General features: G+C 43.2%; 2 protein-coding genes and 1 pseudogene across 2 annotated transcripts; 1 reads left to right on the forward strand and 2 right to left on the reverse strand.

Moving 5' to 3' along the window:
- Positions 1-18,677: 18,677 nt before the first annotated feature.
- Positions 18,678-34,603, reverse strand: LOC105009505 (E3 ubiquitin/ISG15 ligase TRIM25-like). The gene is made up of 6 exons (XM_034292124.1): positions 34,013-34,603; positions 25,684-25,779; positions 25,264-25,497; positions 24,974-25,133; positions 23,525-23,584; positions 18,678-20,415 (listed from the first exon to the last, which is right to left on the reverse strand). Exons 1-6 carry the CDS (start codon positions 34,586-34,588, stop codon positions 19,889-19,891), a joined length of 1,653 nt encoding a protein of 550 aa, XP_034148015.1. The 5' UTR covers positions 34,589-34,603; the 3' UTR covers positions 18,678-19,888.
- Positions 34,604-38,387: 3,784 nt separating this feature from the next.
- Positions 38,388-40,284, reverse strand: LOC117592793 (annotated as a pseudogene).
- A 19,829-nt stretch (positions 40,285-60,113) lies between these two features.
- LOC114839303 (tripartite motif-containing protein 16-like) lies at positions 60,114-68,021 on the forward strand. Its single transcript, XM_034292121.1, has 6 exons — positions 60,114-60,919; positions 62,247-62,342; positions 62,534-62,767; positions 62,898-63,057; positions 64,019-64,078; positions 66,779-68,021. Exons 1-6 carry the CDS (start codon positions 60,344-60,346, stop codon positions 67,303-67,305), a joined length of 1,653 nt encoding a protein of 550 aa, XP_034148012.1. The 5' UTR covers positions 60,114-60,343; the 3' UTR covers positions 67,306-68,021.
- Positions 68,022-72,089: the final 4,068 nt, after the last annotated feature.

Raw genomic sequence — 72,089 nt, forward strand, 5'->3', positions numbered from 1 at the left:
TGACATGGCACCCCAAACCATCACTGACTGTGGAAACTTAACACTGGACTTCAAGCAACATGGATTCTGTGCCTCTCCTCTCTTCCTCCAGACTCTGGGACCTTGATTTCCAAAGGAAATGCAAAATTTACTTTAATCAGAGAACATAACTTTGGACCACTCAGCAGCAGTCCAGTCCTCTCCCAGGCGAGACGCTTCTGTCTTGTTCAAGAGTGGCTTGACACAAGGAATGCGACAGCTGAAACCCATGTCTTGCATACGTCTGTGCGTGGTGGTTCTTGAAGCACTGACTCCAGCTGCAGTCCACTCTTTGTGAATCTCCCCCACATTTTTTGAATGGGTTTTGTTTCACAATCCTCTCCAGAGTGCGGTTATCCCTATTGCTTGTACACTTTTTTCTACCACATCTTTTCCTTCCCTTTGCCTCTATTAATATGCTTGGACACAGAGCTCTGTGAACAGCCAGCCTCTTTAGCAATGACCTTTTGTGTCTTGCCCTCCTTGTGCAAGGTGTCAATGGTCGTCTTTTGGACAGCTTTCAAGTCAGCAGTCTTCCCCATGATAGTCTAGTTCTGTAGGCTACACAGAGAGACCATTTAAAGTCTACTTTGGATTCATAAGTTCCTGAGTCTTTGCATCTTTTTTTGTCTGGAGATCTGAAGTTTTTTCCACGACAGAAGGGGCATGAAATAAATAATCCTTAAAGCGCTCACAAACAGCCCATTTGAGTGCGAGGAATTCCAGATTACCCGAATGTAAATTCAAATTTTTCTCTGGAGGGGTAAGAATTCTGGACCCATAAGCTATTACCCTCAGCTTGACTTCACTGCACTGGTACAAAACGGCCCCAAGTCCCACTTGTGATGCACTACTAACTTTTCTCAGTCTCCTCGAGTTTTACATTTTAGGAGGAGATAAGGTCCTGGTCCACACCTGCGGATTACCTGGTTTGGGGAGCCCGTTGCTGTCCCTGTCCTTGTCCACCTGGCCATACTTCTGACCTAGTCTAAAATCAAATAGACTCTGGATTTAGCCCAGAGAAATGTATTTATTATTCCAATTGGACTCTTAATATCTCACCCGGCACAGCCAGAAGAGGACTGGTCACCCCTCTGAGCCTGGGTCCTCTCTAGGTTTCTTCCTAATATTCGACCTTCTTAGGGAGTTTTTCCTAGCCACTGAAATTCAACACTACTGTTGTTTGCTCCTTGGGGTTTAAGGCTGGGTGTCTCTGTAAAGCACTTTGTAACAACTGCTGTTGTAAAAAGGGCTTTATAAATACATTTGATTGATTGATTGATTGATGCATTAGTGTGCAGTACAAACGGTTGATTGAAGTCCGGATATCCTAGTATTGGGGGGTTTGACAGCTTGTCTACTAGGAAACATAACACTTCCTGGTGTCCCTCAGTCCATGTGATTGGGGTCTTATTGGCCATTTGTCCCCGTTTTCCTCCTATCAATTTGTTTTCCTTCTTGTGGGTTTTGGGTTTCGTTAAGTGAGCTGATTCAGTACGAGGTGCTGCTAGTAGCTCATACAATGGCTTGGCTATGCGAGAAAAGTCCTGTATTTAAGACCTATAGTATGAGAGGAATCCTAACACCTGCCTTACCTCTCCTATTGTAGCTGGACGTCTCTCGTTTAATGCCTGTACAGGGGCTATTTCTACCGGATCCATGGTATAACCATATTTACTCAAACTGCTTCCCAGAAATCTCACTTTTGCCTTAAACAATTCACATTTCTTTGCTGTAAGCTTAATACTGTGTTGTTGATATCGCCGCAGCACTGTCTGGATGTGTTTTACATGTTCTTCAAATGACCTACTGTGGACTAGATTATCATCAAGATATGGCTGGCAAATATCATCGCGCAGGCCCCACAGACATTCCTCCATACTCCTCTGAAACTCAGCTGGTGCAGAACCCAGTCCAAACGAGATTCTAACCCACTGATATAGGCCCCATGGTGTTGTGAATGCTGTGAGGAGGCAACTCTCTTCATCAAGAAAACCCTGGTGGTAGGCCTTCCCCTGATCCAGCACAGAGAACCAAGAGCTTCCACTGAGACTATCCAACATATCCTGTATCCTTGGAATGGGATGTCTGTCTGGCACTGACCTACGGTTAAGTTCTCTGTAATCACAACACAGTCACAGACTGCCATCTTTCTTCCTAAGACAAACAATGGGAGAGGAGTAGTTTGACTTTGATTTAGTGACCCAGCCCTTGTTGATTAGATCTTGCAGGTACTCCTTTACCTCTTGTTGTACTGGTTTTGGAATACTGATGTATGTCTTTTGGACTGGGGTGTTGTCTTTCAGAGTAATATGCATTTTCAGCAAAGGAATACAATCATCCTTGTCCCGTCCGAATGCACGACACTCCTCCCTCAGCATCTTCTTTACTGTATCATTTTGTTCCTGTGTTAAATGATCCAGTGGGATGGAGGGATCCCATACCTCACTCCCCTCCTGGTTATAACATGGTGTGTCTGTTTGAGCTGTGTTGCTCCCTCTCTGTGTCGTAGTTCCTGCCTCAGTCTGGTCGGTCCATGCGACTTGTCCTCCAACCACAGGTTGTACTGGTGCTGGATATACAGCTTTAACAGTCTCTATATGTCCCAAGCCTGTGCGTGCGCCCAGCGTTACACTGTGTTTCGTAGTATTTACCACCGAGAGTGCTTGAGCTCCTGTATCCCAGAGTGCTGAGACAGGTATGTTGTCAAAACTACACTTGACGACATTGCTTTTTCCTATGAGACTAATCAGTCTTTTGTTTTGTTTGGCTGAGAGGTAATTCACTTTACACACCTCTGGTAAATTTTGTCTTTGTGTTTCTTCGCCCGTAGCTGCTTGCTCTAACTGACTGACCGCCTTGCATAAACATTGGTGTTCTTTCCAGTGGGCCTTTTGGCAGGTTTTTGAAAAGTACACTGTTGCTAAGCATCCTTTACACTTTTGCAGCCTCTTGTTGGTATCCTCTCTTTGTAGGCAGTTGTGACAGTGTTGGGACTCTTGTTGACGTACCTGGGTCACTGTCTGTCTCTTGACAGCAACCCGCTCTCGTTTCCCGGGCGTAGAGCTCTGCACCCACGGGACACATGACCACTCTGGCCACATTTAAAACAATGGCCACAGCTGTTTCCTTCTCCATTTTCCTGACAGCTCCTGCAACCTCTTTGATGAGTCCCTCTATCTACGGTGGGTTGTCTTCGGTAGCTTGGTTTGGTATCAGTTGCCATAGAGGCCATAACCATCTTCCTCACCTCAGCCATCTCGGTTCGCATGAACCTCGGTTTCCGGTCTGTGTTGAGCTGCTGGTTTTTTTCTCTCCGGTGGGTCTCTGGTCGGACTCACAGGTGGTGTGGTTGTGGCTAAAGAGTCCTGCTGACTGTCCACCATTTCACCTATACCACCGGCCTGTAACTCATTCACTTGGGCGGACTTCACAGGATTTTTTTTAATCCTGTGAGAGTCAGGTCAGTCTTTATTTCCAGCATGTCCCGCAGCTTGAGTCCTGGACTGATGGCCTTGATTACCGCCTCGATTATGTCTGGTTCAGTGTGGCCCTTTCGGAGCCCTCCGTTAATCTGGTGCATGAGGTTGGTGTAGGACAGCTTGTCCCGCTGTCCTTCCTCATCTGCCCACTGTTGAAGTATAACACTTCCCCGAGTTGGTTTGTTGGAAAGGAGAATAAAACACCAGGAGTCAGGGCAAATACCGTATTATACGTCCATTTATTACAAAAGCTTTTGGAGACAAGGTGTCGCCGCACAATGTCTAAGGATCAACATTCAAAACATCATTTTTATACTTCTACTACGCCCCAAAAGATAGAGTCATTAAATTCACAGAACAAGTATGCTATTGGTCCAGTTCCAATTCTATTCCTTATAAGGATAAACGCAAACATCTTCTTGTCTCCTCCTGGTATCTGTCTGGCCTGTCAGACTATGTGTGTGTGTGTCTCTAACCTGTGTCCTGTTTCTCACAAAACAGACATACTAAATCTTTCTCTCCCCGGCAACTGCTTAAACAGGGTTTCCTATTCTCCTACTTGCTCCTTCAGTTTCGGTTCATATTACAGACATTTAATATTTTGTTTCATTGGTTACAACAGCTTATAACAGTTCACTAACTTATATAATCAATACATCTACATTGGTTACAACAGCTTACAACAGTTCACTAACTCATACAATCACTACATCTACAATTCCCCCTTTTGATCTCTCCCCAGAGAGATCACCCCTATTCGCCAAGCTCCAGTTCTCCCGGGTCATGCTGCTCCAGTAGAGGTATCAGCATCCCTGATGACGATCCTGGAGCCTTCTCAATGGCTGTAGAGATCACTCTCATGGCAAGCCCTCTTATGCATGGGATACAACACCCACAAGTAACCATTATAGCACCAAATGTAGAAAGCGATAAAAGAACAGACATTATCAAACCTTTCCACTGGCCGAACATCGAGGTCAGCCATTCCTCCAGCGGATTATCTATCCCAGAATGCTCGTGCATAGTTCGCGAGAGAGTCTTAAGGCCCTGCAGCGCCTTAGCAACCGATCCGTCCGGGGCTGTATTGTTAGGAATGAAAGTACAACACATGTCCCCACATCGCACAAACCCCGCCCTTCTCTGCCAATAACATATCGAGGGCTATGCGATTTTGCACCGCCATCAACGAGGTGGGGCCCAATTGTTCTGACAGGCCCTCTACCGCGTCACGGGTCAAATTAGAGAGACGTAAGACATTATAATGTACATAGTTAATGCGGTCTACATTCTTGTTTGGAGTGACGGGGAACAAAGCAGACAGGATAGGAATATTTTCAAATCCTGCCGCGACTTGGTCTGCGAGTTTAAATTCTTTGGGGACCCCTCTGGGGACCCCTATCGCATCTATATAAGTTGGGGAGTCCACAGTGAGGTTGAATATATCACGTGAACGACGGCCTATTACATGTCTATGCCGGCGCTGAGTAAGGGCATCGCTCCTTTTTGCCTGGAGTGCTTTAACTCGATCACCTATCAGCACTAAGGGTGCTGCTAACCGTACCATCGCACATACTCCCTGGGTACCTGTTGGGATTCTTACCAGGAGTCGGGTGCCCCCACAATAGTAATACAGGCCAGACCCGGCCCAGGGTCCGATAATAGATCTGCTCTGAATCGTACCATTACACCACTGCAAGGGGATCTCTCCAACGTTTACCACGGGTTTCTGACTGGTGAAGCGGAAACAGGTATATCCCCCTCCCCCTTTATGGGGAGTGAACGGCCCCGTCCAGGTGTCGTTAGCTATCAGAGGAAACACCCTTGCCAGGGTGATGCAATTCACAGGGGAAGCGCTATGTGTAAGAGCTAACATGCACTGATATCCCCAAGGGTCCTCTGAATACAAAGGAGCCGGCTCAGTGTATAGTTGAGGTCGGGCGGCGGCACATGCCACACAGTCCCCTAAATCTTGTTCTTTAGCATTTTGCAACATCCAATCAAGCCAGATATTACTCTCGTGATACCCCGTTTCTCGATCACCTCTAATGGTTTCAATTTGGTATAGTCCACCCCTACCACTTCCCCCGGTTGCACCTTACCTGCTAAGGTGTCCACAGTCCCCGTAACTGCCACAGCTGGAGAGCTAGTTGTCGGCACCCTAATGTTAATCTTAATAAACGCTTTGGTGTCAGTCCCTGCATGCTCCACTCCGAGAACCAAATATGTCTTGTCCGCGCCTCTGTATGGAGAGGTGTCCCAACCTCCGACAGACAAGGTAAGTGGATTCTGGGAGGAGATGAAATCTCGTTGGAACTTAAACGAGCTCCACATAGTGGCATTCGGTCCCCGCGGGAGTCCGGGCTGCCACTGTCCCGTATACGCTCGGACCTCGTCCCATCCCGGGCACCACCTCTCACCCGGCAGACGTCCCATCAGGCCACACATCCTATCTACATCTGGAGTGTGACACACATACAGGTTGTAATCCCTCCACGAGCCATTATATCTCCCGCAAGCTATGAACGAGCATAAGTCAAACGTGAAAGCAGTATGTGACCCTTTGATATAATCCAATTCAATAGCCCCTCCCTGCATCAGGCAGGCGTCCTCTTTTTGTGTCCCCTGCCTTCTCGCTGTGGAAATGGAGACTCGACGCCAGCCAGGAAAATCTGTAGCAACATACAACACACATCAATATTCCACCAATTCCCATATACCACTTCATTCTACTATCATCTCCCCAGACCTTTCTCTGTAACCCTGTCATCTTGGTACGAGTGGTATGAGCCACTCGGTGTCCTATACCCCCTTTTGTTACAGTATTCTTCAGTTCTTTCCCCTAAGAGTCTATTCCCCTGGCGCCGTCCTCTGTCTCCTTCACTCGCTCGTGGTCCTGCCGTGTCCTGGGGTCCGCTCCTGGCACCGGTCCGGCTGGTGTTGGTCCTTCTTCCGTCCCCGCTGGGGAAAGCTCCTCCTTCCCGGTTTGGATGAGGTCCGTTAGCGACCTCCCTGGCTCCTGCGCTGGTGTACACTGACTCCAATGGTACCACGTCTCTCCTTTGTCCCTCAGGCGGACCGCATGACTCGTTCTCTCCACCACCTGATGAGGACCCGTCCACCTTGGCTCCGACCACTTTCGCTTGATGACCTTCAGCAGCACCCACTCCGCCTGGGGCAGGTTCTGGTCCAGCGGGTGCAGGTCCCTCCGTTCTCCGACTCTGTTGGTAAATTCTGAAACGAGAGCTCGCAATTCATCAAAATACACTTTATGGTCTTTGGGCCACTTTTCCCCTTCCGGGACCGCAGGCTTTTCCCCTTCTCTGGGAAGCCGTGTCTGGGAATGTACTGGTTCACTAAACACTTGATCACTGTCTGACTGTCCTCCCTTCTTGCCGGCCAGGCTTCTGGCCACCCTGTGAACATGTCCACACACACTAACATGTAGCGGCACCCCCGTACAGTTTCCCCCATGTCCGTGTAGTCTATCACTATCTCTTGTCCAGGTCTCGTCGTCATGGGGAACGCCCCCATCTCAGGTTTGATCGTCGGTTTTGGATTGTGGTGTGTGCAGATGGTGTATGTCCTAGTGTAGTTACGTACCATGTCTACCATAAACGGGTGCCACCAATGGCACAAGTTCCTCAACATCTGTGCTGGCCCTACATGGCCCAACCCGTGGGCTTCTGCAAATTTATCTCCACGCATGGCTGGTGGAAGTATTACTCTACCGTCTGGCCCTCTCCAGAGCCCGCTCGTCTCTGTTGCTCCTCTCTGTTGCCAAATTGTTTTCTCTTGTGGGGAAGCCCCCTTTTGATGTCTCACTAGCTCATCTCTCTCAGGGCCTTCTCCCCACCCCACTTCCTCTTCTGCTCTTACCACCATCACTCGCGGAGTGTACCCTGCTGCCTGTTTTGCTGCTGTGTCTGCCGCTTGGTTTCCCTGAGCTACTACACTATTTGAATTATCGTGTCCTTTACATTTTATGATGGCTACCTTTTCGGGCAGGTCTAGGGCCTCAGCTAGTTCTCTCATCTCTGCCTCGTGTTTAATCGGTTTGTCTCCTGCTGTTCTAAACCCAGCTTTTAACCACTGTCCTAGCTCCACGTGTGCTGCGCCTACTGCGTATGCCGAATCTGTGTAAATGTTTACTCTTGTTCCCTGGGCCTGTCTAAGGGCCTCTATTAGTGCTCTAACTTCTGCTCTCTGGGCTGACTGCATCCCCTGGAGCCTCTCTGCTTTCAGCGTGACTAAACCCTCTGGTGTTAGTTTCACTACCGCAAAAGCCGCCCTCAGGCCGTCTTGTTCGTGTCTGAAACAGCACCCATCAGTGAAGAGGTCCTCTGCCCCTGGGAGGGGTTCTGCCTCCAGATCGGTTCGGGTCTTACTCTCCCTCACTACCTCTTGCGCGCACTCATGAGGTAGCCCCGTCCCCATTCGGTCTGCGATATTTATCCCTTCATGTGTGAAAATCAAATTTGGAGCCCCGAGAATTTTGCTTTGGTATTGTTGCCTGAGGGAAGTCATAGTGAACATCTGTGAATTTACATACGCCACTACACTGTGTGTTGTGAGTATCTGAAGGTGATGCCCCATCACTATGTGTGCGCATTTTTGAATGAGTCTCGCTACTCCCGCTGCATGCTGTGTGCAGGTGGGGTGCCTTTTTTCGGTTTTGTCGAATCCTACGCTTATGTACATAAGGATGTTCCTATCTCCCCCTTTTTTCTGAAACAGGACCCCGTTCATGACTTGTCCTGTTTCAGAAACATCTAGAAAAAAGGGCTTTGCGTAATCAGGTATGGCCAGATCAGCTGCGGTGGCTAGTTGTTGTTTCAGCAAAATGAAGGCCTGGTCGGCCGGGCAAGTCCAATTGAGAGTGGCTTTAAGTTTACGCATTCCCTGCTCCTTAACTAGCGCTCTAAGTGGCTCTGTGAGCCCTGAATAGTTTGGGATGTAATTGCGGCTGTACCCCGTGAGCCCTAGGAATTATAGCATTTCCTGAACAGTAGTGGGTTTAGGATGGTGGAGAATGGTTGTGCGGTGAGCTGGGGAAAGCCCCGCTCCCTTCTGCGAGATTACTCTGCCCAGAAAGGAGACCTGCGTCCTTACCAGCTGTAGCTTTTCTTTTGACACCTTGAACCCTTTCTCTGCCAGTCTGGTGAGGACCGTCATTGTAGCTTGGATGCAGGCGGCCACCGTCGGAGCCGCCAGCAGCAGGTCATCTACGTACTGGACCAAAGTTACCCCTGTCGGCAGGCAGCATCCCTGCAGCGCTTCTCTCAGTACCTGGTTGAATATACCAGGGGAAAGCGCGAACCCCTGTGGTAGTCTCATGTATCGCCATTGCCGACCCCTATGTGTGAAAGAAAAAATATCACGAAGTTCCTCTGCTAGTGGGAGACAGAAAAAAGCGTTAGCCAGGTCAATGCAGGTGAACCATTTTTGATCCGGGGTCAAATTAGTGAGTGCTACATACAGGTTAGGTACCGGTATAGTGGGTGTGAGTAAAATGTTGTTTATAGCCCTGAGATCATGGGCCATACGGTATTTCCCTGTCCCTTTCTTTTCTACCCGGGAGGATAGGTTTGTTCCACGCGGAACCTGACTCCTCTAACACCCCTGTGGGCCACAAACCATTCAATGTCACATCTAACCCTTCCTCTGCCTCTGGTTTGTGTGGGTATTGGGGCAGCCATATGGGCTCTCCCGGGCTGATTTTAAAGGTGACCGGTGGGCAATCGGTGAGCCCCACATCCGTGGGGCCCTTGGACCACAGTGAGTCAGGTAACTCATTAAGTCTGGCTGTGGCTACAGGGTGATCCATCTTTTCCCGCCCATGATCCCGAGTTATCTCCCTTCGCTCTAAACACACCCAATCCGTCCCTGGTGCTTCCAACCGATACGTCTTACAGCTGTGTGAGTACAATACGTTTGGCGCCTGAGTGAGTGTCCAATCAGTGCATTCGACCGCCCTTTTAACCATGGGCCCCAGGTCTTTTGCTTGGTGTTTAGGATGCAGTGCCAGTGACACATGCGGGACGGACTCCTCCGCCATCATGTACCACTGATCCTGCTCCTCTGTCAACTGTACATCTGCCGCTACCCCTTCAGGGCCTACATATATGCATTTAGACCCGACCTGCCACATGTCCCCACACACTACATCCCCAAACCCCTCTCTATACACCTCATCGCCCTGCTGATCATAAAATAGGGTCACATGTGGGGGGTCTGGTGGAGGAAAGTACGGCTCGAGGAGGGAGATCCACGGCCTCCATTTGAAGTACTGGGACAAGATACCCTGTTTGTCCGGCTTTTCCGGTGTCAATAGTCCCCAGTATATCTCTGCTATTTCACCCTTCACCGGTTGTACCAGGTACTGCCCTTTGCGTGTGGTTTCAGGTCCACACACCGCCGATGTCCCGTCTGGTAACGTGACAGTTAGTCCATCTGGAGAACACAAGATATGAGCCCCTAGTTTTATTAACAAGTCTCTCCCCAATAATTTCACTGGTGTGTTTGTCGACACCACATACGGATGGCTGAGGGCCTGTTTACCCAGTATCGTTTTAAGAGGAAATGTCACTGGCAAAGTCTGTCCCACTCCTTCAAACCCCACAACTTCCACTGTCTTGGAGGATAGTAGTCCTGTGACGGGAGGGGCGGTGAGGGTGGAAAAAGTGGCACCTGTGTCAACCAGAAAGGGGAAGTCCTTCCCGTCGACATTCAGGGACAGCATAGGGTCTGCCCTTCCCCCGCTGTCCCCTCCCCTCCCTGTAGACCGTCATGCCTGGTCCCACCCTCCCTCATAAGAGAGTGGGTATTGTCCAGGTGCGCTAGGTGGTGGGACGGCGTGTGGGTTGGGAACTGGAGCTGCCCCTTGGTTTGGGTATCCTCTGCCCCCTGCAGTGTTCTGTGGGCAGTTTCTGGACCAGTGGTTCGGGTCACCACACGTAAAGCAGGCTCCGTATGGGACTTGGGCTCCTGGAGCCCCTCTGCCTCTACCCCGCCCCCTCCCCCTACCATAACCTCCCCTCGGAGTCCCTGGTCGATAGGGCGCGGTGAATGCCCCCCGGCCACCGTGAGGTTGGGGTGCCCATGTGGGAACAGGGTATAAATCGGGTGTGTCAGGTTCTCCTGAGCCTAGGGCTGCCATCTGTCTGTGTTTCTTTTTCCCTTCATTGAGCCTCCCTTTGGCTTCACCCAGCTGTAAGCGCAACAGGTTCTCTTCCAGTCCCTGTATCTGTTTGTATTTCTCTGTCTCCTCTCTTTGCCCTCTGTAAATTATGTTCTATGTGTCTTTCCCATACGTGTGATTCACTACCCGGCAAGTCAGGATTTGCCATCATTGCCTCTTTTATTTTCTCTGGAAGTCCCTCTAAGACCGCCCTTCTAAACCACTCCTGCTGCAGACCCCCTTTCCCCGGGTGGTGCCCTGTGTGTTTGGCCCATGTGTCCTTACATGCTTCTAGATACTGTCTAGGGTGTTGCTCTTTTTCCCAAGGTAACTTGGGCATCGGGGCCCCAGCGGGCAAGGGAAATCGTCCCCTCAGGGCCGTGGCTATGCGCCCGACCACCTGACTGAAAGGAGTGTCGTCAGGGCTCCGCCTAGTGGCGGCCCCTTTTTCTATCTCAGTCATAGCCTGGGCGGACATGGCTCGGGCGGCTAGTGCCCTCCAGTCCCCCAGTGCCAACATTTGACCGGCTGTGAGTTTATCAAATTGTGACAACCATAGTCCACCTCCCTCTCCCATCGGGGGTAATTTATCTACCAGTGCCTGTACGTCTCCCAGCCCCAATGGTTTATATCGCGGTTCGCCGCCTCCCACTCTAAAGAGAGGCAGCTGAAACCCAGCACAACCAGCTTCCCCTGCTTGTGACTGTGTATACATTTTATTCTGAGTCTTTTGAATTGATTCTACTGTGTCATGGTGTAGTTTATGTTCTGGTGGGGGCGTACGCGGCAGAGGGTATACGTCTACGTCTCCCTTACTCCCGTCTCCACTACTGTCTGTGTCGGGGTCTTCGTCTGAGTCAGTCCATCTCCCTACTGCATTGCCCGTGAGTACCACCCGTCCTCTATGTGAATTTCCTTTTTTCTGCCTAGTTCTGGTCCTTCTCACTGTGTCACTATCGTCCGACCCCGACCTTGAGTCCTCACCTAACCTGCCTTTAGTACGGCCTGATCTTTTCTTTATGGCCCCTGTAATCTCCTCTTGTTTATTCTTTCCTAGTCGTCTCCCCTTCTCGCTCCTCTTTCTCTGCCCTTGCCTTGAACGGTCCCCCTCAGTGTCTGTCTCGCTCTCTGACTCCGCCTTCCTACTTAATTTTCTCTTATCTTGCTTTCCTGTGAATTGAGTTATGGGCTTGCTGTTCTGTGTGTCTAAAGACAATATCCCACTCTCTAAACATAACGCTGGATATAATGGTACATGGTACCATGCACCACCAGGTCATCTTCATATGCTGGGGGTTCTATCTCTCCTCCCTTTTTCTCCTTAATTTTCTGTCCCTTTTTCTCTTTGTTCAAATGGTCTACGCCCTGACACCACACTGCTAATTTACACCATTCTTTTCTGTGCTTTTCCCATTCCTTCTCCTTTTCTCTATATCTCCCTCTTGACCAAATTGACTGTTTCCTTCTTGTCTCTAACTCTATCTCGATTTTTGGAACACTCCTTCTCCTTATTCCACAAAATAACATGTAATGGTCTCCTTTCCTCCATCCTTAATCCTGCCTCACTCACCACTTGTCGCAATTTCTCTTCTATCCCTTCTTTTTCTTTCTGAATTGGGTCCATCCTGCCTACAACAGTCATTACATTTGCCACCTGTATCCCCAATTGTTTCCACTTTCCCGTGCCTGGACACCGCCCATCGTCATCAACTTCTCTCTCACACTCCCCGTCCATTTCAACCTGACTTACGTTACTGTGAGTCCCAGACTCAGAATAATTAACAAATGATTAACGGGTACCTGACCCAACACTTTTGGGACTCAAACCCAGTTTTCTTATAAAGAATTTGGGGAGTTCCAAAACTCCCCGGGCCTCTAACCCAGCTGAACGGGTCCCTGACCCAACACTTTTTGGGACTTGAACCCAGTTCTCTTATACAGAATTTGGGGAGTTCCAAAACCCCCCGGGCCTCTAACCCAGATACAGAATTTGGGGAGTTCCAAAACTCCCCGGGCCTCTAACCCAGATACAGAATTTGGGGAGTTCCAAAACTCCCCGGGCCTCTAACCCAGATACAGAATTTGGGGAGTTCCAAAACTCCCCGGGCCTCTAACCCAGATACAGAATTTGGGGAGTTCCAAAACTCCCCGGGCCTCTAACCCAGCTGACACACAATAAATACTTCGAGGTGCCCCTAAGTCCTCGGGCCTCTAACCCGACTGGTTGCCGAGACTCTAACTCGCAACTCTCCACCGTCCCCGTCGGGAAGTGGCGTAGGGTAGTCAACCCTAGAACGATTAACGGGCCTCTAACCCGACTTACAGTGAGACTCTAACTCACACACCGGTAGCGGGCCTCTAACCCGACTTACAGTGAGACTCTAATTCACACACCGGTAACGGGCCTCTAACCCGACTTATAGTGAGACTCTAATTCACACACCGGTAACGGGCCTCTAACCCGACTTATAGTGAGACTCTAATTCACACACCGGTAACGGGCCTCTAACCCGACTTATAGTGAGACTCTAATTCACACACCGGTAACGGGCCTCTAACCCGACTTATAGTGAGACTCTAACTCACAAACCGTTCCCCTGACCCCCTGAATTTAAACCAGTCTCCCAATACGTTTTCCACAGGTCCACAATTTAGTTCATAGCCAATATGCAGATTTAGATATAACAGGCTCTGCTTACCTTTATCATGAGCCGGCTCGGAACCTGTGAATCTCGCGTAGGTTGTCTGGACAAGATCGAATTCCTTCTCCTCTTTCCAATCCCGGAACGAGCCCCCAATTTGTTGAAGTATAACACTTCCCCGAGTTGGTTTGTTGGAAAGGAGAATAAAACACCAGGAGTCAGGGCAAATACCGTATTATACGTCCATTTATTACAAAAGCTTTTGGAGACAAGGTGTCGCCGCACAATGTCTAAGGATCAACATTCAACAGATCATTTTATACTTCTACTACGCCCAAAAGATAGAGTCGTTAAATTCACAGAACAAGTATGCTATTGGTCCAGTTCCAATTCTATTCCTTATAAGGATAAACGCAAACATCTTCTTGTCTCCTCCTGGTATCTGTCTGGCCTGTCAGACTATGTGTGTGTGTCTCTAACCTGTGTCCTGTTTCTCACAAAACAGACATACTAAATCTTTCTCTCCCCGGCAACTGCTTAAACAGGGTTTCCTATTCTCCTACTTGCTCCTTCAGTTTCAGTTCATATTACAGACATTTAATATTTTGTTTCATTGGTTACAACAGCTTATAACAGTTCACTAACTTATATAATCAATACATCTACATTGGTTACAACAGCTTACAACAGTTCACTAACTCATACAATCACTACATCTACACCACTGATGCGGAACTCCTGACGTATAGTAACTTCGGGCACTTTTGTTATCGGGGTAGCTTGGATGGTATTTTCGACTCTGATATCTGTGACATTCAGTTTTTCATTAAGAACTCTTATTTCATCCTCCAGTAATTTACGGGAACATTCTTGAGCCTGCTGCAGCTCCAGGTAACTCTCTCTCTCTCTTTCCTTAGCATGAGGAGTTCCTGTTCTGCTCCTGCACTATTTCCATTTCCCACTGTCTCAATGAATGATAAAAGTTGTTGGATAATCTGGCTTGCTTCCTCACTATCTTTGTGTTGTTCAATACCATCCAATTCTCTCTCCACTAATTTGAGAAGTGTCCGTCTACTTGCTCATCTTCCCTAATGCACTGCAGATACTTGCAGACCTCAACTACCTGATGTCGGCTGTGTTGACTCTGTCAAGCATTGCTTCTAGAATCCATGATGAAACTTCTATCTTTCCTCCAGTATTCTAGGTTGGTCTCTGAAGAATTGTCCTTCCCGCACTGCTGAAGTCTGAAGACACCACTCTCCTGGCTAGCTCGCCAAAAATATGTTGCACCCAAGAATTAACTCTGACCCCTGGGACAAATATTTTATGATGGGGCTTTTATTTTGAAAGAATAAAAAAATCAAAATGAGATGCTGTCGAATGTTCGCCACTCGCTATATAGAAATACTACAAGCAACTGAAGTAATCTTTAGTACCTTAACAATATTACTGACAAATACTACTTATACTGTATTTAACACAGATTACGAAATAAACAGACTATTTAGGAAATCCATACATGTCAGTCGGAAAAGGGTGGCTTGCCCACTTCAGGTTGGTGAAGAGTGCTTGCCTCAAGTGGAGGAGTTTAAGTATCTAGGGGTCTTGTTCACGAGTGAGGGAAGGATGGAACGGGAGATTGACAGACAGATCGGTGCAGCTTCTGCAGTAATGCGGTCGATTTACCGGTCAATCTACGTTCCTACTCTCACCTATGGTCATGAGCTTTGGGTCATGACCGAAAGGACAAGATCCCGGATACAGCCGGCCGAAATGAGCTTTCTCCGCAGGGTGGCTGGGCGATCCCTTAGAGATAGGGTAAGAAGCTCGGTCACCCGGGAGGAGCTCGGAGTAGAGCCGCTGCTCCTCCACATCGAGAGGGGTCAGCTGAGGTGGCTTGGGCATCTGTTTCGGATGCCTCCGGAACGCCTTCCTGGGAAGGTGTTCCTGTCCCGTCCCACCGGGACGAGACCCCGGGGAAGACCTAGGACATGCTGGAGGGACTATGTCTCCCGGCTGGCCTGGGAACGCCTCGGTGTCCCCCCGGAAGAGCTGGAGGAAGTGTCTGGGGAGAGGGAAGTCTGGGCATCTCTGCTTAGACTGCTGCCCCCGTGACCCGGCCCCGGATGAAGCGGAAGAAGATGAATGAATGAATGAACATACATGTTAGAGCACCTGTAGTAATGACGTGATATCCCGGGCATTGCTAGCCCGTTTACCCAAGCACATGAATTTTCCACAACTACCATCCACAAACATCTCTTATACATTTGTATCACATCGCCATTAACATATTCATCCTGAACTCTAACATGTTCCCTGAGCCTAAATCTTACTCTATTTAGTTAGATGACATGCCAATTACATTACTGACCTAACGCAATATTGATTCGTGAGCAGGCTAACGTCTGTAACAGTTTAGCTAGCTAACATCATTTGAACTAAAGTTAACAAAATTCACCGAATGACCCCGCTCAGTCATGTCATTACAAATAGTTTTGATGGAACTGGTTGTATCTGAACGTATCTACTCCATTTCTCACCTGAAAGAATAACACAAATCAAAATGAGCTGCTGTGGAATGTTCGCCACTCGCTATATAGAAATACTACTAGCAACTGAAGAACATTCCAGAGCGAGCCCATCACCACGCTACCTGCCCCCTGCTGGACAAAGTTCAACGCTGTAACAATGCAAAACCAGATCTATCACTGGTATCTATTTCTTCACATACTGCGGGCCCAACATAAAACACAAATATCAAACAAATTCCACAGCTCTCACATTAGCCAGCATACAGTCATTATGCTAACTAGTAGTACGAGTGTTAGTGCTAGCTAGTTCTAACTGGCTACAGCTGAACATGCTTGGGCAAAATGTGAAACTTTCACATCTCCTGCAGTTCATCGAAGTACTCTGCTGTGTTGCCGTATAGCTATATTAAGTTTTTAACCACCAGAAATAGGGCTAATGCCGGTTCGATTTTTAGATTGTAGTAACAGATTTGTCCAATGTCATGATGTGCGCTAGCTACGGTTAGATGGGACGTTGGGGAATTTACAGACATTATCAGAGTTTCAAAGGTGCATTTGAAGACCTGAAAGTGACTATACATTGGTTCTTGTGACATATATGATAAATAATTCCAAGGCTCAGCACATGTTTTGCGCCAGCCAACCAAGTCCAAAGTGTGAAAAAAGTATGAATGGCTCCCATTTTGAAAGTGATGTCATTGAATGCATCTCCACTTGTCTGAAAATAGATCTGCGCACACATTGTAGCAATCATCCAGCCAGTGGTGGCTTGGTTGAGAGAGCTAATCAGACTCTAAAAACCAAATTGATGGCTTAGACAGGGTTGTCAAGTGTAACAGTGATGCCACTTAATGTACCTTAAAACATCTACAGTTTCACCATTACTGGTATTATTATTGTTGTTACTACTACTACTACTACTACTACTACTACTGCTAGAACTATACAACTTCTATAAAGGTTCCTCACAGAGCTAAAAAAGGGTCCTCAAGTAACCTTATGAAGGGGTTCTTCTACCTTTTCTTGAAGGTTCCTCAAACCACCATAAGAACCTCCACAGGCACAAATTGAAGAACCTCCAAAGGTTCCTCAAGGATCTTGTTGTTTTAACACTGTGGAGGTCATTGAGAACCACTTATACCGGCAACCACTGGAAGTAACTAGCGATTTTGGCCAACAGCTAGAACATAGTGTGGTCTACAGCTAGAACACAGTGTGCCCAACAGCTAGAACAGAGTGTGACCAACAGCTTGAACACAGTGTGGCAAACAGCTAGAATAAAGTGGGGCCTACTTTTTAAATCATAATGATAACAGAAATCACCCAAATGGCCCTGATCAAAAGTTTACAAACTTTTGAATGTTTGGCCTTGTTACAGACACACATGGTGACACACACAGGTGAAAATGGCAAATAAAGGTGAATTTCCCATACCTATGGATTTTTCAATTGCAATTAATGTCTGTGTATAAATAGTTAATGAGTTTGTTAGATCTCACATGGATGCACTGAGCAGGCTAGATACTGAGTCATGGGGAGCAGAAAAGAACTGCCAAAAGACCTGGGTAACAAGGTAATGGAACTTTATAAAGTTGGAAATGGATATAAAAAGATATCCAAAGCCTTGCAAATGCCAGTCAGTACTGTTTAATCACTCATTAAGAAGTGGAAAATTCAGGGATCTCTTGACACCAAGCCAAGGTCAGGCAGACCAAGAAAGATTTCAGCAAAAACTGCCCAGAAGAATTGTTTGGGATACGAAGAAAACCCCACAGGTAACCACAGGAGAAAAACAGGCTGCACTGGAAAAAGACGGTGTGGTTGTTTCAAGGAGCAAAATACAATGATACTTGAACTAAAATGAGCTGCATGGTCGAGTTGCCAGAAAGAAGCCTTTACTGTGCCAATTCCACAAAAAAGCCTGGTTACAAAATGCCCAACAACGCCTTGACACGCCTCACAGCTTGTGGCACACTAATTTGTAGTGATGAGACAAAAATAGAGCTTTATGGTGACAAACTATTGTGATACACATGTCTGTATAAATATTAGAGCATCACTAGGTACTCTGACCATGTTCCTCTGCTTAAACCAAGGGAATCTGTCCTTTGTTCCTTAGGAATGTAGGAGAGGGGGAGCTGGTATTTGCCTAGGGGGCATCATTGACTGGTATTTGCAGATTATAAGGTTACTCATTAATCTTTGCATCTGTATAACTCATCAGAGTCTATCTATTGTTTGTCCAAATGATGTAGGACCTCTTTAGAGTTCAAAAGGTTACCCATGTGGGGGAGAACAGCCTGCCCCTTGTGTGAGGCCTAGGAAGTAATAGAACAAAGGGAATTCGTTTTATTGACATAGGACAGCTGGGCAGCCTTTTACCACACCCCTTTTAAAAGTGTATAAAACTCTTACATGATTTCTCTTTGTCTCATTCTGTAACATCACAAAAACCTGGCATTTTAACAGGGGTGTGTAGAATTTTTATATTCACTGTACATATAAGGGTGAACACAGGGGAACTATATCATAGTTTCTGAAAATGCTTTAGAACCCAGTTTTATCTTAAACAACATTCTACCTGTGAAGATAAATCACACATATTGTATGAAAAAATATTTAGAATGACAAGCAGTTTTAAATGACAACAGAGGCCAACTCATGGAGTGAACTTCATGATATCAACTGAACTTAGCCAGAAACTAACATAGGAGTGAAGTTTTATGAGTGTAACAACTGTGGTAAATGTTTTAGTCAACAACAGCAACTGACAGGACAATAGAGACTATTTAAAGATCCTGTACAATGAAACTCTTTATAGTGATCAAAGTTACAGCAAATCCTTTATTAAGTTTCATTGAAATTGAAAAACAAGTCCCTCGAAAATGTCTCCCAAATGTAACATAATTAGATTGGATAGTAATTATAGACTATTACAGGTAGAATTTACTACAAAGCATAACATACTTTGTCTAAAAATGACTTTTACTGAAAGATTCCCAAATCTATGATCACAAATAAAATACTGAACAGATGTTTGCTGAACATTAACCAAAAGTAAATGTTAATTACATTTGTGAATAAACACCTATCTGCCCCATCAATCACACTAGATGACAACAGATAATAGGTTACTCTGTTTACCTGAAATCACCTCACACAGAAACATTCTACAAAGTCAGTAATTACATTATTTTCAAAACATTTTATAATCAAAATAAAATCTGTTTTGTACAACATTTAATAATGCTTTCAATACACATGGTATATATTTATAAATATATTTCTGTTGACAGATAAACAACCAACTCAAAACAAATCCTGCAAATCAAGACGAAAAGTTAAAATAGTTCAGCAGGATTCTAGACACTGATTAAACTAAACTCTGTGATGATTGGTTCATTTCAGCTGTCAATCAACTCCCTTCACCATTGAGGTGCATCTCTCATCATATGTTTATGGTCATTCAGGAACCAAGACCTCTGGCTCACTCTGTTCCACATAAATGTCTAACAATATCATGCTGTTCTATATAATACATTGATACAAGCAGACTGTATCACTGAATAGGTGTCAGTATCTTTACAGACTTTCCTTTATAAACCCAGAACCCAGGATAGAGTGGCTGAGTGGATGAATGCGGTCTGGACTCTGTGGAGGAGGGTCATTGTGTCAGAGACACTGTAGAAGGACAGAGTTCCTGCCCTGTGGTCCAGATACACTCCTACTCTGGAGGAGCAGGGGACAGGGATATCAGTCCTGGTATTATTGTGGATGAAACAACATCTGGATGTAGAGCAGGATAACATCCAGGACTGATAATTATTACCAAACCATTGGGGGGCATGTCTCATTATTTGTTCATTCAGGAACTCAGATCTCTGGCTAACTCTATTGCACTTGATTTGATTGAAACCTGTGTAGATGCAAATGTGTAACTGTATCATGCTGTTCTATATGATATCTGTAATCTTAAATCAAACTTAAGCCACAGTTAATCATTCATACATTGATACAAACAGACTGATAGATGTATCACTGAATAGGTGTTAGTATCTTCACAGATCCATTATAAACATTGAACCCAGGATAGAGTGGCTGAGTGAATGTGGTCTGGACTCTGTGGAGGAGGGTCATTGTGTCAGAGACACTGTAGAAGGACAGAGTTCCTGCCCTGTGGTCCAGATACACTCCTACTCTGGAGGAGCAGGGGACATGGATATCAGTCCTGGTATTATTGTGGATGAAACAACATCTGGATGTGGAGCAGAATAACACCCAGGACTGATCATTACCACCAAACCAACACTCATGACCACCTCCTTTCCTGTTGATCTCTTTATATGAGATGGCTACGTTAACACACTCCCCACTCCACTCTACCTCCCAGTAACAGACTCCAGACAGACCCTCTTTACACAACACCTGGGTAAAGATGGTAAATCTGTCAGGATGGTTAGGATAGGACTGAACCTTATTACTCCATGTCACCTTTCTGTTCCCCTCAGACAGACATAGGTACTTATTTGTTGAATTGGAATCCAATGTCAGCTGATAGGAATCTAAAGGGATGAAAAACAACATCAGTGACAGTCTCACTCCCTTAAGCTGTGTGTGTGTGTGTGTGTCTGTGTCTGTCTCTGTCTCTCGCTCTGTGTGTGTGTGTGTCTGTCTGTCTCTGTCTTTCCCTCTGTGTGTTTGTGTGTGTGTCTCTGTCTCTCCCTCTGTGTGTGTGTGTATCTCTGTCTCTCACTCTGTGTGTGTGTGTTTGGGTTAGGTCTTACTGAACTCATGGGGACCAAATGTCCCAATGAGTATAGTAAAACCAGAAAAAATTGGCCTCATTGGGACCTTCTGCCAGTCCCCGTGAGGCAAAAGTCAATTTCCGGCTGAGGGTTTAGGATTAGGGTCAAACTTACAATTGATTTTATATTTAGAATTGGCTTGTCTTTAAGGTCCATGTGCTGTTGGTTAAGTTTAGGGTTAAGGTTAGGTATTACATCTAGGTAAAGTTTAGGCATAAATGTTTCTTTATTGAGGTCAAGGTTAGGGTTAGGTTTAGGGTTAGATTAGGGTTAGGTTAAGGGTTAGGTTCAGCGTAAAGTTGAGGGAGCATGCAATGTCTATTTTCTGGTCCCCATGAGGGTAGCTGTACAAACTTGTGTGTGTGTGTGTCTGTCTTGGGTCCTCTCTAGGTTTCTTCTTAAAATTCAGCCTTCTTAGGGAGTTTTTCCTAGCCACTGAAATTCAACACTACTGTTGTTAGCTCCTTGGGGTTTAAGGCCAGGTGTTTTTATAAAGGACTTTGTGACAACTGCTGTTGTAAAAAGGGCTTCATAAATAAATTTGATTGAAATAAATAAATATGATTGATTGTCTCTGTCTCTTACTCTGTGTGTGTGTGTATGTCTGTCTGTCTCTCCCTCTGTGTGTGTGTGTGTATGTGTCTGTCTCTGTCTGTGTGTGTGTGTGTGTGTCTCTGTCTCTCCCTCTCTGTGTGTGTGTGTGTGTGTCCTTTCTCTCTCTGTGCAGGCTGGGAGTGGTGTGAGTGAGTGTGGAGTATTGATGGCCCTTTTCAATTTATTTATCCTTTTCTCTTGGTGGATTTCTGATTTCAATGCATGACGGGGCTGTTCAGAAAATCTAAACAATAATGGATATCATACATGGGTGTCTTTTACCAATTTTCTGTTTTCTCTGTGTGTTCTTCTGTTTTCCCTATTTTCTTTATGGAGGTGTTAAAGGTTGGTTCTCTTAATATTAATGGTGGGAGGAATTGGAATAAGAGGGCTTGGGTATTGGAAGTAATTACATAGAAACAACGTAATGTCGTTTTCCTACAGGAGACACATAGTGATGAAGCTAATGAGGTTGACTGGGGCATGTTGTGGGGGGGCAGCATGTGCTTAGTCATGGTACACATTTTCATCCTGGAGTGGCTATTTTGTTTTCCTCTGGTTTGGGGGTGACTGTAATATCTATAACTGAAATTGTCAAGGGCCGGGTCTTATTGGTCAAGGCGGATGTTATGGGAGTTCTGTTTTATTTTTGAATGTTTATGCTCCAAATGAAGGAACACAGTGCATTGCTGTATTTGATAAGATAAAGGTTTCTTTATGACAATGTGATCAACAGGAATGTTTGGTTTTGGGGGACTGGAAATGTACAGTGGATTTTACTGTTGATCACATGGGTTTGGAACCTCATCTGAATTCTGTGTCCTGTCTGTCTGGTGTGTTGACTGAGTTTGATCTTTCTGATGTATGGAGAGTGAGAAATGCCAATGTTAGTCAGTACACATGGTTAAAAATTACTGATGGTCAAATGAGTGCAGCAAGGTTAGACAGGTAATATGTTTCAGAACGCTACTCTGGTAGAGTGGTGTGGTGTGACATTTTTCCTGTGGGGTTTTCAGATCATATTATTATTATTACTGTTGATTTTAAATTGTTCTGTCCACGACGGTTAATGTCACATTGGTATTTTAATATTAAGTTGTTACAAAAAATCATGTTTTGTTAAAGGTTTTGTTTTGGGGACGATGGAGGGCTTTGAAAAGGAATTTTGAGTCGTTGAGACAACAGTGGGACGTTGGGAAGACCCAAATGTGTGTTTTGTCAACAGTCTACTGCTCTGTCTAATGTTGAGGTTAGAGAGACTATTAGAGCCCTTGAACAGGACATCAAATTGATTGAGCTGTAACTGACCACTCAGACAGACCCTGGATTAGTCATGAATTTACATGATAAGAGACACAAATTAAGGAGGGGTGTCCTTTTTGTTCTGATCCTGAATCATCTGGTTCACCTGGATCCAAGTGTTAAGGAGGGGTGTCCTTTTTGTTCTGATCCTGAATCATCTGGTTCACCTGGATCCAAGTGTTAACGAGGGAAGTCCTTTTTGTTCTGATCCTGAATCATCTGGTTCATCTGGATCCAAGTGTTAAGGAGGGGTGTCCTTTTTGTTCTGATCCTGAATCATCTGGTTATCCTGGATCCAAGTGTTAAGGAGGGGTGCCCTTTTTGTTCTGATCCAGAATCATCTGGTTCACCTGGATCCAACTGTTAAGGAGTGGTGTGGTGGTCTTGCTGAATTGTTTTGTCAGGGGCTGATAAATGAGCTGTTTGGAAGACTAGGAAACATTTTATTCAAGGACAGGGATCTGTGGATGTGGTGGGTATGTTTGAGGGGATGCTGGCAGTGAGATTGAGGGTTGAGTTTGACTAGTCTGGTACAACATCTTGGGCAGTTCATAAGTGTATGGGGTGTTCAGGGTGTGTTGTGCTCTGTTTCTGAGGAGGTTGAATTGGTGTTACATTTTTGAGATTTATTTTTTGTTTATTTTTTTGGTTATTTGAGTGTCTGTTGCATCTTTTTTAAAGAAGAGTTTCTATCTCTCCTTCTCTCTCTGTGTGTGTTTTTGTGTGTCTGCGTGTGTGTGTGTTTGTAAGATTGTGATTACATGTAAAGAAACAGTATGTCTGCCTCTCTCTGTCTTTGTGTGCGTGTGTGTTTGTAAGATTGTGCTTGCATGCAAAGAAACAGAATTTACACCTGTGTATGGTTATGAGTGTATGTGTGCATGTCTATGGGTGTGTGTGTGTACGTTTACATAAAGTGCAAACAACGATGTCTGATTGTGTCTATGAGTGTGTGGTTGTATTTCCTCACATGTTAAGAAATCCTCTCTGATCTTGGGCTCAGCAGGTGGTCCAATCTGAACTGTAGTAACTATGGAGACAGACAGACTCATATATCACAGGTCCACATTAATCATGTCCACTAGTAATCTACATAGAGGTAACTAGAGGGGAGATTGACTATTAGAAGATACCATGTATTTTCAACTTGTTTTATCCCATTGCCCATATGAAAACAGACTATAAGATACTATTAACAACTAGTTTTAAACTATTTCCAATATGAATATGGACTTTAAGATGAACTTTCCTGTACATTGTGTATTTGGTTTAGAACCAAATGATGTCACAAAGGTCAACGGAAACCCAAATCACCAAACGATTGAGGGCTGGATTCAAACACACCGGATATCAAAGTGAACAATTGCAATCACAGGTTGTTCCAACTTGTGTGTATTTCATTACAGCAACTCATAATGTGACTCAGTAATGTGTCTGGCCCCCACATGCCTGTATGAACTCCCAACAACGTCTGGGCATGCTCCTGATGAGACGATGGATGGTGTCCTGGAGGATCTGCTCCCAGACCTGGATCAGAGCATCAGTGAGCTTCTGGACAGTCTGGTGCTGCTTGGCGATGTTGGATGCACCAATACATAACGTCCCAGAGTTTCGCAATACATAACGTCCCAGAGGTTCTCAATACATAATGTCCCAGAAGTATTCAATACATAACGTCCCAGAGGTTCTCAATGCATAACGTCCCAGAAGTTCTCAATACATAATGTCCCAGAGGTTCTCAATTGGATTGAGGTCTGGGGATTATGAGGGCCAGTCAATGGCATCAATGCCTTCATCATCCAAGAACTGCCTAAACATTCTGGCTACATGAGTCTGGGCATTGTACTGCACCAGGAGGAATCCAGGGCCCACTGCACCAGCGTCAGGGCTTACTTTGGGTCTGAGGATTTCATCATGGTACTTAACAGCAGTCAGGTTACTGTTGGCTAGCACGTGGAGGTCTGTGTGATCCTTCAGGGATATGCCTCCCCAGACCATCACTGACCCACCTCCAGCATAATAATCACCACGGCGTCTCCAGACTCTTTTACACCTGTCACATGTGATGAGTGTGAACAACAATGACTGTTGACAGATCTCAGCTCTCTACTTGATAACTACATTGATTCACTGAAGATATTGAGGTCATTCATACTCTTCTGCTCCTTTATACTTTCCCCTTTCTTCTCCTCCTCTTGTTGTGTGTTTTGATGACAATGTTCTGTATATGGACCATTTGTGTTTTGTCTAATTGTTACCCACCCAGACAAATCAGATATTACAAAAATCTATTCATATTTTGTATTTGCTTTCAAAATGTTCTCCTATAAATAATATTGGTTTCTGTATAATAGTAGAGGTTGTTCTATGATGAGTAAAAAACACAACGTTTAATGTTATGAAAATTATTTTGACCAACCTTCCCAAGATATCCTGTCCAGTTCCTTTTTGCATACATCCTGTATTTGATCTTTCAGTTCAGAGACTGATTTCTTGACTTGCTCAAAGTAGATATGTGGATAGACAGTGATACTGGGTAAGAACTCATACTCAGGAGAGACACAGAGAGACTGGAAACTCTACAGAGAGGGAAAGAAGCAAAAGGTTTTGACATAGACAGACAGTGAATTAAATTCAAGTCCATTTCACAGGTTAAGAAGTCAAGAGGTAGCCATTACAGAGTATTGTAAGGTAAGTTACTGATGTCACCTGGAGGAAATGGATGTGATCCACTGTGTGTGAGAGCTGCTTCAACTCAACATCTCTCCTCCTCAGCTCAGCAACCTCCTGCTCCAGTTGTTCCAAGAGTCCTTCAGCCCGACTCACTTCAACCTTCTCCTGAGCTCTGATCAGCTCCTTCAACTCAGAGCGTCTTTTCTCAATGTAGCAGATCAGCTCAGTAAAGTTCCTCTCACTGTCCTCCACTGCTGCCTGTGCAGAGTGCTGTTAGGACACAGAGAGAGAAGGGGCTCCAAGTTAATTCACTCTGTTATCAACAGGATTATAGTCAGCATGTAAATGTAAACATACAGTGCCAGTCAAAAGTTTAGATACACTAATCCATTCTTTGAGTGAGTCCAAACTTCTGATTGGTCCTGTACATGTATTTATATCAGCCACAACACTCACCTTCAGAGTGTCCACAGTCTGTCTCAACTCCTGTATCTTCTTCTCTCTCTCCCCAATTCTCTTCTGGGATTCCAAATATTTCTCCCCAAACTGTCTCTGCAGAGGAACACATCATAAACAAATTGAATAAGCATGGTGTAGTGAGTTTAAATAAAATCATATTTATTAGTATAATCAGGATTCTTTGTTCTTTCTTATAATTTTCGTATGTAGTCTGCATATATAGTGTCAAGGAAATTTCTTTTACAATGTATTCTTACTGATTAAACGACTGAGCCCCCACTGTTTTGATGAGAAAAGGAATGTTGGTTGTGCTGTGGGAAAGGAAGTATGAGGTGTTGAGGTAAACATAAAGCTTCAGCAGGACGAGGGTTGATTGTCATCACATTTTAGGGGCTCGTCCGGGATCCTAATCCTGCTCGGTTCAAGTCTTTTTCCACAACAGGTTTACCGTGCACAGCCAGAGAGAAGTCTCTGGAACTCTATTATCCCCCGAAAGAGGCATATCCTTTGAGGGGTTGAGAAAGAGTGCCTGACTGGAGCTGTGACTTGTGCCTGATCAGTACAGGTTTCCTGTGGAAATTGAATTTGGAGGTAAGAACACAATACGGTTAGCGGTTAGACCGCGGTTTAAAAAATCTGCAGTTAAAGTTGGACTTTATACTTAAAATCTGCAGTAAAAGGATGGACCTTATTTAATATCTCAATATCTGACGAGCTTATCAATGCATGCTGGGCACGTTGATTGAGGTAAACTAGATTTACTGGGTGAATTGGGAACATGGGGTAGTGCGGCAGTAAACCATTGAACGTCCCTCATAGTTACGTTGGGCCGGCAGAGGTAATGAAATATAAGTATGGTGTTTGGACATGTGAACAACTGTATCTCTGGGAATTTTTGGGTTTTCCAAAGAATGGCAGCTTTAGCCAAAGACAGTTGCATGGGTTGAAAGAGAAGTTGGAGGAATACGAGCAGGGGAAAATTAAGAAAATACAGAAGGGGACACGGAAAGTAGATTGGAAAGCTTATGGTATATGGAAAAAAAGAGACTGATAAAAGATTTAGGCAGAGTAGTGTAGGGACTACTGATCAATGTGTTCTGGCTCCTCTTACTAGAGTGGATGTGGACCTGGATTGCCCTCCGCCTGGCCGACCTCCGTCATATGCTGCTGCCTCACTACGAAGGTCTGCAGCAGATCCTGAACCACAAGCAGAAAAGTTGCCGAAAATGTCGTGAGATAGTCCCCCTCCTGTCCAGAAGATGTATCCTTCACTCGAGGCCGACTTTGGTGCGACGTCCCTAATTGCTGGGAGGACCAGGAGCTCTACATCGTGTATGCAGCTTGTAGGTCGATTCCCGATGGTAGAAGTTGCAAATCCGGCCGCAGGAGGTGAAGACGACGCGCCCCCAACTATTTTCGTCTACCGCCCATGGTCGCCTGCAGACCTGAAAGACGTTGCCGCCTCACTACCCGACCCGGAAATGGAAGGAGAAGAATTCAATCGTGTTTTTCTTCAGATTCTTGAACAACATAAAACAAATATAGTTGAAATGGTAATGATGAAACCACTACAGCTCAGATGGGGAAGGGTGAAAGGAGACTGGCCTGTGCAGAATGGCCCGTATAATTGGGGCGCTGGTTCTTAATACATGGCGCTGTGTGGTCGGATAGGTGCCTTTTTCCCGAGACGGATGAACTGGGAGAACATTTCTGACTGTAAACAGAAGCCGGGGGAAAGAGTCACAGATTATCGTAATAGACTTGAGAAAGAATTTGAAATTCACAGCAGGATGGGCAGAAAACCAGATGGGGCTAATGATTCTCCATGGGAACAGCAGTGTAAGATAAGACTGGTGGCTGGTCTGCTCCCAGATTTGCAGAAACATGTAAAGGAGCACTGTGTAGCCTTGGACGAGTCCAGGTGGCTGCTACAGATCCTAGGTTAGCGGAAGTTCCACCCTCCTTGTGGGCTCAGCATAAATAAGATGTTGGGCTAATTAACAATGCACAGCCTCTTGTAGTTACACCTAGAGGACCCCATAGACCATGCCAGGCTCAATATCCACTGAAAGCAGAGGCTATTGAAGGGATAGCTCCTGTGTTTAAAGCATTGTTAGAAAAAGGCATAATTGTTTCATGTCCAAACAGCCCTTGTCGCACTCCTATTTTCCCAGTTAAGAAAGCCAAGGTTGTTGTAAAAGATCTTAAAAGATGTAATGAAGCAGTATATGCACGCGCACCGATTGTATCTGATCCATATACAATTATGACCCAGGTTCCGAGCAATAGTAATTTCTTCTCAGTGGTCGACTTAGCTAATGCTTTTTTTAGCATTCCTGTGCACAAGTATTCGCAATTTTGGTTCGTTAGCAGTTTGCAGTTTGTCCAGAAGGAGGTTATTTTTCTGGGCCATAACCTAACACCAGAGGGTAAAAGTCATCCCAAAAACCTCTAACTAAAACTCAACTTCAGTCCTTTCTGGGCATGTAGACAATGTACGTAAGCACATGTAGACAAGGGTTTCTGTAGACAATGGATTCCTGAATATGCCCGCTTGGTACAGCCCTTGCAGGACATGGCCTACGGCCAGAAGCTCGCTTCACATGAGAGAGTAGTGTGGACTCCTGAGGGAGATACTTCCTTTACTTCTCTGAAACAGGCCCTAACTACCTCTCCTACTTTAGGGCTCCCCGATACTAAAAATACGTTTATTCAAGCAGTGTGAGAAAAGTATGGTTATATGTCCTCTGTCTTAATGTAGAAACATGGAGATAAGTTGAAGCCAATTGCATACTTTTCTTCTAAACTGGATGCTGTGGCACAAGGCCTTCCCTATTGTCTGAAGGCTGTGGCAGCAGCAGCTGATGCTGTTTTGCGATCAAGACCTTTGGTGTGTTATCAGCCACTTGAGCTACGGATTCCTCACTCTGTTGCCTCCATTTTGTTGGAACACAAGACTAGTCATCTGTCTGGGGCTAGGTTTCTGCATTACCATAACATTTTACTGTCGTTACCCCATCTCACTGTTGTAAGGAGTCCTGTTTTAAATCCAGCCACTTTCCTCCCCACGGAGGTAGATGGCGAGCCGCATGACTGCCTTGCTGCTATTAACCAACAGTGTACCCCTCGTGATGACTTGTCTGATGAACCTCTTCCCAATAGTGACCTTGTTTTTTATGTTGTTGGGTCTGCCAGTAAATCTCCTACTTCCACTGTTAATAATGTAGGTTATGCCATTGTCACTGATCATGATGTGGTTGAGGGTCACAGACTGCCACACCATCTTTCTGCTCAGGCTGCGAAGCTGTTTGCTCTCACCCGAGCTTGCATCCTGGCTGAGAGTCTAAGTGTTACCATTTACACAGACAGTAGATATGCTTTTGGTGTTGTGCATGATTTCGGTACATTGTGGAAAATGTGGGGGTTTATTACGTCTTCTGGTACACAGATCCAACATGGCCATCTTGTTAGAAGCTCTCCTGTTACCTAGGAAGTGGCCATATGTAAATATGAGGCCCATACTACAGGCAGAGATATTGTTTCCCTTGGTAATCGAAGAGCAGATGCAGCTGCCAAAGCTGCTGCTCAGGCCCCTCCTCATTCTGCTCTGCAGATGACCCATGTGACCCCCACGGTTTCCCTCTCTGACCTTGTTGAAGCGCAATCTCAGGCTTCACCTAAGGAGAGAACCGCCGGGAAAAAAGCAGGTGCGTCCTATGTAAATACGGTTTAGATTGGTCCTAATGGTAACCCCAAAATTTATTTTCCACTTCTATGCGGTGCTCTCACATGGAAGAGATCACGCTTCAAAAGTGGGGATGGTAAATATGGTAAATAAGTACTGGTACACACAGGGCTTTACAAATTATGCTCAGAATTTTTGTTCAAAATGCCTAGTGTGTTTGAGGTTTAATGTAGGGCGGGGACAAGCAGTCCCCCAGTCCAGGCATCCTCCCCCTGATGGCCCCTTTGACCATGTGATGATGGATTTTATTGAGTTGAACCCCTGCGAGGGAAAGAAATACTGTGTTTTATTTGTTGATATGTTTTCGAAATGGGTTGAGGCTTTCCCGGCTGGGAAGGCCGACGCGACAGCAGTTGCTAAGGCACTATTGACTGAAATCATACCCAGATGGGGTATTCCTAAGAAACTGTCAAGTGACAATGGATCACATTTTGTGAAGAAGATGTCTGAGTATCTAGGAGTTGATCTGAAGACCTACTGTGCCTACCACCTGCAGAGTGGGGGGGCAGTGGAGAGAGAAAATGGAACAATTAAAATGAAACTCTCGAAGTTGGGTGAAGAGACAGGGTTGAACTGGGTTAATAAACTCCCCCTTGTGCTTACATACATGAGAGGAAGTCCCAGGGTGAAAACAGGCCTCTCCCCTCATGAGGTCATCACTGGAAGACCAATGAACACAGACCTAGGCGCCCCTACTCACACAGACCTCACCTCAGAACATGTGAATGATACAATGTTAATATACTGCACTAATCTGTCAAAGGTTCTGAACAACATCCACAGGAGTGTGAAAGCTGCTCTACCAACTCCCATTGAAGGCCCACTGCACGACATCAAGCCTGGAGACTGGGTAGTCATCAAGGACTGCAAGAGGAAGTACTGGAGCAAGCCACGCTGGTTGGGTCCATACCAAGTTCAACTGGTCACTCAGTCTGCGGTCAAAGTTGCTGTACGAGGTACCTGGGTCCACGCCACGCACTGTAAGAAGGCTCCAGCATTAGAAGATACGGCGAAAGAATAGGTCAATTGAAGTTACCTAAGGGCGGCGTGGGTTGTGGTGCTAGTAACTAACAACTCCAACTCATCCTGCGACCATGGAGCCAGAGAGACAAGGACTATGGAACCCCTTCAGGAGGTCTGGAGGAACAAGATGCACCATCGGGTGCCTGCTGATTTTAACTATTATCACCGTCATACCGATACTGTGGATTTCCAAACCGCACTGTAATGATCATGGACAGATTGTAAATATGACACCTAATGAAGCAAGGAGAGAGACATTTGTATACCATGAGAAAAGGCCTGAACCACAGATACAGACAGGGTCAGATTTTCAACAGACTTTGTTAATCTCTTGTGACATGATGAACTGCCCCCCGGATGGGGATTGCTGTGTACTGACAAGCCCAGTGTTCAAGGATAATAAGTGGTATTGGACTCAACTGAATACAGGAGGGAACGCTATGTTCCCCTCACACCATTTTCCTAACCATGTGAATAGGTGAAGATGTTATGATGATGATTATTGTACTGTTAACATTTCCAAACCTCTAGGAGTAATTCAGGGTTACTGGTGTTTCAGTACCAATGAGGGTACCACCCCTTGCAGATCACCTGACTTCCCTAAAGGTAGACCCGCTATGATATGTCCCTTAACAGTTGCACGTACTACTGTAGTTCCTACTCCTGCACCACGTCATTCTGAACCAGGTAGATTAATGAGAGCACTGTTAGAGCCAGACAACATAGCACTTAGGATAATGGTTGATTATGCAAAGCACAAGAACATGACTGATTTCTGGATCTGTCAACACATACCAACATCTTCACGTTCCCCTATGTTTAACCCTATCCCATTTTCAGTAACAGACTGGCAGGCACATGGTTGGACGGATGTGGCAGCACAAATGACACCACCAGATAAGGACTGTTATACCCCGTCAGCTACTCCTGTCTTACCTACCATTTTTCTTAGAACTGTTTGAACTTTAGAAATTGTCATCACAATGGTCGGTATATATAGTCGGTACATATAGTGGGGGAGAACAAGTATTTGATACACTGCCGATTTTGCAGGTTTTCCTACTTACAAAGCCTGTAGAAGTCTGTAATTTTTATCATAGGTAATCTTCAACTGTGAGTGACGGAATCTAAAAAAAAAATCCAGAAAATCACAATGTATGATTTTTAAGTAATTTATATGCATTTTATTGCATGACATAAGTATTTGATACATCAGAACTTAATATTTGGTACAGAAACCTTTGTTTGCAATTACAGAGATCATACGTTTCCTGTAGTTCTTGACCAGGTTTGCACACATTGCAGCAGGGATTTTGGCCCACTCCTCCATACAGACCTTCTCCAGATCCTTCAGGTTTCAGGGCTGTCGCTGGGCAATATGGATTTTCAGTTCCCTCCAAAGATTTTCTATTGGGTTCAGGTCTGGAGACTGGCTAGGCCACTCCAGGACCTTGAGATGCTTCTTACGGAGCCACTTCTTAGTTGCCCTGGCTGTGTGTTTCAGGTTGTTGTCATGCTGGAAGACCCAGACCCACCCATCTACAATGCTCTTATTGAGGGAAGGAGGTTGTGGGCCAAGATCTCGTGATATATGGCCCCATCCATCCTTTCCTCAATACGGTGCAGTCGTCCTTTCCCCTTTGCAGAAAAGCATCCCCAAAGAATGATGTTTCCATCTCCATGCTTCATGGTTGGGATGGTGTTCTGCGAGATGTACTCATCCTTCTTCTTCCTCCAAACACGGCGAGTGGAGTTTAGACCAAAAAGCTCTATTTTTGTCTCATCAGACCACATTACCTTCACCCATTCCTCCTCTGGATCATCCAGATGGTCATTGGCAAACTTCAGACAGGCCTGGATATGTGTTGGCTTGAGCAGGGGGACCTGGCGTGCGCTGCAGGATTTTAATCCATGACGGCATAGTGTGTTACTAATGGTTTCCTTTGAGACTGTGGTCCCAGCTCTCTTCAGGTCATTGACCAGGTCCTGCCGTGTAGTTCTGGGCTGATCCCTCACCTTCCTCATGATCATTGATGCCCCACGAGGTGAGATCTTGCATGGAGCCCCAGACCGAGGGAGATTGACCGTCATATTCAACTTCTTCCATTTTCTAATAATTGCGCCAACAGTTGTTGCCTTCTCATCAAGCTGCTTGCCTATTGTCCTGTAGCCCATCCCAGCTTTGTGCAGGTCTACAATTTTATCCCTGATGTCCTTACACAGCTCTCTGGTCTTGGCCTTTGTGGAGAGATTGGAGTCTGTTTGATTGAGTGTGTGGACAGATGTTATTTATACAGGTAACAAGTTCAAACAGGTGCAGTTAATACTGGTAATGAGTGGAGAACAGGAGGGCTTCTTAAAGAAAAACTAACAGATCTGTGAGAGCCAGAATTCTTACTGGTCGGTAGGTGATCAAATACTTATGTCATGCAATAAAATGCAAATTAATTATTTAAAAATCATACAATGTGATTTTCAGTATTTTTTTTTATTCTGCCTCTCACAGTTAAAGTGAACCTATAATAAACATTACAGACTTCTACATGCTTTGTAATTAGGAAAACCTGCAAAATCGGCAGTGTATCAAATACCTTTTCTTCCCACTGTATAGTAGGTATATACACTCACCTAAAGGATTATTAGGAACACCATACTAATACTGTGTTTGACCCCCTTTCGCCTTCAGAACTCCCTTAATTCTGTGTGGCATTGATTCAACAAGTTGTTGAAAGCATTCTTTAGAAATGTTGGCCCATATTGATAGGATAGCATCTTGCAGTTGATGGAGATTTGTGGGATGCACATCCAGGGCACGAAGCTCCCGTTCCACCACATCCCAAAGATGCTCTATTGGGTTGAGTTCTGGTGACTGTGGGGGCCATTTCAGTACAGTGAACTCATTGTCATGTTCAAGAAACCAATTTGAAATGATTCCAGCTTTGTGACATGGTGCATTATCCTGCTGGAAGTAGCCATCAGAGGATGGGTACATGGTGGTCATAAAGGGATGGACATGGTCAGAAACAATGCTCAGGTAGGCCGTGGCATTTAAACGATGCCCAATTGGCACTAAGGGGCCTAAAGTGTGCCAAGAAAACATCCCCCACACCATTACACCACCATCACCATCACCACAACTGTCTTGATCAGGAGCTGACTGACATAGATACAGCATCTCCTTGACTTTTGGGGGGTCAGAACAAGGGACATTGCAGACATTAGTTAGATTCCCTGACCACTACGCCACCTTGCCTATCGTAATTGGCATGGCATCATATGTTAAAACAGCCTTTAACCATGTACATCTGTAATACACCACACCCTCTTGTTCCTTAAATAGTCTTACTAAATTGTTCTGATTCTAGTCAAAGTGTGAGGTTTACATCAGTGGTATGAAATTGGTCAGGTATAATAGCAATACTTAGGTAAGGTTTACAGATTGCTCACGGTGTAGGTATTACAAACACACGCACAAACTAAATATAATTTATATCAAACACACCCACATCCACACAGACCTTATACATTTTATCCTATACTGTAGAGTTCCCATCTTACTTGTTTCTCAGTCCTTTCTGCTGCAGCTGAGACTGTATCATGTCCTTTATGTTCATCCAACATACAAAGATAACAGATACACTGCTGATCAGTACGACAGTAAATCTCCAGTAGTTTGTCATGATGAGAACAGATCTTCTCCTGTAGTTGTTTGGAGGCTTGGACCAACTTGTGCTTTTTAAAGGCAGGAGATTCATAGTGAGGCTGGAGGTGAGTCTCACAGTAAGAGGCCAGACACACCAGACAGGACTTGACAGCTTTGAGTTTTCTCCCAGTGCAGGAATCACAATCCACATCTCCAGGTCCAGCATAATAATGATCAGGAGGAACAGCATGGAGTCTTGTCTTCTTCAGATTCTCTACCAATTCATCCAGGATGGTGTTCCTGTTTAGAACAGGTCTTGGTATGAAGGTCTGTCTGCACTGGGGGCAGCTGTAGATACCCTTGTCATCTTCCTGATCCAAACAGTCCTTAATACAGCCCATACAGTAACTGTGTCCACAGGGAATAGTTACTGGATCCTTCAGTAGACCTAAACAGATTGAACAACTGATTGAGTTTATAGCCTCTGTCATTTTTCACACACATATAAATAGAGAAAAAAAAAAACAAGAGATTACTTTCGTTTTCCTTGAACTGCTTTTTTTCAGAGGAGTGGTTTGTTTTCTGTGACTTCCTGGTTATGTGGTGAACTCAGATGTCAGATATCAGGTCTGGCCAGTAGAGGGCATTATTGATCTATCATTGCCAGAGTAAAAATTCTCAATTCTGTGTTACCTTCAAGGTTCATAATTTCTCTCAATTCCAGAACAATTAGCAGAACAGCAGAAGTGACAGACTGTGAATGCAGAAAGAGTGTGCATGTCAAACAAATAGAGATCTCACATATTTACTACAACTTTCTCTGTGATGTCTTCTTGGGGGAACTGTGCTGTGTCCATTTGTCTTCTGTCTGGATTGTCTGTTTGGTGTTATTTAATCACAGGAGACAATATACGTGTAACAATTATGGCCAGCTGTACAGATGTCAAAGCACATTGAACATGTATTCAAGGATACATACAGAGGAGAATCCCTATTAGAGCACAGAAAATGACAAAAGGCTTTGTCAGGAAGGCAAGCCTCACAAACCAACGTATTTCAGTTTTTCTCAATCGCTATGGCTCATTTTTTAAATGGCAGTTCACTCTGGAATGTGTTTGTTTTATCCAAATGTCAGTTGTGTTCTACATTTGGTTGACACTGACTCCTTACTGTACTATACAATAATGTCAGTTGTGTTTTACATTTGGTTGACATTGACTCATTACTGTACTATACAATAATGTCAGTTTTGTTCTACATTTGGTTGACACTGACTCCTTACTGTACTATACAATAATGTCAGTTTTGTCTAACTGATTGCTATTGTGTATCACACTGAGCTTTCAATAGTAGGTAAATCCTACTGGGAAAAGTCAATACTGTCCAATACTGTAGTATACAGAGAAAGGGTATGCACCTTTGTATGTATAGGGTACATTTATTTTTGTACTAATGAGTTACATGTAAACAGAAAAGGTACAGTGGGAAGAACAAGTATTTGATACACTGCCGATTTAGCAGGTTTTCCTACTTACAAAGCATGAAGAGGTCTGTAATTTTTATCATAGGTACACTTCAACTGTGAGAGTCGGAATCTTAAACAAAAATCCAGAAAATCACATTGTATGATTTTTTAATAATTAATTTGCATTTTATTGCATGACATAAGTATTTGATCACCTACCGACCAGTAAGAATTCTGGCTCTCACAGATCTGTTAGTTTTTCTTTAAGAAGCCCTCCTGTTCTCCACTCATTACCAGTATTAACTGCACCTGTTTGAACTTGTTACCTGTATAAATAACACCTGTCCACACACTCAATCAAACAGACTCCAACCTCTCCACAAAGGCCAAGACCAGAGAGCTGTGTAAGGACATGAGAAGGCAACAACTTTTGGCGCAATTATTAGAAAATGGAAGAAGTTGAAGATGACGGTCAATCTCCCTCGGTCTGGGGCTCCATGCAAGATCTCACCTCGTGGGGCATCAATGATCATGAGGAAGGTGAGGGATCAGCCCAGAACTACACGGCAGGACCTGTTCAATGACCTGAAGAGAGCTGGGACCACAGTCTCAAAGATAACCATTAGTAACACACTACGCCGTCATGGATTAAAATCCTGCTGCGCTTGCCAGGTCCCCCTGCTTAAGACAGCGCATGTCCAGGCCCGTCTGAAGTTTGCCAATGACCATCTGGATGATCCAGAGGAGGAATGGGAGAAGGTAATGTGGTCTGATGAGACAAAAATAGAGCTTTTTGGTCTAAACTCCACTCGCCCTTTTTCGAGTAAGAAGAAGAATGAGTACAACCCTAAGAACACCATCCCAACCGTGAAGCATGGAGGTAGAAACATCATTCTTTGGAGATGCTTTTCTGCAAAGGGGACAGGATGACTGCACCGTATTGAGGGGAGGATGGATGGGGCCATGTATCGTGAAATCTTGGCCAACAACCTCCTTCCCTCAGTAAGAGCATTGAAGATGGGTCATGGCTGGGTCTTCTAGCATGACAACGACCCGAAACACAACGCCAGGGCAACTACGGAGTGGCTCCATAAGAAGCATCCTAAGGTCCTGGAGTGGCCTAGCCAGTCTCCCGACCTGAACCCAATAGAAAATCTTTGGAGGGAGCTGAAAGTCTGTTTTGCCCTGCGACAGCCCTGAATCTGGAGAAGGCCCCGGATCTGGAGAAGGTCTGTATGGAGGAGTGGGCCAAAATCCCTGCTGCAGTGTGTGCAAACCTGGTTAAGAACTACAGGAAATGTATGCTCTCTGTAATTGCAAACAAAGGTTTCTGTACCAAATATTAAGTTCTGCTTTTCTGATTAAATACTTAGGTCATGCAATCAAATGCAATTGAATTACTTAAATATCATAAAATGTGATTTTCTGGATTTTTGTTGAAGAGCACCTATGATAAAAATGACAGACCTCTACATGCTTTGTAAGTGGGAAAACCTGCAAAATCGGCAGTGTATCAAATAATTGTTCTCCCCACTGTATACTATATGGGAAGATGGTGTGGTGGGAAGAACACCTCATATTGGATCATATAATGCAGTTCTCCTTGTAACCTTCCTTGATGAGCTAAATCAGATCTTTACAGTTGATGGCATGACCTATGTCCTTACTATCAGGTTCCAGCTGTATTCAAACTGTCGTGGAAAATGCTTCAGATCTCAAACCACTAAAATAAAGTAAGGACATGCTTACCTCTTAACATGGACACATGCAGTTTGTATGACCCGATCAACAGTGCCTTGACAGCCGACAGCCAGTCTGGCCCGATGCCAATCTCAGCTGTGCCTCCAATGATATGTTATGGAAAATACTTCTGATCTCAAGCCAAAAAGATGCACAGACTCAGGAACTTGTGAATCCAAAATAGACTTTAATGAATGTTCAAAAAAGCTGAGTTGGTCTGCAGAACAACTGCCTTTCCAGCCTCAGACACAATTTTATACGGTACCGTCTTGTACAATGCCACCTGGCCATCCCATTATGCTAATCCCTTGGGCAGATCTGTTTTGATCCACCACCATTATTTCTTATCTTTCTAGAATTCACCCAACAAATCATTGTTGTTAAATATTGGTGGCGCAGGTCTTGGAAGCCCCATAAAATAACAGGGTGTCACGTCTTCGGGGCGGAACAAAGAGGAGCAGGAGAACGGCGAAATACTTTGTTTGTATCTTTTAATAACAGAGTGATGTATACACGAAACGAGACACTGCTCTTTAGGTAACAGCGAGACAATTACACAAAAAGACAGGGGGAGCAGAGGGAACATATATACTGGTGGGAATGATGAGGATGAGAACCAGGTGCGCTAAACAAGACCCAGGTGAAATGCATAATGAGATGGACGGTGGTGTTAGAAGACCAGTGACGTCGAACGCTGGAGCGCGTCCACTGCAGGGGGAGGTGAGGCAGCAGAGGGCGCAGTTGTCAGGAGAACGGAGCATAATTAATATGAATAATAATTTTGATCAACCTTCCCAAGATATCCTGTCCATTTCCTTTTGGCATACATCCTGTATTTGATGTTTTAGTTCAGAGACTGATTTCTTTACAAGCTCAAAGGAGATGTGTGGATACTGGATAGACAGTGATACTGGGAAAGACCTCAGATCCCGGAGAGACACAGAGAGACTGGAAACTCTACAAAGAGAGGGAAAGAAGCAATAGGTTTTGACATAGACAGACAGTGAATTAAGTTCCAGTCCATTTCACTGGTAAAGAAGTCAAGAGGGATCCATTACAGAGTATTGCAAGGTAAGTTAGTGATGTCACCTGGAGGAAATGGATGTCATCCTCCTCAGCTCAGCACCCTCCTGCTCCAGTTGTTCCAAGAGTCCTTCAGCCCGACTCACTTCAGTTTTCTCCTGAGCTCTGATCAGCTCCTTCAACTCAGAGCGTCTTTTCTCAAGGTAGCGGATCAGCTCAGTAAAGATCCTCTCACTGTCCTCCACTGCTGCCTGTGCAGAGTGCTGTTAGGACACAGAGAGAGAAGTGGGTCCATCTTAAGTTAATTCACTCTGTTATCAACAGGATTATAGACAGCATGTAAATGTAAATATACAGTGACAGTCAAAAGTTTAGATACACTAATCCATTCAGTGGGTGTGTCCAAACTTCTTATTGGTCCTGTACATGTAATTATATCAGCTACAACACTCACCTTCAGAGTTTCCACAGCCTGTCTCAACTCCTGAATCTTTTTCTCTCTCTCTCTCTCCAATTCTCTTCTGGGATTCCAAATATTTCTCCCCAAACTGTCTCTGCAGAGAAATACATCATAAACAAATGTAATCAGCAAAGTATAGCAATTTTGAATTATATAACATGTATTAATGTTATCAGGATATGTTCTTCTTTCTTATAATTTTGGTATTGTCGGTATATAAAGTAGATACATACAGTCGGTACATATTATCACTCTGATCTCAGATCCTTGGCCACCATGTTTGATCCAACTGTCAACTACAGAACGTTGCGTCTGAACCAGACGGATAACAGATGGAATGTCAAATTTTGAACATAACTGTGAATCCCTCTAGTTTTGTGGTACAGGGCCAATATACTACAGATTAAGGCTTTACTTTAACCATCGTTTAACCAGGCAAGTTGATTATGATCCAGTTCCTTTCATATCAACCACCTGGGGAAATGTTACAGGGGAGGCAGAAGCAATTAGGATGAACTGTCTTGATCAAGAATTGACTGACATAGATACAGTATCACCTTGATGTTTGGGGATTAGAACCAGGGACATTTCAGACATGAGTTAGATTCCCTGACCACTAGACCACCTTGCCTATCCTATTTAGCATTGCATTGCACATGAACAAAACGTACCTCAACCATGTACACCAAACCCTCTTATTCCTTATACAGATTCTTACTGAATTCTACTGATTCCAGTCAAAGGGGGAGATTTACATTAGTGGTGTATAATAGATAAGATATAATAGCAATGCTTATGTAAGGTTCATAGATTGCTCACGGTGTAGCTGTTACAAACATACCCACAAATAAAATATATTTTATATCAAATACACCCACATCCACACATATATGTTTTATCCTATACTGTAGAGTTCCCATCTTACTTGTTTCTCAGTCCTTTCTGCTGCAGCTGAGACTGTATCATGTCCTTTATGTTCATCCATTGTACAAAGATAACAGATACACTGCTGATCAGTACGACAGTAAATCTCCAGTAGTTTGTCATGATGAGAACAGATCTTCTCCTGTAGTTATTTGGAGGCTTGGACCAACTTGTGCTTTTGAAAGGCAGGAGATTCATAGTGAGGCTGGAGGTGAGTCTCACAGTAAGAGGCCAGACACACCAGACAGGACTTGACAGCTTTGAGATTTCTCCCAATACAGAAATCACACTCCACATCTCCAGGTCCAGCATAATAATGATCAGGAGGAACAGCATGGAGTCTTGTCTTCTTCAGATTCTCCACCAATTCAGCCAGGATGGTGTTTCTGTTTAGAACAGGTTTTGGTATGAATGTCTGTCTGCACTGGGGGCAGCTGTAGATACCCTTGTCATCTTCCTGATGCAAACAGTCCTTAATACAGCCCATACAGTAACTGTGTCCACAGGGAATAGTTACTGGATCCTTCAGTAAATCTAAACAGATCGAACAACTAATTGAGGTTACGGCCTCTGTCATTTTCACACACATACAAACAGAGAAAAAGAACTAGAGATTAGTTTTGTTTTCCTTGAACAGTTTCTTTTCAGAGGAGTGGTTTGTTTTCTGTGACTTCCTGGTTCTGTGGTGAACTCAGATATCAGATATCAGGTCTGGCCAGTAGAGGGAATTATTGATCTATCATAGCCAGAGTAAAAATTCTCAATTCTGTTACCTTCAAGGTCTAGGTCATAATTTCTCCCAATTCAAGAACAATTAGCAGAACAGCAGAAGTGACAGCCTGTGAGTGCAGAAAGAAAGTGCATGTCAAACAAATAGAGATCTCACATACTTACTACAACTTTCTCTGTATCTCAAACCTGTGAAAGGACCTGCTGCAATTGTTCAAAGTGACCTGTTAGTGTTAGTGACCTTTCCTTAGAAAGACATAACTAGACTCTGTACCCATTCATGGTCGACGTCCGCGATCCCGCGGACAGTGCTAATTTGCATAAATATTTCGAAAAATAGATTCTCCATAATCGTCCGATTCCAATGGTATATTATTTGTAGCCACTTTCCTGAAGCGTTCCGTGTATAATTGGGGTTTTCCGTGTATAATATGGGTTGTATAGTTGTATAGTTTGGGTTGCTATGAGAACTTTTCACCAGGCAACGACATTGCCTATTCATCTTAGAAAGGCTCATTTGTACATCAGTATAAATATTACAAGCGTGTACATCACTATATATGATGTTTTTAACCATAATACATCGTTTGTATTATATATAAGATATAAAAATTAATATTTAGTCAAAATAGTATGGGGATGTTCTTGAGTTTTTGGGAAGAAGTTGGTAATTTTTCTGAGTTTATAAAATATATAAGTCCAAACGTAACTAGCGATCTAGTGCTGCCATCTGCTGGCCGTTTTGAGTCATTACACCTATTACATGGGATTTTACATTCAATCTTATTTATTTCATAATGTTTTATTTCTAGGTAGAAGAACCACATTTTTTGGGGGTGCCTATATTTTTTACCTTCTATTATATTATTTTTCATTATTTTCAACCCAATTACAGTGTAATTTGATAGTAAAGGCATGAAAGTATGAGGAAATACCATTGACACAAAATCTAATAATGCTTTAAAAAAAAAATCTTGATGCTGAATGGCAGAAATGTTTTCCGAAAACATTTTTTTTGCCTGTCAAACAGATGAGTTTTATAAATATTGACCCAGAAGTCTGTTTTTATGTGTTTTTATTGTAGCCAGAGGGGTTGCTATTAAAAGGATACATCATAATAGGTTGTATCTGTTACAGAAATGAATCTAGGACCCAAAATGTCCCACTAGTGAAATCCGGCCGAAAGCCCCATAGGCTACCAAGGGATAAACCGTCCATCACTATATACCTGAGACAAGATACACTGGTTACTGTTATTATACAAAACCCTCTTCAGCCTCACTCCCCCATCTGAGATCTACTTTTGTCAACATGGCCTCTTTTAAAGACTTAATCACTAACACATTTACTGACACCTGCAACTGCTTCATGAGATGTGCCTTTTAATTGTAGTTTTGTCAAGTTGTTGTCTTTGTCTATTGTCTAAATATATCTGTGTCCTGCTGTATTGTTTTTATATTGTCTGCTACCAGGTAAAAAAAGTGGGAGATCCAGAAATACACCTTTTCTTATATAACTGAAAACACACGTCAGACCATGTAGTCTACCAATAATGAAATTCATTATTTTATTTTATTTCATATACTCTATCTATTGCAGTTTATTGGTCTAAAGCTATACATTTAATCATTTGAATGAAAATCATGTCTGGATTTACAAGTAACAATACCACTCTGCTTGTCGAATGCCAAATCAGCTAAACCCACAGTTATTATGAATCAAGATATCATAAAAAAAAATGAATTAGACCCTAATCTATGGATTTCACATGATTGGGAACATTGATGTGGATCTGTTTTTCACAAAAAACAGGTGTATCAGAAAACCAGTCTGTATCAGAACTGACCATTTGCCTCATTTTCCTGATGCAGCACAACACATGTTCTCATAGAGTAAATCAGACTGTTTATTGTGGCCTGTAGATTGTTGTCTCACTACTCTTCAGTGTCTGTAACCAAGTTACTGGATTTTGTCTGGAACTGGAACACTGTTGGATCCTGAACATTCCAAACATGCTCAATGGGTGACCTGTCTGGTGAGTATAGAGACTTGGCAGAACTGAGACATTTTCTGTTTCCAGGAAGTGTTTGCTGATCCTTGTGACACTGGGCTGTGCATGTTAATGCTACCGATCAAGAAGAGGCGTTGATTGGCTCAGGTCTGTGTGAGAATACTAGAGACCTTTAAACTGGAATGTCAGGTGGTCTCCTCAGAGTGTGACCAGAGTAAGACAGTGGTTCAGTCAGAGTCTGACACCCCCAGTAGTTAATGTCTAAGTGTGTCTAGTTTCCATCCTTATCCAGCAACTTTGTGCAACAACAATGGAAAACATTTATTTTGCCACATAAACGGCCTGATCAACTATATGGTAAGAATAAGTCACACTACAGGAGGCAAATGGTGGTTTCTCCAGATACTGACTGGTTTCCTCATTCATGACCCTACAATATTTTGGTATCTATTACCAAGAAATACAGATCTGTATTCTCAGTCTTGGAAAATCCATAGATTTGGGCCTAATTTATTTATTTTAATTGACTTATTTCCTTCTATGATCTGTAACCCAGTAAAGTCTTTAAAATGATTCTGTTTTTTTGTATATTTTTTGTTCAGTCTATTGATTTAACAATAATATTTGGGTAAAAATCACAAAATCTACCTGATGAAAACCAGTTACTGTATTCCAGTTGATGTTGTGATTAATAAGAAACCAGAAAAAGAGTATGCTGTCATTTTACGTTATTTCAGTTTTATTTTATTACCAAAATGCTTACAAAAAGTGACCATAACTTTTTAATTTAGAAGAGGCTGTTTCAATGTTGTTTGGTAATACAAAGTTGGAAACATCCTTGCTCTTTCAAAGTGATAATGATGTCCTGGTGAAGTAACAAATAAACTGTGTATATGTGTTTGTTGTTGTCCATATTTAATGCTGTGAAATTGTGCTAATATCTTGTAGATGACAATAGCAAAACCGTCACAATGACCTTGAAAGACAAGTACATCTGCTGGTTGTTTGCTCAGTCTTGTAACGAAAGTAGTTGCAGTATTTAGCTGTGTAATTGGCTAACTAGTTGGATTTTTTCCTGTTTCATTCATATATGGAAACTACCATAGCTAACTAGACAACTAATTGTCCAGTTCGGTTTGTTTGTTAGACAAACAAAGGAAAAGTTGTCTGGCCGAAAATGTCTGTTTCGCTTTTAAAGTGACGAGCTAGTCACTTCCACTAGGTAGCCAAGGAAGAGTGAAGACAGTTATATGTCACATAGCTCCGCCCCCCTTTGCTTGGCTTTGCTCCTAGTGGTTTACCCCACTGCCTTTGCAGCGATCACTGAAAAATATATATTCACTATGGCTCAGCCAATCGGGGCACACCAGCTCCTATATAACTGAGTGTGCCCTACACTCAGCCTCCCTTTTTCTTCAGCAAGTCTGATCTTCACTTCATTGATTTGCACTGTGACGATTCTTCATGATCATCTCAGCTGAGTGGCGCTGCTCGCCCTGGCGGCTTCGACGGACCCTATTGCGTGGTGTACCTGGGTCCTGACCATGCCAGGAAAGGGCTACTGGACCCCCCGCACTTCCAGAGTTGTGCCCTCCTATCTGTTTCAGTGAGGAGGGAGCGTCTCTCTTCCTTCGGCTAGGAGGTCCCCTTGGCAGTGGTCCTCTCTTCTCCATCCGTATCGATGGACTCGGGGTGTGGAGGACCCTGCTGGGCGAGCAACGGGTGGCGTGAACAGCCCTAATAACACGTCCTCACAGACTCACGACTGTCTCCCCTACGCCACTCAGCACAGCGTTGTGTGAGTCAGTGTGTGTAGCCGCTGCTCCACTGCTCTCTGATAGGGGCAGTGTGTGTGTAGCACCATTAATGGATCAGCCTGTTCAGTTATAGACATAACTAACGCAGGGCAATCCCCATTGGTTATAAACAGTGGCGTGTGTGAGGGGAATTCGTTCTTCTTCACGCCCTGTGGCTTAATGTTCTGACACCAGCATTGAGCCGGCGGAGGGCCAGGGAGAGCTGGCAGAGCGGCCGGGACCGGCGAGGGCGCCGCTGAGGCCGGGACAGGCGAGGGCGCCGCTGAGGCCGGGACAGGCGAGGGCGCCGCTGAGGCCAGGACAGGCGAGGGCGCCGCTGAGGCCGGGACAGGCGAGGGCGCCGCTGAGGCCGGGACAGGCGAGGGCGCCGCTGAGGCCGGGACAGGCGAGGGCGCTGGCGGCGGCTCCCGGGCAGCGGGGGGCGCTGGCGGCGCTGGCTGCAGCTCCCAGGCAGTGGGTGGTGCTGGCTGTGGCTCCCGGGCAGCAGGGGGCGCTGGCTGCGGCTCCTGGGCAGCGGGGGGCGCCGGCTGCGAGAACCGGTACGGCGGGTCCCGATAGCCCCACCAGTCCTCACATCTCCCTACCTCTGGGAAAGCCCTCATAGGCCCCACCGGCGTTGTTGCCCGACGCCTAGGAGCTGGTACCGGGCAGGGTTGGGGCACCTGGACCACCCCACACGTGAGCATGGGTGGCACGGCCGCGTCCTTCCACTCCGCTTGCCCCCACAGCACCCCCCCAAGAAATTCTTGGGGCGGACACACGGAGGTTTGCTTCCGTCGCCTCTGTCGACGTATCCTTGTGGGTGGACGCTGTGTTGGCCCGGTGTGCCGCAGGGGACGGTAGGGGTTCTCCTCCTCCTCAGTGTCGCTGTCAGGCCAACCGAGGAGTTCCCCTACCGTCCATTTCTGCCGTGTCTCTTTGTGGTGGTTCATTCTGTCACGGTCGTGGGATGAAAAGGACACAGGCGCAGAGTAGAGGTAGGGAAGGTAATCCATGTTTAATGAAAAAGGAAAGAAGGACTCCAACAAAACAAAAAGCAGCAACCAGTGACGTGGGTATTCCTTACACAGGATAAACAAATCCAAAATGAACCACGCCTCGGGGCCTACAGACTAAACTTAAATAGGGTCCCCAATTGGGGAAACCAAAAAAAGGAGTAGAGGTGGCTAAAGGCCACCTCCTGTCCTGTCCTGGCTATGCCCCGAGCCCAGCGCAGGGATGGCTAGGGGCACAGCCAGGACGTGACACTCCCCCCCGAAAAAAAAGTATATTGTATGCATTTAATGTTAGCGTAAACATAATAATCAATGTACATTATGCGTCAATATTTACCTATAATTGCTGCAAATATAGCTGCTGCTGTCTGTCCCGCTTAAACTCATTCAAACTGGTTGACAGCGCAGCTCTGTTTGGTACTATTGAGAGCTACATAAACCACGTGACTGCGTGGCGGCGAGATCATAGTGTGTCGCAACTCTCTTTTTCAACGGCTCTGGTAGCAACGCAAAACTCTGCTGTTGGCGTAGAGTGTCAGAGATGATAAACCGCACGTCTTTGCGGGTGTGTCCCAGGAGTCCTTGAGCCACTCGTAATGTGAGCCATCGTATTTCCCCATAGGTGGAAATCCCAGAGGGGACATGACCCCCCCAATTATGGGGAAAACATTAATTTGTCCCCCAAATATATAAATGCAAACTATGTAATTTCAATATTAGTAATAAAAAGAAAAGAAAGCACTTGTGCTGAATATAGACTCTTCATAGCAGGTTAAAAATTGCTACATCCCTGCCCTCACAGTGGTTTGATCCACTGCCCCCAGGCACTCAGCAGTGACACATCTTGCAGGGATGGTGCTTGTGTTGGAATCTGACAGTCTGTTGTTAGTGGTTGAATTTCAGTAAGTAGTTCAAACAAAGGATATGTTAGACATTTCTTTACTTCTACCACTCAATACTACAAAAAAAAAAATCCTAACCGTCACCAGCCTTCAGCTTTTCAGCAATGAATTATAGATCACTCGTTATGTTAGCTAGCAGTTAGCTGAACACCTGTTTGAATTCTAGGCAAAATGACAAGGTGACAGTCTTTGTGTTTACCTTCAGAAAGGCACTAAATACACGTAGCTAACGTGGGGTTGATGCAGTCAGTTTGTTTTATGTTGGTAGGGTTCACACACAATAGCTGAATTTGCAGAGCTACAGTAGCAAGTAAAACGATGGTGCAAACTAAAACAGTATTACAGCACTACTTTTATTGTCCCCCTCAAAAATTGCTCTTGAGGAAAAGTTATGTAATTGTCCCCTCGAAACTTGATATCAAATTTTCGCCACTGACACACACACTCACACACCAGAGTTTGGGGGTAACGGATTACAAAAAACACTAACTGTAATCCTTTACATTACCAAGTAAAATAATGTAATTGGATTACAGATGCTTTAGGAGGGTATATTATGATTACTTCTTGGATTACGTCAATTGAAAAATATTAATGTCAGATTATAATAATTATTTTCTTTTTTTATTTACAATTTGTGTGCCTCAGTTGTTGGGTGTAATCATCATGCGTGCAAAGGTGGGCGCACATAACCAGATTAGTGACCATAACGCAGTCGTTTTATTTTCTCTGGTTTTGGTTGGTTAGATGGCTGGGAAAAACAATAATCAGTAATAACAGTAAACAGTAATTAACTGTTTACAGTAATTAACCAACCCATATAAAATGCTATTTAGTTATCTACTATAGAAGCATCTTTTTCAGAACACTGATAGGCGATAGGCTTACCTGGTGTTATACAGTGGAGAGAACAAGATTTGATACACTGCCGATTTTGCAGGTTTTCCCACATACAAAGCATGTAGAAGTCTGTCATTTTTATTATAGGTATTCTTCAAGTGAGGGAATCCAAAACAAAAATCCAGAAAATCACATAATATGGTTTTTAAGTAATTAATTAGCATTTTATTGCATAACATAAGTATTTGATACATCAGAAAAGCAGAACTTAATATTTTGTACAGAAACCTTTGTTTGCAATTACAGAGATCATATGTTTCCTGTAGTTCTTGACCAGGTTTGTACACACTGCAGCAGGGATTTTGGCCCACTCCTCCATACAGACCTTCTCCAGATCCTTCAGGTTTCAGGGCTGTCACTGGGCAATATGGACTTTCAGCTCCCTCCAAAAGATTTTCTATTGGGTTCAGGTCTGGAGACTGGCTAAACCACTCCAGGACATTGAGATGCTTCCTTGTCATGCTGGAAGACCCAGCCACGACCCATCTTCAATGCTCTTACTGAGGGAATGAGGATGTTGACCAAGATCTCGCGATACATGGCCCCATCCATCCTCCCCTCAATACGGTGCAGTCATCCTGTCCCCTTTGCAGAAAAGCATCCCCAAAGAATTATGTTTTCACCTCCATGCTTCACGGTTGGGATGGTATTCTGCGAGTTGTACTCATCCTTCTTCTTCCTCCAAACACGGCGAGTGGAGTTTAGACCAAAAGCTCTATTTTTGTCTCATCAGACCACATGACCATCTCCCATTCCTCCTCTGGATCATCCAGATGGTCATTGGCAAACTTCAGACGGGCCTGGACATGCGTCTTGCGTGCACTGCAGGATTTTAATCCATGACGGCGTAGTGTGTTAGTAATGGCTTTCATTGAGGCTGTGGTCCCAGCTCTCTTCAGGTCACTGACCAGGTCCTGCCGTGTAGTTCTGGACTGATCCCTCACCTTCCTCATGATCATTGATGCCCCACGAAGTGAGATCTTGCATGGAGCCCCAGACCGAGGGAGATTGACCGTCATCTTCAACTTCTTCCATTTTCTAATAATTGCGCCAACAGTTGTTGCCTTTTCACCAAGCTGCTTGCCTATTGTCCTGTAGCCCATCCCAGCCTTGTGCATGTCTACAATTTTATCCCTGATGTCCTTACATAGCTCTCTGGTCTTGGCCATTGTGGAGAGGTTGGAGTCTGTTTGATTGTGTGTGGACAGGTGTCTTTTATGCAGGTAACAAGTTCAAACCTTAGACTGTATATAAAATGGACGACGCCCTTTCGCTCTTTTCCATTGGTGAAAATTGAAGCCACCAGTGTCCCGATACGGCGCTGACATCTTGGACTTGCGCCTGCGCAGATAGCGATCTTGGGACCCGTTCTGCGCAGTAGTTATGCGCAGTAGCGAGCAGGAAGTAAAGCCGTGAAATCAACGGCCCCACCCCTGTGCCCCGCCCTCACTCTCCCTCGCAGAATGCGCATACCGTAATCAATTGCAAGTCCAAGTACAGTACAACCTTTGCTTGTTAAACCTAGACGATATGTTATAGCCTAACTTACATCATGTTTAACCTTAATTTAGAATAGGCCTAATACAAAAATAATTGGTAACTTCTAGCCAACAATCCCCTGGTAGCTATTAACATGGCTATTAACGAGGCTTGTTGTCTTTTAGCTAACGTTAGTTAGCCCATTACATTTATTTACTAATTAAATAGCTTATACATTTAACTTACCGAAAAAAATTCAAAGATCGATTGGAAATGCCAGATCGCTTAGCACAATGTACTGCAGAACAACCCATTATGTCCGTGTGAAATTATATCAATTATAGAAATTTAGAGATTAAATGTAAAGTTCCAATCTCCTCAGTCCTCCGAAGATTCAGTGGCTCCTCGGCTCAGATAGCTGTCAATCACAGCTGTGAATCACGACGTCACACCACCGTTTTTAGAGCATTAAATAACTAACTAAAAACCAACTTATTTTAAAAACAAACTCTTGAATTTACATTAGCGTGATACAAACTACAGTAAATGACAGAAACCAGCTTCGGAAAAAAGATATTTGAAGGGTAATTTAATTGTTTAGTTGGTCTCGCATCCCATTGAATAACATGGGGAGGGCGGGGTTTATGACCTATACTGTGACCACTCACCAGGGGGCGATCGAGACGTTTTGGCTTCACTTTTCAGGGCTTGTGCGGCACGCTTGGTTCAAACAGGTGCAGTTAATACAGGTAATGAGTGGAGAACAGGAGGGCTTCTTAAAGAAAAACTTACATGTCTGTGAGAGCCGGAATTCTTACTGGTTGGTAGGTGATCAAATACTTATGTCATGCAATAAAATGCAAAATATTATTTTCTAAATCATACAATGTTATTTTCTGGATGTTTTTTTTAGATTCCATCTCTCACAGTTGAAGTATACCTTTTGATAAAAATTACAGACCTCTACATGCTTTGTAAGTAGGAAAACCTGCAAAATCGGCAGTGTATCAAATACTTCTTCTCCCCACTGTATTTTTTACACACAGGAATTGTTTAAAATATTAGGCAACTGTTTGGTAGATAGCTGTAACTTGTAGCTGCCTTCAAGATAAAACATTTTATGGAATTCATCACGATATCTGAGGAGAAAAGGTGTGTCAGAAAGAGCTCTGACAAAGGATGATGATTTGTATTTGATGCAGCCACCTCAACTACAGATCAGTAATATATTACATTAAAAAAAAGGAATGAAATCAAAAAGTATGCAGTTGACTGACTAAAATCTCTCAGATGGTGTGTGACTCTATGTTCCATATTACAAATGTGGAAGCAAAATGGCCAGGATCAGTGCATGACTCAAGAATTTTCAGAGAGTCACATTTATGCACATTATTTGAATCTGGTAAGGGAACATAAATGTCAAGCTCACAGTATTACACACACTTATGCTGAGCCTAACAAAACTGCATTTTCCCATTATACTGCTTGGAGACAGGGGCTATGCCTGCAGGCAGTATTTTATGACGCCCTTCCCTGACCCAAACCCTGGACCACAAACCCGTTACAATGCAGCTCTAGCCAGGACAAGGGCACGCATTGAAATGACCTTTGGGCAACTAAAGGAAAGATTTCAGTGTCTGAAAAGTCTGAGGGTTGCACCTGACAGGGTCTGTGACATAATTGTTGCATGTGCCATATTGCATAACATCGCCACTATCAGAAAGGAGAGGATCCCTGTGGTGGGGGTGCAGCCTGGTGATGAACTCCAGCCAGTGCACCTGGACCAACCTAGTGGCAGAGCTGCACGGGACAGAATTGTGGAACACCATTTTTGAATGTGTAATAAAAGACGACAAATATGCTTAGTTCCCGGAGTTTTATTTAAACAATTCTTTATAAAGAAAAGCCAGCAAGTCATCTTTTGCCTGCAATAAGAGATAGTTATGTAAAGTCAGCAATACTACTATGTGTCAAATGGTGTATTAGCACTTACTCTGAAGGTCCTTTTGAAGCAACTCTATCTCTAGAGCAATTTTTCTCTTTTTCAAGTTGTCAAGTTCAATTTCTCCTCTTAATTTGCGTTTTTTCAGCTCAAAATACTCAATTTTTTGTTGAAGATGCTGTTTATAGAGGGAACGGATGTCACCCTGTCATTTTGTAAAAGAAAAAAATAAAATAGGTCAAAACATGCCTCATGCAACAAAAGTAAAAAGTAAAAGTACAACACTGTCCACCTCTGTATTAGTTCTTTGTGCAGAATCTTCTGCAAGCCTTTCTGTAGGCCTTTCTCTAGGTGTGGACTCCTGCAACTCAAATTGCAGATAGAAAGAATAGGTACACAAGTAGGCTATATACAAATTAGTGTAAAGTTATGTATGCACTTACAGGTTCTTCCTCCAAAGGACAGTCTTCTGAGAGGGTTTCTTCACTGTCCTGTGCAATGGAAATAAATGGGTATTACAGAGTGTTGCACTTTCTTCCCTTTTATGCAAGTTAGGAAAAGTACACAACTTACTGCATATGCTTCAGCCACCACTTGCATGGGAACAGGTATAAGTGTTGGTGTATTATGTAAACCTGCCCAAAAGAGGGGGGGGGGTTGTCATTACAATTTACTACACTGTAAAAAATATAATGTGATCAATAACTCATGGCAACATATTTTGTATTAACTAAAAGTTTAGAAGTTTTCACTTTCACAAAGAGTTGAAATGACTGTACCAGCCATTTGGATTATACTTCATTTAATGCAGCAACAAATAATTTTACAGTGTCTTAAGAGAATTGAAAGCTCATTTAGCCTACCAGTAATGAAGGTGTTGCTGCTACTGGTCCCTGTCTTTGGGTCTGAGGAAGAGCTGCCCCCAGGGATGCCCTCCAAAATGGTTCGGTTTTCATTCAATCCAAGGGCCAGCTCCTCTGCTGGGGTATATTGTGGTGGTGCAGGACCACCACAATATTTCTTGGTGGCTGTTATAAACAGACAAACATTATTTAACAGTGGCTTTTAAAAAGAAGGAAAAAAAGTGGCTTTTTAAAATAAAGACAGTATGAATTAAAGGCTACCATTTTGTAGAATATTCTTGTATTTCACTTTTACTTGTTCCCATGTTCTAGTGGGTCCAGTGGTGGCTCTGACATTAAAGAAAGTAAATATTAAATTATTAAAATGCAAAAATGCATACTGTAGAAAATGATAGAAACATCTACTATGGACAGCACTTACGCATTTAATTTGTCTGCTACTTTTTGCCAGCCCTCTCTCCTGGCTTTTGCAGACTTTGAGGTGTTCCCTGTCGTTTTAATTAACGACTCAAATTTGGCATAACCTTCCATTACAAGCTCTTGTTCTGCTTGGAAGAAAAATTGGGCACGTTCTTTGGCCATGCTGAACAGCCAATAGCAGCGTTGCTGATCAATGTTTCTACTGTCGATACATATCCCCTTTTAAGCCAACACATGAATGCGCAATTATCTCAGATATCTCAATCCAGCGATACTAATCATACACAACAGGTGTGTTCGAAGAACCCAATTAGCTGGATCATGATTAGCACGATGATATCATCTTGGATGTGTCATTTGATCTCGGATGTAATAAGCGACGTACGAAGAGCGGGCCCCAGGTTTATGGTCACTGTTTATTTATATGACTTGCATTTTGAAAAAATCTTTGTTGGCTCTATTAATCGCAGGTTACGTTTGTGCCGGTAAAACTTGTTTGTGTGCGGGTGTTTATTTTATACAATAACGTTGATACCCTTTTTGAGAAATTGCCATTTATTTTTCAACAATGTTTTGAAATCAATAAAAACATGAATAAAACACTAATTCCAAACTTTTCCTATTTGTTTTCTATTTCCTCTTAATATGAAAGTAATCTGATTTTGAGTTACTTTACTTATTACAAATGTGGACAGGTAACTTGTAACTCTAATGGATTACATTTAAAATGTAACCTACCCAACCCTGCACACAAACACACACACACAAAAAGAGAGGGAAAAACAGAGACACACAAAGAGAGAGAGAAAGGGAGAGACACACTGTCACTGACTTTGTTTTTCATCCTCTTAGATTCCTGCCAGCTGACATTGGATTCCAATACAACAAATCAGTTCCTGTGTCTGTCTGAGGGGAACAGAAAGGTGACATCCTATCCTGTCCTATCCTGACCATCCTAACAGATTTACCATCTTTAACCAGGTGTTGTGTAGAGAGGGTCTGTCTGGAGTCTGTTACTGGGAGGTAGAGTGGAGTGGGGAAAGGGTTCATGTATCCGTCTCATATAAAGAGATCAGCAGGAGATCTGTTGTCATCTAGTGTGATTGATGGGGCAGATAGGAGTTGATTCATGCATTTAATTAACATTTACCTTTGGTTCATATTCAGCAAAAATCTGTTCAGTATTTTATGTGTGATCATAGATTTGGGAATCTTTCAGTAAGTCATTTGTAGACAAAGTCTGTTAAGCATTCAAAAAAATTCTACCTGTACTTGTCTATAATTACTGTCCAGTCTGATTATGTTACATTTGGGATACGTTGTAGAGGGACTAGTTTTGAAATTTCACTTAAGCTTAATAAAGGATTTCCTGTAATGTTCTTCATTATAAAGACTTTGATTGCACAGGATCTTTAAATAGTCTCTATAGTCATGTCAGGTGATCTTGCTGACTAAAACATTCACTCATTCAACATCTGTGATGTTTTAATTCCTGGCCAAGTTGAGTTGATATCATGAAGTTCACTCCATGAGTTGGCCTCTATTGTCATTTAAAACTGCTTGTCATTCTAAATAGTTTTTCATACAATCTATGTGTGGTTTATCTTCTGAGGCTGAATGTTGTTTTAGATTAAACTTTTTAATCTTTTAAGCATTTTCAAAAACTATGGTATTTGTCCCCTGTGTCCAACTTTATATGTATTCCCCAGGGTGAAGGGAAGAAAAACAAAGTTGTGTATAGGTTTTCCCCAATGGAGTTGGAGTCCAGGCCCGAGCTGTCTTTGGAGGGGAATGATCGGCAGGCATTTTCTACCAGTGAAAACTTTAATCATCGGCGATTCCATTACCCACAGTAGACTAAAGAATCAGCCGGCGATCGTACACTGTTTACCGGGGGGCAGAACCACTGACGTAGCCGCAAATCTGGGGTTGGTGCTAGCGAAGTCTAAAACTGGCAAGTATAGAGAGTACAGAGATATTGTTATTCACATTGACACCAATGAAGTTAGGATGAAACAGTCAGAGGTTACGAAGCAGGGTCAGTACAGATGCTGGTCATATAATTAGAATATCATCAAAAAGTAGATTTATCTCAGTAATTCCATTCAAAAAGTGAAACTTGTATATTATATTCATTCATTCCACACAGACTGATATATTTCAAATGTTTATTTATTTTAATTGTGATGATTATAACTGACAACTAATGAAAATCCCAAATTCAGTATCTCTGAAAATTTGAATATTACTTAAGACCAATACAAAATTTTTTTTTTTGAAATGTTGGCCAACTGAAAAGAATGAACATGAAAAGTATGAGCATGTACAGCACTCAATACTTAGTTGGGGCTCCTTTTGCCTGAATTACTGCAGCAATGCATTGTGGCATGGAGTCTGTGGCACTGCTCAGGTGTTATGAGAGCCCAGGTTGCTTTGATAGTGGCCTTCAGCTCTTCTGCATTGTTGGGTCTGGCATATTGCATCTTCCTCTTCACAGTACCCCAAGAACAGGGATACCATGGTCCTTAAACCAGGTACTGGTAGCTCCAAGTCATGTTGGAAAATGAAATCTGCATCTCCATAAAGTTTGTCAGGAGCAGGAAGCATGAAGATGACATGGCACCATCACTGACTGTGGAAACTTTACACTGGACTTCAAGCAACGTGGATTCTTTGCCTCTCCTCTCTTCCTCCAGACTCTGGGACCTTGATTTCCAAAGGAAATGCAAAATGTACTTTCATCAATGAACAGTGGACCACTCTGCAGCAGTACAGTCCTTTTTGTCTTTAGCCGCTTCTTTAGACGCTTCTGACGCTGTGTCTTGTTCAAGAGTGGCTTGACACAAGAAATGCGACAGCTGAAACCCATGTCTTGCATACTTCTGTGCGTGGTGGTTCTTGAAGCACTGACTCCAGCTGCAGTCCATTCTTTGTGAATCTCCCCCACATTTTTGAATGGGTTTTGTTTCACAATCCTCTCCAGGGTGCGGTTATCCCAATTGCTTGTACACTTTTTTCTACCACTTAATTTCCTTCCCTTTGCCTCTCTATTAATGTGCTTGGACACAGAGCTCTGTGAACAGCCAGCCTCTTTAGCTATGCCCTTTTGTGTCTTGCCCTCCTTGTGCAAGGTGTCAATGGTCGTCTTTTGGACAGCTGTCAATTCAGCAGTCTTCCCCAAGATTGTGTAGCCTACAGAACTAGACTGAGAGACCATTTTAAAGGCCTTTGCAGGTGTTTTGAGTTAATTAGCTGATTAGAGTGTGGTAGGTGTCTTCAATATTGAACCTTTTCACAATATTCACATATTCTGAGATACTGAATTTGGGGTTTTCATTAGTTGTCAGTTATAATCCATAAAATTAAAAGAAATAAACACTTGAAATATATCAGTCTGTGTGATATGAATGTATACATTATACAAGTTTCACTTTTTGAATGGAATTACTGAAAAAATCTACTTTTTGATGATATTCTAATTATATGACCAGCACCTGTAATCAGTAATGTGTCTTTAAATTCAACCTTCTGGGTAAGTTTAACTTTTTAATGCTGTTTATAAAACACATTCTGATTTCACAAATCTTTGCTCATACACACACATGTAGCTGAGTCATCAGTTTTATTTTTAACAATATTTTGACTTTGATGTATTCAACCTAGACATAATGTCTGATCAACCCTAGTTTGGTTTGTTACTTCAAGACACCAAGGCATTACATATTGCAAAGGGGGACTATATACCACATAGGGTTTGTTTCAACCAGAATATACTATGGTTGTACTAAGGAATATTTGCAAACCGAAAAAACACCTGCAGTTATAATAATGAAAACTTCTAACAAGAAACAAACATGAACTTATACAGCCAATTAAAACATACTATAAAGAAAATTAACAATCACCAATCCCCATGGACCAAACCACTCACTACTTAAATGGATCTCAGTCGTCTGGTGAAATGTTACTATAAACTGGGTCTTGTAAAACCTGACCTGTTGACATACCATCCAATCGATTAAAAGATGACATGTCTACTTGGACACAATCAAGTGTACCATTTGTTACTGAAACCGGTGATGCCTTGGGGGGTCTACAGAATGAGGAACAGCTGAACATACATAACATGAGTCATTAGTGTGTTTGAATGTAGTAAAATGACAAAAAGACCACCAAAAATATGATCAGTGTCAGCAAATCACAATTGGTACTTGAAACAGGAAACAAATGGAAACAAATACTGCATAATACAATTTCAAGTGCATTCTCCCCAAAATCTTATAAAGGTAAGTTAGACAGCATTTTAAACACAAATCGTCTTCCTTCATCCTATTTATCTTTTTAACCAGTTTTTTTCTAAAAGTAAAGCTAAAGGTCACAGGAATGGATTGCCCATCTACAGATTCCATTGCATTTTACCTTAAGAAATCAATTACCATCTTTTTAACCAAGCAGTGCCATGAAATACATCATTTCAACTTAGCAGTTTTTAACTTGTGCTTTTTGTGCACACTTAAATATATTTAAACTTGTGTCATTCCGTTCAATTGATTCAGACTTACAGCCTCTTTATCATCATCATTACATAGACACTCAGATTCCTCTGGGTTCTGGAACCACACAACAGTGGCTGGCATGAATCCATGTTTCCCTTTCTGCCACTTTCACTGCAGTTGGAGTTGTCCTTTCCATCTTGGGTCTTTCCAGCACTTCCTGTGTAGATCATTCAAGTCACCCAGCTCAATCCTGTGGTTGCCTGTGTGTTGGAGTGCTGGTAGAGTGGCTTTGACTCAATCCTGTGGTTGCCTGCATGTTGGAGTGCTGGTAGAGTGGCTTTGATTCAATCCTGTGGTTGTCTGCGTGTTGGAGTGATGGTAGAGTGGCTGTGACTCTATAATATTATGTGGGTGGATTGATTTCCTGCCTGTTGGGCCCTGTCCGGGGCCTCCCCCGGGTAGGGCCACAGTGTCCCCGTCTCAGTTCCAAGGTGTTACGCTGCTATATTATTGTGCTGGGGGATATGAGGAATGCACTTGTCTCTTCCAGTTTAAAATTTTAGGAGGAGAAGAGGTCCTGGTCCACACCTGCGGATTACCTGGTTTGGGGGGCCGGTTGCTGTCCTTGTCCACCTGGTCATACTTCTGAACCAGATTGACAAATAGACTCTGGATTTAGCACAGAGAAATTTATTTATTACTCCAATTGGACTTTTAATATCTCACCCGGCACAGCCAGAAGAGGACTGGTCACCCCTCTGAGCCTGGGTCCTCTCTAGGTTTCTTCCTAAAATTTGGCCTTCTTAGGGAGTTTTTCCTAGCCACTGAAATTCAACACTATTGTTGTTTTAGGCCAGGTGTCTCTGTTAAGCACTTTATGACAACTGCTGTTGTAAAAAGGGCTTTATAAATAAATTTGATTGATTGATTGAAAGAACAAGATCGCGAGTACAAGCGACTGAAATGAGTTTTCTCAGAAGGGTGGCTGGCTTCTCCCTTAGGGATAGGGTGAGAAGCTCAGCCATCCGTGAGGAACTCGGAGTAGAGCCGCTGCTCCTTTGTGTCGAAAGGAGCCAGTTGAGGTGGTTCGGGGCATCTGGTAAGGATGCCCCCAGGACGTCTCCCTAGGGAGGTGTTCCAGGAACGTCCAGCTGGAAGGAGACCTCAGGGTAGGCCCAGGACTAGGTGGAGAGATTATATTTCGACACTGGCCTGGGAACGCCTCGGGATCCCCCTGTCAGAGCTGGCAAATGTGGCTCTTGAAAGGGAAGTTTGGGGTCCCCTGCTGGAGCTGCTGCCCCCACGACCCGATACCGGATAAGCGGATGAAGATGAGATGAGATGATTGATTGATATTTAGACTTTTACAGTATTCAGTAATTTCATTATCCATTCCCTGGAGAGTCAACCTGCTCTGAGGAAAAGGTGTGTTCGTCAATCTGATGGGTCATCCAGTGACATGAGGGGAAAGACCAGTGGCCTAATTTGTTCTCTCACACATCATCAAAGCCAATACTCATCAAAGCCAATGGTAACACCTTTATCCAAGTCATCCCTGTCTCAGCCTGTAGTTTTGCCAATTTCCTGACTGAGGGTGGTAATTACAATGTGTCCTTAAATCAATTTGCAGGACTTCCGTTATTGAGGTTATTACCTTGTTGACAGTGTGTACCATTGTCTGATGTCAATCGTGTGGGAATTCCCCACCATGGGATCATTTCTCTGATCATCCCATTCACTACTGTGTCCACGGTGCCTGCAAGGGAAACCTTCTACCCATTTAGAAAACATGTCAGTGATTACCAGACAGTATTTATTACCTTCACAGGGAGTCAACTCAATGAAGTCCATCATTAGATATTCAAAAGGGGCATCTGGTGAGGGCTGACACACCTTTACCAACATTATAAGCAGCACAGATATGACACTTTTTACAGAAATTCTCAGCAAAAACAGTAAATCCAACAGTATACTGTTATGGAAATTTTGAACTAAGGTACATTTGAGAAATGTCTGTTTTTCTATTGCCTGGTATGTAACTATTTTCTTTGATTGTGACAAACATATCTGTATAATATCAGACGATTATTAGATACTTTGACCATGTTCTCCTGCCTAGACCAAGAAGGGTGTCAGTCCTTTTTGTTTCTTAGAAATGTGGTCCTGGAGGGATGTAAGGTCAGTTGGCCACTTTAGGTAAACACAACAGTAAACATTAAGGCAGGAAGGATAAGGTGTGGGGACAGCCCTCCCTTTGGGTAAAACCTATGTGATACAAGACAGATGGGCAGCATCTTACCACACCCCTTTTTCTACTACAAGTAATGATGACTGTTCATGTATTAAGTTAGAGACTCCTCGGATGATTATTTTTGTAAACGTTTGACGCGTTTCTCTATTTGCAATTATACTGTTAATTGTGCAAGATCATTTTGTCTCTGTCCTTACTCCTTAAAAGTTCTGATTAATGAAATTGCCATCACAGATTGTCAGTCTAAAGGTCTCTAGTATTCTCACAGAGATCTGAGCCAATCAACCCCTATTCTTTATTGGTCCCATTAAAATGCACAGCCCTGTGTCACAAGGATCAGTAAACACTTCCTGGAAGCATAAAGTGTCTCAGTTCTTCCACGTCTCCATAATCACCAGACATGTGACCCATTGAGCATGTTTGGAATGTTCTGGATTCATGTGTACAACAGTGTTACAGTTCCAGACAATATCCAGCTACTTACAGACATTAAAGAGTAATGAGACAACATTCTACAGGCCTCAAAAAACAGTCTGATCAACTCTTTGAGAAGACAAATTAGGCACATTGTGGTCAGACCAGATACTGACTGGTTTTATGATACGCCTGATTTAACATTTGTATTAATGTCATGTGAAATCCATAGATTAGGGTCTAATTAATCTATTATATGCTGTCTTCAAAATTGGATTGAGAAAAATTGTGGGTTTAGCTTATTTGGTATTTGACTTACAGAGTGTTGCTTGGTTTCTTGGAAATCCTGAAATGATTTTCAATAACATTATGAAATGTGTAGATGTTGACCTTTAAACTGCATTGGAAAGAGTAAAATACATTTCATTAAGGTCAAAGGAGTGATTTATAGAATATAATAATAGGTCTATTTCTGGATTCTCTCATTTTCATTTATCTATTTAACATTTATTTGACCAGGCAAGTGAGTCAAGAACAAATTCTTAGTTACAATAACAGCATGTATGTAGGGGTTTCCTATAGGAGATGGGTACTGAGATTAAATATATATATATTAAAAATAAAAAGAAAGTCCAGACAGAAGACAAATGGACAAAGCACAGTTCCTCCAAAAAGACATTATAACCAGTGTAAGACAACACATCATGAAAACAGCTTACATGGTAACAACATAGACCTGATAGCAGACAATATAAAAACTATACAGCAGGATATATTTAGACAATAGACAAATACAACAACTTGACAAAACTACAATTAACAGGCACATCTCATGAAGCAGTTACAGGTGTCAGTAAACGTGTTAGTGATTAGGACTTTAAAAGTGGCAATGGTGACAAAAGTAGATCTCAGATGGGGTACTGAGGCCTAAGAGGGTTTTGAATATTAAAGCATTAACCAGTGTATCCTTGTTCCAGGTATATAGTGATGGACATTTTATGGAGCTGTAAAGAGTCTAGTTATGTCTTATCTTACTCAGGTCACTTTGAAAAATGTCAGGTCCTTTCACAGGTTTGTTATACAGAGAACGTTTTAGTAAATATGTGAGATCTCTATTTGTTTGACATGCACTCTCTTTCTGCATTCAGAGGCTGTCACTTCTGCTATTCTGCTAATTGTTCTTGAATTGGGAGAAATAATGACCTAGACCTTGAAGGTAACACAGAATTGAGAATATTTACTCTGGCTATGATAGATCAATAATGCCCTCTACTGGCCAGACCTGATATCTGACATCTGAGTTCACCACAGAACCAGGAAGTCACAGAAAACAAACCACTCCTCTGAAAAGAAACTGTTCAAGGAAAACAAAAGTAATCTCTAGTTCTTGTTCTCTCTTTGTATGTGTGTGAAAAATGACAGAGGCCGTAACCTCAATTAGTTGTTCGATCTGTTTAGATTTACTGAAGGATCCAGTAACTATTCCCTGTGGACACAGTTACTGTATGGGCTGTATTAAGGGCTGTTTGCATCAGGAAGATGACAGGGGTATCTACAGCTGCCCCCAGTGCAGACAGACCTTCATACCAAGACCTGTTCTAAACAGGAACACCATGTTTTCTGAATTGGTGGAGAATCTGAAGAAGACAAGACACCAAGCTGCTCCTCCTGATCATTATTATGCTGGACCTGGAGATGTGGAGTGTGATTTCTGCACTGGGAGAAAACTCAAAGCTGTCAAGTCCTGTCTGGTGTGTCTGGCCTCTTACTGTGAGACTCACCTCCAGCCTCACTGTGATTTTCCTGTCTTTAAAAAGCACAAGTTGGTCCAAGCCTCCAAACAACTACAGGAGAAGATCTGTTCTCATCATGACAAAATACTGGAGGTTTACTGTCGTACTGATCAGCAGTGTATTTGTCTGCTCTGTACAATGGATGAACATAAAGGACATGATACAGTCTCAGCTGCAGCAGAAAGGACTGAGAAACAAGTAAGACAGGAACTCTATAGTATAGGATAAAACATATATGTTGTGTGTGGATGTGAGTGTGTTTGATATAAAATGTTATTTTGTTTGTGGGTGTGTTTGTAACAGCTAAACTGTGAGCAATCTATGAACCTTACATAAGCAATACCTATTTTACCTTACCCATTTTCCACTGCTAATGTAAACCCCATGCTTTGACAAGAATCAATAGAATTCAGTATGAGTCTGTTTAAGCAATAAGAGGGTGTGGTGTATTACAGATGTACATGGGTAAGGGATGTTTTAACATATGATGCCAAGCCAAACAGGGTAGGCAAGTTGGCCTAGTGGTCAGGGAATCTAACTAATGTCTGAAAAGTCCATGGTTCTAATTCCCCAAACGTCAAGGTGATACTGTATTTATGTCAGTCAGTTTCTGATCAAGACTGTTAATCTTAATTGTTTCTGCCTCCCCTGTAACATTCCCCAGGTGGTTGCTATAAATAATAAAATAATAATATAAATAATTGGATCATAATCAACTTGCCTGGTTAAACGATGGTTAAAGTAAAGCCTTAATCTGTAGTATTTTGGCACTGTACCACAAACTAGAGGTATTCACAGATATGGTCATTCTCTCCCTCAATCTACCCCCCCCCCACCTCCCCCTCCTTTCCCTCACATCTTTTCCTTCCCTTCGCCTCTCTAATAATGTGCTTGGACACAGAGCTCTGTGAACAGCCAGCCTCTTTAGCAATGACCTTTTGTGTCTTGCCCTCCTTGTGCAAGGTGTCAATGGTGGTCTTTTGGACAGCTATCAAGTCAGCAGTCTTCCCCATGATAGTCTAGTTCTGTAGGCTACACAGAGAGACCATTTAAAGGCCTTTGCAGGTGTTTTGAGTTACTTTGCTGATTAGAGTGTGGCAGGTGTCTTCAATTTGGAACCTTTTCACAATATTCAAATTTTCTGAGATATTGAATTTGGGGTTTTCATTAGTTGTCAGTTATAATCATCAAAATTAAAAGAAATAAACACTTGAAATATATCCGTCTGTGTGGAATGAATGTATACATTATACAAGTTTCACTTTTTGAATGGAATTACTGAAATAAATCAACTATTTGATGATATTTTAATTTTATGACCAGCACCTGTATATATCGATTATATATACAGACTATATGTACAGACTATATATACCGTATATATATATATACAGACTATATGTACAGACTATATATACAGACTATGAATACAGACTATATGTACCGACTATAACCGAAATGATATGAAAGATGAAAATTACTGCACTTCGCTAATTACATTTGTTTATGATGTTTTTCTCTGCAGAGACAGTTTGGGGAGAAATATTTGGAATCCCAGAAGAGTATTGGGGGGAGAGAGAAGAAGATTCAGGAGTTGAGACAGGCTGTGGACACTCTGAAGGTGAATGTTGTGGCTGATATAAATACATGTACAGGACCAATCAGAAGTTTGGACACACCCACTGAATGGATTAGTGTATCTAAACTTTTGACTGGCACTGTATATTTACATTTACATGCTGTCTATAATCCTGTTGATAGCAGAGTGAATTAACTTAAGATGGACCCACTTCTTTCTCTGTGTCCTAACAGCACTCTGCACAGGCAGCAGTTGAGGACAGTGAGAGGATCTTTACTGAGCTGATCTGCTACATTGAGAAAAGACGCTCTGAGTTGAAGGAGCTGATCAGAGCTCAGGAGAAGACTGAAGTGAGTCGGGCTGAAAGACTCTTGAAAAAACTGGAGCAGGAGGTTGCTGAGCTGAGGAGGAGAGATGTTGAGTTGAAGCAGCTCTCACACACAGAGGATCACATCCATTTCCTCCAGGTGACATCACTAACGTACCTTACAATTCTCTGAAATGGATCCCTCTTGACTTCTTTACCAGTGAAATGGACTGGAACTTAATTCACTGTCTGTCTATGTCAAAACATATTGCTTCTTTCCCTCTCTGTAGAGTTTCCAGTCTCTCTGTGTCTCTCCTGGATCTGAGGTCTTACCCAGTATCACTGTCTATCCACACATCTCCTTTGAGCATGTAAAGAAATCACTCTCTGAACTGAAAGGTCAAATACAGGATATATGTAAAAAGGAACTGGACAGGATATCTGGGGAAGGTTGGTCAAAATTATTTAATAACATTATAACATTAAACGTTGTTTTTTACTTATCATAGAACCACATCTAATTTTATAAAGCAACCAATATTATTTTAAAGCAAATACACAACATTAATAGATTATTGTAATATCTGATTCGTCTGGGTGGGTAAGAACTAGACAAAACAGTATGTTGTCATCAAAACATTTATTAAAAATTGGAGGAGCAGAAGAAAGGACAGAAAGAGGAGAAGAAGAAAGGGGGAAACATACAGAGAGGAACAGAAGAGTATAAATGACCTCAATATCTTCAGTGAATCAATGTAGTTATCAAGTAGAAATCTGAGATCTGTCAACAATCATTGTCACCATAACATCTTGGTTCTAGTCAGTGACCAATATCAAGCCATGACAGAGTGGCCTCAAACACTGAAACTCATGTACAACTATATAACATTTTTGAGATTTTTTTCATAATTTTTTTAATCCAGAATCAAACTTATTGAAGAATAATGCAAAGCCAAAGTGAGAAGTTAGGATGAGCAATGATGGTAGCATTTCAGTAGGATGTAGTTATAAATAAAATATAAAACACTAACTTGAGTAATATTAGAGCTTGTACATTTTCCCATGCTATGCCATGATTCATCTCAATCTTGATTTTACACTAGTCATTAGTACTTCTCATAGTCCATATTTATATGGGTAATGATATTAAACTAGTTGTTAGTACATGGTATCTTTTTATACTCAATTTAGTACATTGTATTTTCTTATTGTCCATATTCACATGGATAATGGTGTAAAACTAGTTGGTACATGGTGTCTTCTTATGGTCTATATTCATATGGGTATTAAACTAGTTGTTAGTACATGGTATCTTCAAATAGTTCATCTCTCATCTAGTTACCTGTATGTACATTACTAGTGGATACAGATAATGTGGACCTGTTATATATGAGTCTGTCTGTCTCCATAGTGACTAGAGTTCAGATTGGACCACCTGCTGAGCCCAAGACCAGAGAGGGTTTCTTAACATGTGAGGAAATACAATAACACAAACACACAATCACACATCGTTGTTGTTTGCACTTCATGTAAACGTACAAACACACACCCATAGACATGCAGACATACACTCAGTGGTGGGCTATCAGGGCCAGCAAGACCTTCCCTGCTGGCCTAAAGATCAGAATTTACGTCTTTTTCAAAAATAGAAAGGAGGATGGAATTTGTCTTTAAACAATAAGCAGCTTTGGTAAAGTTGATGGATTTGTATGTATTTTTACTAGCAGGGCCGACGCCTGAGGGGTCTCAAACTGCTGTCAACCTATCTGACTCTTGTAAATACTCTGTCAAATAGCCATTCATAAACATTGTGTGCGCGGCTACACCATCACATAAGAGGGAGCCCTCTAAAACCAGTCTGAGTCGAAAGACATACGTGTGTCTTGCTCAATAGGTTTGAACATTTTTTATTTCGACATACATTAACCTCGGATTCAGGAGGAACAGTGTGGTTTTCGTCCAGGCCGTGGAACACTGGACCAGCTCTATACCCTCTACGGGGTGTTGGAGGGTTCATGGGAGTTTGCCCAACCATTCCACATGTGTTTTGTGGATTTGGAGAAGGCATTCGACTGTGTCCCTCGCGGCATCCTGTGGAGAGTGCTTCGGGAATATGGGGTCCTGGGTCCTTTGCTAAGGGCTGTCAGGTCCCTGAACGACCGAAGCAGGAGCTTGGTCCGCATTGCCGGCAGTAAGTCAGACTTGTTCCCAGTGCATGTTGGACTCCGGCAGGGCTGCCCTTTGTCGCCAGTTCTGTTCGTAATTTTATGGACAGAATTTCAAGGCGCAGCCAGGGGCCGGAGGGTGTCAGGATTGGGGACCACACGATTTTGTTTCTGCTCTTGGCGGATGATGTTGTTGTGTTGGCCCCTTCAAGCCAGGACCTTCAGCATGCACTTGGACGGTTTGCAGCCGAGTGTGAAGCGGTGGGGATGAAAATCAGTACCTCCAAATCCGAGGCCATGGTCCTCAGTCGGAAAAGGGTGGCTTGCCCACTTCAGGTTGGTGGAGAGTGCCTGCCTTAAGTGGAGGAGTTTAAGTATCTAGGGGTCCTGTTCACGAGTGAGGGAAGGATGGAACGGGAGATTGACAGACGGATCGGTGCAGCTTCTGCAGTAATGCGGTCGATGTATCGGTCTGTCGTGGTGAATAAAGAGCTGAGCCGCAAGGCGAAGCTCTCGATTTACCGGTCAATCAACGTTCCAACTCTCACCTATGGTCATGAGCTCTGGGTCATGACCGAAAGGACAAGATCCCGGATACAGGCGGCCGAAATGAGCTTTCTCCGCAGGGTGGCTGGGCAATCCCTTAGAGATAGGGTGAGAAGCTCGGTCACCCGGGAGGAGCTCAGAGTAGAGCCGCTGCTCCTCCACATCGAGAGGGGTCAGCTGAGGTGGCTTGGGCATCTTTTTCGGATGCCTCCGGAACGCCTTCCTGGGAAGGTGTTCCGGTCCCGTCCCACCGGGAGGAGACCCCGGGGAAGACCTAGGACTCGCTGGAGGGACTATGTCTCCCGGCTGGCCTGGGAACGCCTCGGTGTCCCCCCGGAAGAGCTGGAGGAAGTGTCTGGGGAGAGGGAAGTCTGGGCATCCCTGCTTAGACTGCTGCCCCCGCGACCCGGCCCCGGATAAGTGGAAGAAGAGGATGATGATGATTGATGACATACATTAAACTATAAAACATTTCAGAAGATCAGATGTAATAAGAAAATGTTTCAGTGTTTATAGATCTGATCTGGACATCTTTTGAGAAGAAATATATGAATGTCCTCTATTACATTACAGGGATTCTATTCTAATATTTTAATTTGATGCTAAACCACATACTCATTTGTAACAATTAGTCATTAATTTCAGTTGATTTGTGTTCAGTCAGATCTCCTCTATACACATACAACACAACACATGCTGCAACACTTGAAGCTACATTTTTTTATTACTTAAAGAATACACATGATTTATGTTAAGGAAGGTCTCCTTTAAATGTACAACACAAAGGATTTTTACTGTAGCATCTAGGATACATTTTCACATAAAGGTATAGTGCATCTTCATGGAGATGTGGATGCTGTCACACTTAAAGCTACATTAAAGGCACAATTCCTATAATTACTTAATGAATACACAATTTCTGTTAAGGAAGGTCTCCTTTATATCTACACCACATATGAATAATTTTTACTGTAGCATTTTGGAGAAAATGTTATTTTGTATTGTATGTACAGTATGGAGATGTGGATGCTGCCAAACATAAAGCTACATTACAGGCTCAATTCCTATAATTAGTTGATGATTCTACTTGAAACAAAACACACTCTAACACCGAGCTGGCAGTCATGGGTCCAATCTGAACCCGATGTCTCCTCGTGAGCTGCTCAAAATCAAACCCCCTTCTACCCTGAGGAGCCATATCAACTAGCTTAAAGCTGGCTGATGCCTTCACCTTTTCAACTAACTACACACAAGAAAGGAAAACACTATTGGTGACAGTGCAACTTAACGATAAATAATGTGAAATTGCAAACATTCAACCGAAGACGAACTGTAGCAAAGCAGTTAGAAAACCAGTCGCTCTCACAACCACAACCGACACACTCACTCCCAACATGCACAGAGAAAGAGAGAGAGAGAAAGACAGACACTGCCACTTACTTTGTTTTTCATCCTTTCAGATTCCTGCCAGCTGACATTGGATCCCAATACAGTATATCAGAACCTGTGTCTCTCTGAGGAGAACAGAAAGGTGACATGGAGTGATGAGGTCCAGTCCTATCCTGACCATCCTGACAGATTTACCTCCTGTAGACAGGTGTTGTGTAGAGAGGGTCTGTCTGGAGTCTGTTACTGGGAGGTAGAGTGGAGTGGGCAGTGGGTTCGTGTAGCCTTCTCATATAAAGAGATCAGCAGGAAAGGAGATGGTGGTGAGTCTTGGTTTGGTAATAATGATCAGTCCTGGATGTTATCCTGTTCTACATCCAGCGGCGGTTTCTACCACGATAGTACCAGTACTGATATCCCTGTCCCCTGCTCCTCCAGAGTAGGAGTGTATTTGGACCACAGGGCAGGAACTCTGTCCTTCTACAGTGTCTCTGACACAATGACTCTCCTCCACAGAGTCCAGACCACATTTACTCAGCCACTCTATCCTGGGTTCTATGTTTATAGTGGATCTGTGAAGATACTGACACCTATTCAGTGATCCTTCGATCAGTCTGCTTCTATCAATGTATAAAGATTGATTTAAGATTACAGATATTATTTAGAACAACATGATATAGTTACAAATTTGCATGTACACATATTTCAATCAAACTAAGTGGAACAAAGTGAGCCAGAGGTCTTGGTTCCTTAATGAATATGAACACATAACAAGCCATGCACAACATTAGTGAAGGGAGTTGATTGACAGCTGAAATGAAACAATCATCATGGGGTTTAGTTCAGTCAATGTCTAAACCCTACTGAATTATTTAACAGAGGTGTTTCTTCTTAAACTATGGGTATTTTGAGTTGGTTGTTTATCTGTCAACAGAAATATATTCATAAATATTTACCAAGTGTATTTGAAGCATTATTAAATGTTGTACAAAACAGAATTTATTTTTATTATGAAATGTTTTGAAAATAATGTAATTATTGACTGTGTAGAATGTTTCTGTGTGAGGTGATTTCAGGTAAACAGAGTAACATCTTATCCACCTAGTCAATCAATCATTCAATCAAATGTATTTATAAAGCCCTTTATACAACAGCAGTTGTCACAAGAGGCAAACAACAGTTGTGTTGAATTTCAGTGGCTAGGAAAAACACCCTAAGAAGACCTAAATTTAGGAAGAACCCTAGAGAGGACACAGGCTCAGAGGGGTGACCAGTCCTCTTCTGACTGTGCCGGGTGAAATATTAAGAGTCCAATTGGAATAATTAATAAATGCATGTGGGCTGAGTCTAGAGTCTATTTAAACTTAGTCCAGGTCAGAAGCATGACCAGATGGACAAGGACAGGGACAACACGGGGGAGGAGGTGTCAGCACAGTGGCAGCTGAAATCATCAGGTATCGTCTTGATCTGCAACACAACCAGGAGGACTTTGGACAGGGACAGCAACGGGCCCCCCAAACCAGGTACTCCACAGGTGTGGACCAGGACCTCATGTCCTCCTAAAGTATGAAATGGGAGGAGACTGGGAAAATTCAGAAAATGCATTCCTCATATCAACAACAAATTATTATGGGAGAAGGACAACTTAGTGGGGACGGAGAACTGACCCTACTCCCCCAGCACAATAGTATAGCAGCGTATGATCTTGGGACTGAGACAGGGGGGGTCCGGCGAGACTGGTCCTACCCAGGGGAGGCCCCGGACAGGGCCCATGTGATGGCAATTTTATCGATCAGAACTCTTTCTCAAGGAAGTACAGAGACGAAATCCTCTGGGCACAATTAACAGTCTTTATTAATATTATTTGCAAATAAGAGAGACGCGTCAACCGCTTACACACATAATCGTCTTGTATGACTTGATACATGTCATTCCAACAGTTTATAAGGGAGGAAAAGGGGTGTGGTAAGATGCTGCCCTGTCTCATGTCAATAAAACACATTCCCTTTGTTCTATCACAAGTCAAATGCTATCTTCTCCCACCTTACTCACATAATCGTCTGAGGAGTCTCTGACTCGATACATGTCATTCCAACAGTATACACCTTATCCTTCCTGCCATAATGTTTACTGTTGTGTTTACCTAAGCTTCACACAAAGGACAGCTCTCCTTCCTGCCATAAGTAACTTCTTCAATTCTAAGAGTTCTTACAGCATCTGGACAGACAATAGATGCGCCCTATGCAAATACCAGCTCCCCCACATTCCTCTACCTATCTAAACAATGGGACTCAAGTCCTTTAATCAGTAAGAATGCATCAGGCTTCAGAAACTTCCCCAACACCCAAAAGACAGGAAATCAATCCACCCACATTGCCAAGCATCAACCAAAGGGACACCCACCAACCGCAACCACCCTGAATGAGGGCAGAGTATTGCCAGCAGAGTACAGCCCAATTGCACAAGTGCACAACAGAGAGACAATGACAGGCCAGTGACTCTTCCCCCAAAAGGCATTGGAGGGAGGCCACCCCAGTGGCGACGAGAGCCCACCTGGTAGGACAGCAAGGGTGGACAGTATCAAGCCTTTCTGGTCATCTTCACACCCCAGGGCCAGACTACACCTAATCATAAACCGTGCTGTAGAGATGAGTTTTTAGTAGACACTTGAAAGTTTGCACTGAGTTTGCATTTCTGACCTCAATTGGCAGATCCTTCCAAAGTATTGTGATTGATGGGTCAGATAGGAGATAATTGACACTTTTAATTAACATTTACCTTTGGTTCATGTTCAGCATACATCTGTTCTATATTTTATGTTTGATCATAGATTTGGGAATCTTTCAATAACAGTCATATGTAGACAGTCTGTTATGCTTTCTAGTAAATTCTACCTGTACTTGTCTATAATTACTGTCCAGTCTGATTATGTTACATTTGGGACATGTTGTAGAGGGACTCGTTTTTTTAAATCTCAATAAGACTTAATGAAGGATTTGCTGTAACTTTCATAATTATAAAGAGTTGGATTGCATAGGATCTTTAAATTGTCTCTATCTTCCCTGTATGTCCTCATATATTCTGTCAGGTGCTCTTGTTGATTAAAGCATTTAACACAGTTGTTGCACTTATACAACTGTAAATTCATGGCTAGGTTCAGTTGATATCATGACATTCACTCCATGAGTTGCCTCTGGTGGCATTAAACTAGATAAGAAACCTTAGTCAGTTTAACTATATTAATATTGTTCACGAATGACCAGTTAGCTGTTAAAAAGGGCAGTGGCAAAAGAGGATTTGTTCAGGGTAGACACAAGAAGTTAACCTGCATGGATTCAAGTGGCTTTAGTGCTGAGAAATCCCACTAGCAGACAATACCTTTGTGATTGTATGTAGCTGAACTTGTTACGATTGAAAAACATTTGAATATGGGGTGTCTAATGACCCAGGTGTGTTAGCTCCTGTAGGAATGTATTGAGAAACACTGCTGTAATCCAGATTGTCGGAACCTCACCCTGAATGATGTAGGACCCCTGGTTTCCCTGGTACTGCTTTTAATACCTGTGTTGGGGAACGTGGTTGCATTTATCATGACTGTGATTCATTATAAATCTATTAATGTTCTTGATCTACCCCCAACTGACTATCTGGTCTCCACTAGAGAAGGTAACCAGGAGGCAAAGACTAGAGAAGGTAACCAGCTGGTGGTGGCTCACTGGCCCATGTTAAAAACCCATCAATCCCCCTGAGCATGATGTTACACCTCAACAGTGCATCCATCTAGGAGAGTTCAACCCAGAAGGAGCGATGTGTGTTTTCTCTCACCAAATGGAGGGAGCAGAGCTTCTGTGTGAGTGAAGGAGCAGGTCGCTATACGAGATGTAGCTGATATTGAGAACAGTTTTCAGCATGACTATCCAAAGGGATGGATGAGAGACTGAAGAAAGGCTGAAGAAATGCTCCTCCTATGTCAGAGGTGTAGTTGAAGGGACTGAGGTACCAATGTAAGTGGATTTAAGTTCAGATGGCTTCTTTATTATTGTTAACTAATTAATACATGGGGTACAATGCAGGCTCTGATGTCAACTGGATTTTCTGCAAAGGGACAAGCCATGGTGATGGAATACAATCTGGTGGATGAGCTCCTTGTTTATTTACATTCACATTTTTTAAACCTCCTTAATGAAATCCTCTTTCCGCAGGGTGATCAGGAGCAAATGGTGCGGAATTTTGTAGTTGTTTGGGACAATGTCCAATTCCACCACTCAGCACTAGTGCCAGAGTGGTTTGAGAATCACCCACATTTCAGGATGGTGTTCCTTCCACCATATTCTCCTTTCCTGACTTCAATTGAGGAATTCTTCTTATCTTGGAGATGGAAAGTACATGATCGCAACCCTTACAACCAAGTAAGTCTTCTTCAAGAGATTGGAAGAGGCCTGTGGAGATATTGGGGCACAAGCAGGTCAAGGATGGATACAGCATTCAAGGCGTTTTGTCCCACAATGCATGACTCGTGAAAATATTTGCTGTGATGTTGATGTAATTCTCTGCTCAGATGTAATTGAGAAGCATGTTCAATAAATGTATTGATTCAATGAATGCACTACATTTTTTATTTAACTACAGACGTGCTCGAATTTGTTGGTACCCCTCCACAAAAAATGTAGGCACAATTTTTTCTGAAATAACTTGAAACTGACAAAAGTAATTGGCATCCATCATTGTTTATTACATATTTAATAGAAATCAGACTTTGCTTTAAAAAAAAATATTCAACATAATATTGTAAATAAGAAAACAAATGAAAATGGCATGGACAAAAATGATGGCACCGCTAACCTAATATTTTGTTGCACAACCTTTAGAGGCAATCACTGCAATCCAAAGTTTTCTGTAGCTCTCAATGAGACTTCTGCACCTGTTAACAGGTAGTTTGGCCCACTTTTCCTGAGCAAACTGCTCCAGCTGTCTCAGGTTTGATGGGTGCCTTCTCCAGACTGCAAGTTTCAGCTCTTTCCATAGATGTTTGATAGGATTCAGATCAGGACTCATAGAAGGCCACTTCAGAATAGTCCAATGTTTTGTTCTTATCCATTCTTGGGTGCTTTTAGCTGTGTGTTTTGGGTCATTATCCTGTTGGAGGACCCATGACCTGCGACTGAGCTTTCTGACCCTGGGCAGTACGTTTCGCTCCAGAAAGCCTTGATAGTCTTGAGATTTTCATTGCACAGATTCAAGGCACCCAGTGCCAGGCGCAGCAAAGCAGCCCCAAATCATAACCGAGCCTCCTCCATGTTTCACTGTAGGTATCGTGTTCTTTTCTTTGAAAGCTTCATATTTTCGTCTGTGAACATAGAGCTGATGTGACTTGCCAAAAAGCTC

The sequence above is a fragment of the Esox lucius genome, chromosome 5, assembly GCF_011004845.1.
Source record: "Esox lucius isolate fEsoLuc1 chromosome 5, fEsoLuc1.pri, whole genome shotgun sequence".
Taxonomy (NCBI): domain Eukaryota; kingdom Metazoa; phylum Chordata; class Actinopteri; order Esociformes; family Esocidae; genus Esox; species Esox lucius.

What these genes read in the sequence shown, in the direction of transcription:
- LOC114839303 (XM_034292121.1), top strand. Translation starts at nt 60,344, where the DNA reads ATGACAGAGGCCGTAACCTCAATTAGTTGTTCGATCTGTTTAGATTTA. An exon ending in CAGAAAGGACTGAGAAACAA is followed by an intron (nt 60,920 to 62,246) that starts GTAAGACAGGAA and finishes TTTTCTCTGCAG; the next exon opens with AGACAGTTTGGGGAGAAATA. An exon ending in GGACAGGATATCTGGGGAAG is followed by an intron (nt 63,058 to 64,018) that starts GTTGGTCAAAAT and finishes CTGTCTCCATAG; the next exon opens with TGACTAGAGTTCAGATTGGA.
- LOC105009505 (XM_034292124.1), bottom strand. Translation starts at nt 34,588, where the DNA reads ATGACAGAGGCTATAAACTCAATCAGTTGTTCAATCTGTTTAGGTCTA. An exon ending in CAGAAAGGACTGAGAAACAA is followed by an intron (nt 25,780 to 34,012) that starts GTAAGATGGGAA and finishes GTTCCTCTGCAG; the next exon opens with AGACAGTTTGGGGAGAAATA. An exon ending in GGACAGGATATCTTGGGAAG is followed by an intron (nt 23,585 to 24,973) that starts GTTGGTCAAAAT and finishes CTGTCTCCATAG; the next exon opens with TTACTACAGTTCAGATTGGA.